Source organism: Littorina saxatilis, linkage group LG3 (genome assembly GCF_037325665.1).
Source record: "Littorina saxatilis isolate snail1 linkage group LG3, US_GU_Lsax_2.0, whole genome shotgun sequence".
NCBI classification, from domain to species: domain Eukaryota; kingdom Metazoa; phylum Mollusca; class Gastropoda; order Littorinimorpha; family Littorinidae; genus Littorina; species Littorina saxatilis.
The window spans coordinates 10,279,930-10,352,018 of NC_090247.1; the positions used below are offsets into that span (position 1 = coordinate 10,279,930).

Sequence of the window (72,089 nt, forward strand, 5' to 3'; positions counted from 1 at the left end):
GTGTTGGTGCACTGTCTCTCTTGCTTTGCTTTCATTGGTTAGTTGAAGTGTATTGACTATTTTGATTGTTTATCATTGTGTCAACTTGCAAGGTAAGGAAACAGTTTGGAGTTTTCGGTGTTTGTTGGTTTTTTGAACCGGGAACTTGTTGTTTCGCGTATGAATTTTATTCGTCGAAGCTAACACATGGAAATGTTAGGCATCAGTCGGCGCGTTCATTGTTTTTGCAGGTGTGACCTACTATATTTGGGGTCAGTTGGGATCGTTACTTGTTTTTGCACGTGTGACCTAAGGTCAGTCGGAATTGTGACTTGTTTTGGTAGGATGACATATTATTTTGGCTACGGAAATGAAGTACACGTTTGCTGACACAGTCAGTCACGATTTGCTGACATAGTCAGTCACGATTTGCTGAAGCAGCCTCTTTGTTTTTTCAGCAGCTGTCTCGATTACAGCAATTACTATCGCCTGAGGCGAACTATGGGCCACAGAAGGTCCGCTGTGCTAAGGCTGGGCACTAGTCCATTGAAGATTTGAAAATCTTTGCAGTGGATTTTAAATTGTTTTCATACTGTTACGGGTGCGCTTGCTCGTCCGCAGGAATCAATATAACTTTTTCGTGTGGTTTTTGTTCGGAATATGGCGGACTCGGGAGGTGGTGAATGTGCTGCTGGCGGGAAGAAAACCGGCAAGAAACCGGCGAAAGCACAACCTTCTGAAGTGATACCGTCAGAAAAGACGGGAGTCGATAAGTCTCTTTCAATAGAGAAGGTTGGTTGGTTGGTTTTTGGGGTTTAATGTCTCTTCAGCAGATGCTAGCTGCTATTCGAGACCGATGCAGTTATTTTCTTTTCCCTTCATATGGCAAGTTCTACGTTTCAGACTATTTACATTCAAATCTATCACTGTAAAAGAAGGTTCTAAAAATTAATAATTTTCACTTCTGGTACTTTAAATCTTGTAAAAAATCTTGATCTCTTTTAAAAAGTTAAAAATCTTGTCCGGGGGAACATCCCGGAATAAAACCTTCAGTGTTTCCGCATTGTAGTGTTTGTCTCGAAATTCTTGAACGTCTACCAATAGAGAAGAGCTCGTCTGGCCCACGTGATTGTGAAGTTACTCTGAAAATGGACAAAATTTTGGAGACAATGACTGCCTTGTCTGGCAGACTATCTGATTTGGAGAAAGTTGGTAAGCTTAATGCGACGCCTGTTGCTTCAACATCGCGTGGAACCGAGTCGCATGGAACCGAAAGCAGTTCGGCGCAAGAGTCGCAAGCGGATGGAGAAGACGGTGCTTCGGTTAGATTTGCTCATGAGCAGTTCGAAAATGAGTTTGATTCGGCTGAAGACACGGATGTTGCTTCGGACAATGATTTTCACGCAGGCATAGTAGTGGATACAGTTGGCGAGGGGATTCATCCATCTCTGGCACATCTCAATCAAAACCCAGCAGATCTTTTGCAAAGCGTCAGGAGATTATTGCACCACGACAGACATTAACGGGATGCTGCAGGAAGCTTTGGAAAAGTTTTGGGATCCAGAAGAGGATGTGGGTCCTATTACCTGCACCTTGATAAGAAAGACTGTGGTATCAATGTCCAGAAAAAATGGCGTTGACAAGGCCACAGAAGAGTTTATGGCAAAACACATGGACCACAGTTTCGACAACAAATAGACATTATGATGTACAAACTGGAGCCAACGTCACTGCGATGTTTAGAGCCATTTGCTGTCGATTTCAGAACATGCATGGACGAGGAAGAGAAGGCGGAGTATGATGATGAAGACGATGAAATCATCGAAGTGGCCAAGATATGTGATGCCCCTGAGCAAACTGTTGAAAAGGTCCAAAAAGCAAGCGGAACTGGGAAATCGTGGTTTGGGAGAGAATGCACATTCAGTGATGAAGATTCAGAAAGAGTCAAGCATTGCTGCATTAACCTGATAGAAGGTGCCAAACAGCACAAACTCATTATCTCTAAAGACAAGGTTGTTGCTGCCATTACATCAGCAGGAACAACGTTCAAAGACCTGATCATTAGATTCACACCAGTGCAGTTGACCAACAAGGTTCGCTGCGAAAGCAAGAAAAAAAGCTGAAGCATAATTATAGGCAGCACTACATTACTGAATAAGTTTGTTAAAGGCGAAGGACTTGAAACTAAAAGAAAGGTGTTTTGCTCTCATAATATACAGTTTAAATATGAAAATCAAAACCCATTTTGCACAATATGTTTCACAATTTCAAACCAGGAAAAGAGCTTTATCACAGTGAAATGCAACTTCAGATATTGACTCTTGACACTGCATCTTTATTGCTGATTAAACCACAGCAACTCTGTGGTCTGTGGTCCGTGTGCCTTGCCATGAAAGCAAGAAGTAAACGCTGAAGCATGTTTGTAACAGTCAATTTTTATTTCATTATTGAAATATGCCCATTTGATGAATAAGTTGGTGTAGATGAATGTTTAAAAGGAAAAAAGCAAACCTCTGTCTTCACATTTTTTACTGTGCTGCTGAGCCTGCTGGGAGATAATTCAGCGCCAGCAGGGTTAAGTCCATTGTGTGTGCTTCTTTTCAGGTATTCGTCTGCTAGCTGAGTCACCTGCCACGTCAGATGATCTTTTCTCGAGTGATGATGAAAGATACCTTCCTTCAAAAGGACCTCCCAAGTCCTCTTGCAAATCAGATCAGTTCTGCGAGAAAAGTCGTGTATGAAGGTTTCAAATCTGAATGCTGCTATTTCAGCAGCTAGTTTTGATCAGCTTGTGGAAGCCGTCAACGAACTTCTTGTGTTTGATGAGTTCAAGAAAGATAATCTGGCAATGAGATTGCTTGATTTGAGAACACTTTTTCAATGCATGTCCCAGTCTGAAGCAACAAAGAGATACAGCATCTTAGAGCTATGTTGATACAGCATCATGGGCTAGTATGTTGATACAACATCTTAGGCTATGTTGATACAGCATCACAGGCTACTTTGATACAGCATAGCGGGCTATGATGATACATGATAAGGCAGAAAAAACCAAAATTCTTCCAAAATTCAGTAATCCCCAGCCGTTTCGATCGGGCTCCCATGCCACAAGCTTTGGCAACAGCAAGGGGAGACAACCTCCGAACGCCGGTTCAAAGTGAGCAATTGGAAAAGTGGCTCAAAGGTTACAGGCCGAATCTCGCCAAAAAAACACTTCTAATAAGGTGCTCAAATAGTGTTCGATTTTTAAAATTTGCCCCCTGGACCCCCACCAGAGTTTTTCTTTCACCAATTCCTGTGGTTGGTGTAATTTATGCGTGTGTGTGTGTGTGTGTGTGTGTGTGTGTGAGTGTGTGTGACGGCACCTATATCGGCAAAACATGTGTTTCTGTCATTACAGATGGATTCGCCGACACATCCTTCCATGCGCCATCGTCGAATACGCCACTTGGATGCCAGGACTGGCCCAAACCTTCCCGTCTACCCGTACCAGGCCATAGCAAGATACCTAGGCCGGCTGCAACTCCCAAATCTTTCTTTCTTTATTTGGTGTTTAACGTCGTTTTCAACCACAAAGGGTTATATCGCGACGGGGAAAGGGGGAAGACGGGATAGAGCCACTTGTCAATTGTTACTTGTTCACAAAAGCACTAATCAAAAATTTGCTCCAGGGGCTTGCAACGTAGTACAATATATTACCTTACTGGGAGAATGCAAGTTTCCAGTACAAAGGACTTAACATTTCTTACATACTGCTTGACTAAAATCTTCACAAAAATTGACTATATTCTATACAAGAAACACTGAACAAGGGTAAAAAGAGAAACAGAATCCGTTAGTCGCCTCTTACGATATGCTGGGGAGGATCGGGTAAAATTACCAAAGATTGCTAGGTCCTTTCAAACAACCCCCATTTTCTACATTTCGAGTATTACCTTTAGGCCTTGTACCCAAAAAAAGACAAAGGGAAGTTTCGTATGATTCACCATTTGTCATATCCAGAAGGCAGCTCCATCAATGACGGCATCTCAGCAGAGCGAACGCAGGTCGTGTACCAGACTACCGTTCAATACATGCAAGCTTTGGGAAGGGGGTTTGTTTTGTTTGTTTGCTTAACGCCCAGCCGACCACGAAGGGCCATATCAGGGCGGTGCTGCTTTGACATATAACGTGCGCCACACACAAGACAGAAGTCGCAGCACAGGCTTCATGTCTCACCCAGTCACATTATTCTGACACCAGACCAACCAGTCCTAGCACTAACCCCATAATGCCAGACGCCAGGCGGAGCAGCCACTAGATTGCCAATTTTAAAGTCTTAGGTATGACCCGGCCGGGGTTCGAACCCACGACCTCCCGATCACGGGGTGGACGCCTTACCACTAGGCCAACCGTGCCGGTTTTGGGAAGGGGGTGTTTCATGGCAAAAACGGATATAGCAGATGCAGGGTCTAGCATTGGAAAAAGTGAGTTCAGCTTTCAAAGGCGGGGGTCTGGGGGCCGCAGAAGGCCCCCAGTGGGAGATTTCTTTCTTTATTTATTTGGTGTTTAACGTCGTTTTCAACCACGCAGGGTTATATCGCGACGGGGAAAGGGGGAAGACGGGGAAAGGGGGAAGATGGGAAAGAGCCACTTGTCAATTGTTTCTTGTTCACAAAAGCACTAATCTTAACCCATTTGACCGCAGAGTGCTCTCTAGCGCCCGCTGCTTTTTTGCAGTGGCTGCCCGGAGAAAGAAAGACGTGTAATTCTTTGAGTCCACCAGTGAAAGTTCAGATAGTTTTTAATAGATCAAAGAGAAACATAATTAGCTCTCCAAAGTATTGAACCATCTACAAATGTCTGAAAGAGAGAAAGATCTTGTTTCCCAAACTTCTACATGTTAATACAGCATCACGGGCTATGTTGATACACCATTACGAGCTATGAATCTTTCTTTCTTTATTTGGTGTTTAACGTCGTTTTCAACCACGAAGGTTATATCGCGACGAATTACGAGCTATGATGATACAGCATCACGGGCTATGATGGTACAAGAGTTCATGGACCAACTATCGCTGCACACTGGTTGTCTCCTGCCAACTATATTTGAGGCAAATGTCCCAGTGGTAGCAACAAAGTTTGGACATTTCCCCAGAGGCAGCCCACTCTCTTACCAACAAGCAAGCATTCTGGCAGTACAAACCAGCATCAACATTCCTGACATTGCTTTTCCAGTTTTGCCAATGAGAGGCTTGATTGGCGACAATTCCTTCACTACTGTGCTTACTGCAGCGCAGCAAAAAAAAAATTCTTTCGCTGCATGTCACATAGGAACAAGTCAACGAAATTGAAGCATCGACACGCGACCAGGCCAACAACCCAAGATGGCACAAGCTGAGGGCACATCGTCTTACCGCTTCAAAGATTTCGGAGGTATCAAAAGGCATGGACACCTTAATTACTGTCTACACAGGGATCTTCTGAATAAGAGTGGTGAGTTAACAGCAGATAGCAATTTATTGTTTGGCTGGCGCTAACAAAACTATGGTAAACTGCATGCTGTGTTTACAAGACAAAAGCCTGAGAAAATGCACTTTTCCCCCTCATTATTGTGTGTGTGATAGGGGATAGGGGGATTAAAACTTTAAAACTAGCAATTCAAAATGTCTATATTCTTGTGCCCACAGACGACCCGAAGGTGTTTGAAAAGCCTAAGAATCTGGCACTAGTAACCTCAAACTCCATGCATTTGCTGATTTTGACCTAATTTCCTGAAAAATCACATGTTTTTCTATGCTTGATTTCTTATCTGCTATTGAATTTGAAGAAATAAGCTTGGTACCAAAAAAAAGCTTGATCTTTTGTCTTCTTTTCTATGTACATTGTATTTGTATAACTACAAAATAGATTTTTATATAATATTGTCAAAGTGCACTATTGATGAACGATCCGAGTACGTAATCCAAAAGTGTCCCGGAGCTTGAGTCAGGGTGGGTTCGGAAAACCTGTTTTTCTGAAAAGTGGAAGCTTCGCACATCAAAGCAACAGAGAAGAGGAGGGGAGATAACGCTGGTTATTTATACATCAAAGATGGCCGAAAACATGAGGTGAAACCTTGCTTCGCATCGTTGGATAAATTGTCGAAGCTTCGGTCTCCGTAATTAGGTGATCAATTTGTCGGTAAAAATATGCCACTGGTAGTTTGAAGCCTTATCTACATGGCTGTGGACTTAGTTTGGCTGGATTACATCTCCACCGCTCAGAAAGTGCTCCGACAACTACATAGCGAGTTGGCTTTTTTCGCCCGACGACGCCATTGACGAGTTGATTGTGCTGAGGTAAAATGGCGGCGCTCGCCGACTCTTCTCCCCGATCTGACATGGGCATCTCGGAAGGAAATAGGAACGCACCTTTACCATCCTTCAACTTGAAGTCATTTGTTGGTAAGTTGAACGTTTTAGTGAGCTAATAATATTAATATTATCTGAAAAAAACGCAACTTGTGTCCAGTTTTTGACAGCAACGACCTCGATGGTGATGAGGCGGGGCCCAGCCGCAAGAGGAAGCGGACGGAATGAATTCTGTTGTTGTTGTTGACAGAATGCATGATGAAACTTGCTGCTTCTTGTTATTGTTGTACAGATAACTAATATCATCAGATTATTTTTTATGTTTTTTGAATTAATGTGGTTACTTGTATGTGTCATTACTTTATATATTTTATAAATCTGACTTGAATTCTAAAGAACTGTTGAGTATATAATTGTATTGTAAATGGTTTTCGATTAACTTAATAATCATCATGTTCTGAAATGGATTTCTTTTGAATGTTGTGTTTTGAGAGTTGCATGAGTCTAAAACACGCGGGGACACGCGAGAGTATAGAAATCCACCATCCAACCCTCTACACAATCGCAATAATCCATTGAATCTGAAAATAGCGTATGACTAAAAAATCTAAATCTAAAAATAGTCTGACTAATAGTATAAATCTAAAAATAGCCGATGACTACTTATTTCGCCTACAGGAGTAAGAAACGTTGCTCATCTATCCAATCCATGTAGAGGAATTGAACAGCATTTCTATACTACTCTCTTGTTTATGTTTCATAAAAGATGCTACAGTGTAACTTTGAAGTTTGCTTCACTTATCACTTGGAATATTTTTTATTGCTTTGTGCCATCACAGAGGCCTCTCTGTAAAATAACTAATTTTGTACATTTCTACTCTCCACAGATCGAAACAACCCAAGGTTGTTCATTTTCACTAATTTTGATAAATACTAAGCAAGTAATTTTGTTTTACCTAGTTTACCTATAATTTCAGAGAACTTTAACAATCTTAGAGACTTGAGTGTGCTTGCGTTGTGTATTGCTTTTGTCAAAGCTGCACACTGAAGTTTTTTCTTTGAAAAGGACCCTCTTTTGATGTGTTACTGTTAGTTACTCTTGTTTATGTTTCATAAAAGATGCTACAGTGTAACTTTGAAGTTTGTTTCACTTATCGCTTTGAATAATTTGTATTGCTTTGTACCCCCCGCCGGTTAGGGGGAAGAATTTTGTTTGTTTGTTTATTTGTTGCTTAACGTCCAGCCGACTACGCAGAGCCATATCAGGACGAGGAAGGGGGGGATGAAGGGGGCCACTTGTCAAGCGATTCCTGTTTACAAATGCACTAACCCATTACTTGTGTCCCAGCAGGCTTTAGTAAAACTAAATTAATACCTACTGGAAGATTACCAGTTTCCAGTATGTTAAAATAGGCTTAACCTATCTACTGCTGGACTTACATCAGAACACTAACAGATTAAACTATACATGAATCGCGAGACAAGCGGCAAGAGAAGAGATTTTTTGAAAAAATACAGGTGAATGAGCAAGAAGGCAGAAAAAAGAAAAGAATTCATGAAGAAAAAGAGAGCATGACAGGAAAGAGGAACCAAAAATCTACCTAACAGCAAACTAGAAAGCTCCTGCGGTTCCAAAAACAGGAGGGGCCTTTAATTTCATAACCGCAGTGCCCCACTGCGGGATAGGGGGAAGAATTTACCCGATGCTCCCCAGCATGTCGTAAGAGGCGACTAACGGATTATGTTTCTCCTTTTACCCTTGTTAAGTGTTTCTTGTATATAATATAGTCAATGTTTGTAAAGATTTTAGTCAAGTAGTATGTAAGAAATGTTAAGTCCTTTGTACTGGAAACTTGCATTCTCCCAGTAAGGTAATATATTGTACTACGTTGCAAGCCCCTGGAGCAAATTTTTGATTAGTGCTTTTGTGAACAAGAAACAATTGACAAGTGGCTTTATCTCATCTCCCCCCCTTTCCCCGTCGCGGTATTATCTTCGTGGTTGAAAACGACGTTAAACACCAAATAAAGAAAAGAAAGGTACCCAAGTGCAGGTGTATTCTCAATCAGTTAAACATTTGGATTTTACCTGGAATCATATTTTGCCCATATATGGGTTAGTAAAGTGTCAGTTAGGATGGAGAAAAGGGTCTTGTTTGACAATTGGGATCATCGTTGAAGACAAAAAAATGGATTGATTTGTATCGTATTTACTTACTGATGATGTGACAAACTTGATATTAAAGTAACCACCCACATGTGAATGGATACATAACTATGTTTTAGAAAATCCTTTGTGTGAAAAGAGTATCACACATGAGTTTGTGTATGATCCCTTTATTGTTTGTATTTTTGTTGTCGTTGTGACAAGCAGTCTAATGAATTCAAGTTTTTTTTCAGTGGATATACACAGTGATGATTCTAGGACGCGGGATGTGCGGTAATCCGCACAAAACAAAAAAATCCGCAAAAATGAAACTTAAAAAAAGGAAGGAAAGTTTGTGAGCCGACAGAAGATGAGGCGGCCGACATTTGGATCGTGAAGATTCTGAAGACATAATCCTAGAATCAACACTGTATACATAAAGTGGATTAAAGATTATCAGAATTCAATAAAATTAAAAAAATATTAAAAAAAAGGGTTTTCTGTACAGTTTTCTTTGTATGTGATTTTAAGTCACTCATTGTGATAAATTTACTAATAATTCACCCAGTATGACGGCCAACTGGAGCATGCAGAATGATCACCAAGGCCAGCTTCTGTAACAAGCATTCACCAAAAATGCAAGCAATCAAGTACCCCAATATTCAGCTTTTAAACAACACAGATCAAGTAACCCCTTTTTAAACCTTACCCAGTCAGCACGGATCATTGAGGCAATGTTGTCTTAACATTTCTTTATTGTTGGATATCAAGCTCACTCTCACAAACGGTGTTTCTTCCATCGCTACACCGCGATCGGCAATCTCTTGCTGCGCCGCGGGCGCAGCTGTCACCGAGTGTTGCTCGATCGAGTCAGTAAACGTTGGCTCACAGCGAATTGCGGGCTCGCGCAAGATTGTGATGTCAGACGACTTTCGACGCATGCGCCAATCAAGGAAAACAAGCGGAAGTTAATTGTGTGGATTATTGACGTCACACATTGTTCTGTCTGTCTGCATTGTGAGCGTTACATCTTGCAACAAACCCGTCTTCATGAAGCTTCCGATTCAGTTCTCCCTTGACAAAATTCTTGAGTGAAACTTTCTTGCCTGTGATCATTAGAGTCTGACAAAAGTCGAATATGACGGACTCCGATACAGACACATTACCGCCACCATCTGAAACGGACGGGATGGAAGAAGATGAATTGGTGAGCCTTTTTGAAGTTTATCTTGTGATAGCCTGTTACCCGGGTGTTTTGTGCACGCTCTTGTTCCAATATAACTAGCTATAAGTACCCCACAACAAAAACACCACCAGACTCCAGAGACAGCAACAACTCATCTATAAATAGCACGGACTTTGGACTGTGAATCTCGGGGGGGGGGGGGGGGGGGGGGGGGTGGACTTTACTTGCTCAGTCATTGACCTGTGGCGGTGGTGTGTTGACATGAAGCTAATTTCGGTTTGAGTTGTCGCTGTCTCGGGGGGGGGGGGGGGGGGGGGGGCAGCGTTGGCATCGGAAAGCACTGCAGGGCAGTGTAGACAGCATTATGCAACTCCTAGTATGCATGATTTATGGTATGACCAGTCAGTACACAATCACAAATGTGGGGACTTGCTTGTTTTGACTTCTTTTTGTTATTTCATTTATCAATTGTCTCTCTGGGATTTTTATGTCTGTTTCTTGAATGGAAACACTTATTTCATATATGCCATTGCTTTTTAGGGCCAGGAACATGTGACCAGTTCTGGTTCCACTCTTGCTCCCAATTGGTCACCCTCACCTTCACTTCAGGCGCTGGACCACGAATGGCAGTCCATGCCACCCTTATATGGCCTTGGCTCAGAAATGGCGTCGAACTCCACTTTCCCCCCACTCGGGTTATTCATGGCCTAATTTCTGTGAACAGAGCCACAGAAGGACAACGGAAAGAGATTTCTTGGATCTAAGACATGTTTACCTTTCCGTTTTCACTTCAAGTCGATAGCCGATGTTGTTCTTTTGGTCGCTGTGACGCAATTTGTGCTAACTATCGGCCGAGTTTTCTCGATTTGTTTGTGACATTTTACAGTGGGTCTAATTGGATTAATTTATTGCGATAGTGTTCGAGGACATAACATAGAAAATGAAGTTTTCCTGTTCTGCAAAGGCTGATGAAATCATAGAGTATCTTTCGGGCAGAAACGGTCAATGCATCGCCGAGTATTTTCCGGAAACAAACGAAGTGATGTTCATCACGTATTGTCGTAAGGAAACACGCGGATGAATCGTTCACTACAATGAGTTATCAAAAAAAATACAATCGCCGTTGTTCACTCAAATATTTGATGAGACTAGACCCGAGTATTATTTGCTGGATCAAAATTCATGGTTTGCGTTGTAGTTTGTACAGAAAATGGCTTCATAGGTGAAATGTGTCAATTTGCTGTAAGATGCATCGTGATGAACTACATTTTTCATCGGACTAATATTTTATCGGAAAGGTGTGAGCGGTCACATTCCATTGTTTTAGGCGCGAAATCAATAAAGGGTGAAGCGTCATTGTGAATGAAGTCGTCATGGACGAAGGAAATAGAGAACGTAAAGGTAAATGTTTTGCTGTAATTGTGTTATCTAGAGTGATGAACTGCGTGGCTATGAATAAATGTTTGTAGTTTGTTAATTTGTCACAATGCAACGATGTTTGTTTTTCTGTATTGTTTAGCAAGTACAATGTGCGTAGTTTCCGATCTTGAGACAATTTTCAATTCGATTCCTACATGTGAAAAAAAAAAAAGTGTATCGATCTTTTGTAAAGTGATGAACTTACATTTTATAGAAACAATTTAATGAAAGACTGGAGAAATAATCATAACTGGCATGATTTCACCAATAATTTGAAAAAAAATAAACCGTCAGCATGTTGTTATTTTGATAGACAAATGCAATGCCTAATGTCGACGTAGTTCATCACTTTTCAACAAATAAATTACACTGATCTAAAAGTTAGCAATTTTTGTTGTTATTTTAGAAATCAGTCATGAAAAAAATGCCTTAATCTAATTGTTTACCACGGATCTTCATATAGTTTTGATAAAATCAAACTTATCTCCTAGAATTACTTAATTGGCGTAGTTCATAACCTTACAGCAAGCATCTATTGCCAAATGTGTGTAAAGTGATGAACAAAGGTAACTTTGTTTTCCTTTGTCATTGATTGGAATTTTTTAAACAGTTACCTTTTACTTGTGACAAGTTCAAAATCTGGGATGTTCAACTAATTACAAAATGTCTTCAAGTCACATGAGCATGCACAGTTCATCATCTTACATCAGATCTCTGCAATCTGATTTGTGTAAAGTTATGAACAAACACCAAAGTTTTCTCTATCTCACATTATTTTTTTGAACATATCATATTTGGAGTATTTTTAATCTTAAGTCATATATATTCTTCCATTTTCACTTATTTTGCTTATGTTCTGTCACCAAAGTGGTTTGCGGGTCTCATTATGTGTTCATCTTGTGATGTAAGGTGATGAACATTTTTCTTATTGGCGTCACTAAATCTTACTATGCTCGGTTTTTTCCTCCAATGTTCTATATTTTATGTCTGCCACCTAATGTAACTTGTTTAATGACATGTTAAATGAATTATGCAGACAGGACAGTCATTTATGTTCAATTTTTTGACAAGTTTGCTGTAATGTGATGAACATCTCCAGTTTTCATGTGATAACTTTTGAGTGCTTCAAGTTACAAGTTTTTTTTTGCCATTGATGTTACCCTCCTTTGATGTGTGTGTTCTGGATATGTGTATTGTGTTCTAGCTCTGTTCCGTTTGGATACTAATATGTGAAATGTGACTTTGTCACGCTGTAAAGTGATGAACAGAAAAGATGGATGAGTAATTTATGTAATTGTTTCTTGTTCACGAACTTGAATTTTGTCTCGTTGATGATAACATGATAATTTATGTCACTTGACATGATGTTTCAGATGACTTTCTAGATAACGTGCGACCTAAGTTTGATTTTCTAGTTTTTGTACTGAATAGAAACTTGCTGTTCATACAATTCAACATTTCATTGCTTTAAAAGTAAATATTTGCTTGCATTATCACTCTGAAATCTGCTACAGATGCTAATCGGTACATGAATGTGATTCCATGTATATTAACTGATAATTCTGTAAGTTTTTGCTATTTTTAACTGAGGCCCTCACATTGTTGTAAGGTGATGAACTGTCCTGCTGTTTATTTTTGTCGGGAACGTAATTCCAATTACTTTATTTTGAATTTTGTACATATTTATCCTTTTGGCTTCCTTTGTCAATTTACAACTGAAATTTGTAAGCTGTTTATTCAGGTTTCCTTTTAATTGGCATGTTTATCTTGTGACATGATGTAAGGGTGATGAACAGCATGTACGCACATTTTTGTCCACTGTTAACACAATAAATGTCCGATTTCTTCCAGACTTGTTGGGTTGTCTTTGTCATCTTTTTCTCTTTGAGGTGCAGTTTATAAAAACAACATTTTCTGAAAAACACTTTTTGTCACAGTTTCTAGACACCAATTCTGAGCCAAGTCCATATAGTGATCCAGAAACCGACGACACCTCTAGCAAGGTAACCATTCCCTTTTCTTATTATAAAGAAAATATTTGACCTAGTTCTGTTTGTTTAGTAATGACACCAATAAGTTTGTGTTGTCATTTCTGTTTTTCCCATGCAGTTGCTCATTGCTCATGCCCTTGGTTTTTATAGGGCCAGGAATTAGAGCATGCGGAGTTGGATGATTTGCAAACCCCCCGGTTTCTGGTGCAACCAACCCAGCCTGTAGATTCGGGGAGTGATTAACCCTCCAGCAAGGTAATGCATTCCTTTTCTAATAAAAAAAAATGTTTTAATCTTGCCCTGTTTAGGACTCCTGTCCTTTTTAGACATAAATTTTGTCTCAGATATTTTATTCATAACCTCTGTAATGGATCGCCCTTTTAAAACTCCATGCATTATAAAACCTGATTTTCTTGGGTTCCACTGTAATGACACTTGTTTTGTTTTGATTTGCTCTTTGCATACTTGGATTTTTAAAATTATGACAATCCACAATGTTGCAAGAAAACTGTGGCTATGGAGTTTTATGTTAGAAGTGTGTTTGTTCATTTTTGTGTGGATATTTCTTATGTTGCTTTGGTACATTTCTTTAGGTATTTAGTATTAATGTATCGGTTTAAACAACTTAGGGCTAACGTGTATCTGTGACCAACTTTATAGGTACTCTTGCTGTAAATCTTGTGAGGTTTCTTCTCAAACTAACAAGCCCCAAACAAGGACCATCGCAGTGCAAACCATCAGTACTGGCAATATTCTAATAAAGGACGTTTTTATCCAGTAGTGACCAAGTTTTCCGTTCAAGTTCAGCCTTCAAATTTTACACTCAAGTTTTAACTTCAAATTCTTCGCCTCAAATTTCTGCAACACCTTCTGGAAAATGGAAGAAGCTAAAAGAAAACTCTCACACCATTTAGGCCTCGACTTTTCATCAACATTTTCCATCAAAGAAGTTGACACCAATTCTTCCGCCGTTCGTATGCACAAGGAATGTACAATTGGGGGTTTGGCAACAGCTTTAGGCTATGACCTCAGCACCTTCTCAAAGACTTTAAGTACTAACAAGAAACGTCTGGCAGCATTACGAGGGCAATCAAAGGAAAGCTTCAAGAATGAGGTGTTTGGCATCACAAGGCACGAAGCAAGAAGACCTCTTCCCTCAAGATTTTCTGAATTTCAAAACATAACTCTTTAGGCACAGTTTTCGGCCAAGAACACTATCATCAAAAGACTACAGAAGGCCCTCAAGAAGGAAAAAAGGATGAAAGAAGCACTAGCCCTCCAAGTGCAGTCCCACATCAAATCAAAAGAAGTACTTAGAAAGAGAAACAGATGATGGTATTGATTGTGTTTTATTTGGTCAGTGATTTGACCACAATCTTTGATTTGCTGATAACTGAATCAGTTTTGTTTTTCTCTTTTTTTCTTACTTACATCAATTTGTTTTTAGATTGAATCAAATGTGTTTGCATCCCGAATCAAAATTGTGGAAGGCGTATAAAAGAACAAGCTGATTTGCATCCTGCAGCGTGCATGGGACATCATTTTGAATCATGTTGATCTTAGTTCTCTCTGCAGATGCTTGTATTGATTTAGCTCAGTTTGGTCACTGATTTGACCACAATGTTTGCAGAATCCTTAATCTATAATTTCCCGTCTTGTACCTTAAATGACTCCAACTCTAATTCTGTTCCTCCCTTTCACTGATTATTTATTTTAACAAATGAACCTGGTCAGAGATAGGACCACAACTGTTTTGTTGTTGTAATATATCAATCAATCAATCAATATGAGGCTTATATCGCGCGTATTCCGTGGGTACAGTTCTAAGCGCAGGGATTTATTTTTTTATTTTTTATTTTTTGCAATTTATATCGCGCACATATTCAAGGCGCAGGGATTCATTTATGCCGTGTGAGATGGAATTTTTTTACACAATACGTCGAGTGCAACACGTACGTGTTGCTCGATCGAGACAGTATACGTTAATTGGATCTGTGATCCAAACATGGCTTTTGGTCAATCGAGATGGAAGTTTATTCCACAAGCCCATATTGTAGTTTTGACGATTGCATTGCCGATTTATCATGGCATATTATTCAGATCGAAGGAAAATCAGAAAGTTAGCTGAAGGAGATTTGTCAGCAAGCATGACCGAATCGAAAGCTGTCCATGCACGTTTGATCGCAAATGCTTCATCTCAACCGGCGTCAGGCTCACAGAATGTCCCAGCTCCTGCAAATGATTCCTATGACGGTTTTGATCTCGATCACAATGTTGGAGATAGACATTTAGATTCAAGTGACCTAGCTTCACATGGTTTTGGTTTTGATCTCGATCACAATGATTTTGACTCGAATGGCCAGGTTGATTCAAACAGTGAATCGTACGAATCTCACTCAAAGTCGAAGTCAGTGACAGATCACAGATGATCAGAGCAAGAGAATGATGAAGAAATGTGCGACTTTTTAGAGTCTATTGAATCAATCAAGTTGGACGATTTTGAATCTGATTCTTGTGATAGTGATGATTTCATTGAAGAAGAGGAGATACATGATGATCATTCAAAAAACCCTAGTCTGGCACATGAACTGTTTTTCTGGGCTATATCTTTTGGTTTGACATTAGCCGCTCTCTCTGCTTTGTTGTCAATACTTCGGGTTTTTCATCCCGACCTCCCAAAAGATGCACGTACTTTGTTGAAAACTCCACGGAGTACTCCAGTGAAAGCTCTGACAAATGGTTCTTACTTCCATTTTGGCATTTTTAAGGCTTTGTCACAGAATATCCAAGTGAGAGATTTCATGAAAAAAGTATGTCCTGAAGTTCCAGTAATTTCACTGCAAATTAGTATCGATGGCTTGCCTATTTCAAAGAGTGGATCAAAGCAGTTCTGGCCAATCCTCGCAAGAGTTTGCAAGCCATTCTCAACAGAGCCTTTCTTAGTCGGGTTGTATTGTGGTGAAAGTAAACCAGAAACTCTTGATGAGTACTTGAAGGATTTCATTAGGGAGATGGATAACTTTCAACAAGGTCCAGTTCAGTTTGTATTTGATGGGAAAAAGTTCCCTGCTCACATAGCACTTTCTTGTTTTGTCTGTGATGCCCCTGCTAGGTCATACTTGAAATTATTTGTCTCATGACATTGGAAGGTGTCCTCTCATCGGAGGAATCCCACATCGCAGCGACCGCTGTGTTTATACTTAAGAGACATTTCCAAAATGTAGGTAACATTTCCACAATTTCAAGTAACAATCCACACACTTCTTAAAAAACATCCCATTTTAGGTAACAATCCACATTTAAAGTAATCATCCATTTTTGGGGTTGGGGTAGTCATCCACTTTTCGAGAGACAATCCACCTTTTACACAGTTGCAGACCTGTTTACCCTAAACCCAAGGCAAGAGTACTTTCCCAAAAAGTTGAGTGTATTTTTCAAAAAGTTGGTGTACTTTGCAAGCAAAGCCATATGGGCTAGGGAAAATGTACGCGTGGGTGCAAACGTGTTTGTGTAAGAATAGCATGTCTTGTGAACACCTTCAGAATTTAACTCCTTCCAATACAACAGGGATAAAACAATTGTATTTACCTGTCAGTTTATAGCATTATAACCAGTGTCTTCCAAACAGATTGATAATGCAAAGATGAAGTTCGTGAAGTAACATAGTAGACTCCACAATTGAGTTCTAGTCAGCAGGAAGAATTTTACTCATCAGTGAGACGTTACTTCATAGCTGCCTGCGACTACATGGTGGTAAAGTTTCAGCTCAGGCCTTCGGCTCCAACCAGCACGCATCAGCACCAAGTTGCCTCCCAAGCAGATATGTTGCTTCACGTACAAGTTGCGGACACCACAAGAGCATGCCAACATCAGTGGGGTGATCTTCTGTTTTTTGTTGACAAGTTTCCTTCTCTTGTTCTCCAGACAGATGGTGAAGACTTCCAATCCTCAGTTGACAAATTGCAAGCTCAGTGGAATACATTTCAGTTGTATTCTTTGCCTGAAGATTTTGCAGAAGAGGAGCGGGAAGACAGAAAGTGGACCCGGCTGGCTTCAGTGAAAGAGTTTGGGCAGTGCAAGTTTGACAGACTGTCATTTTTTATGTTGGGACTTCTTAACTCTTCTCACGCCATGTAATTTTACACTCTTCCTATACCTGTAAACCAAGCATTTTGGGGGAAATTGGTAATTTAACCACCTACCGAATTAAAAAAATCATTAAAAAAAAAGTTTTCATTGCATTGCCCTGAAATTTTTTGTGAGAATGACAAAATGAATGTACAAGACATTGATGCTCAAACTTGTGTAGCAGAAGACGACACGGTCACACAGCGAAAATAAAAAGGTTGAAACTCACAGAACTCGTAACCTGTCACAATTGTAAACACTGATTTTCGAATCTCCGATCACTTCGTCGTATTCTTCATCGGAATCAGACTCTGGCTCTGGTGCTTGCAACACTCGGATCGCATGTGCAGTTTCCTCATCGATTCGGCGACCTCTTCCAAAGAAAATCCTTCAAAAGCATCGTCGTCGCTGTCATTATTGCCTAACAACTCTGCCCAAAAAGCGCCCATTACATCTCTACACCACAAATCGCCACAAACGAATCTTCTTTTGTAGTTTTCACATCGAAAACAAGCACGCTCCCGCAATTTGAAGGAAGATGGCGGAAGTTAAAACGTTCTTATTCAGTACGCATGCGTTGTACTAGAGGTCAGTATGCAAATGAGCCCGTTTACGACAGTTGACGACATACATTTTTCTCGGCGGTAGCTACCGACGGTGGTGCAGTGGTATAGACACAAAGGCTGGCGGACGCTACCGCCGGTGGCATGAAGAGAGTTAAGTTGTGAACGCCTCTTCAGCCAAGTGAAGAAGAACAAAACAGACTTTAGGGGGTCTTTGGGGTCAGAAACACTCAATGCCCGAGGGTTGCCAAAGGAAACATGGCAGGGGCATGCTATGAGCAAACCTTTTCTGTGAAAATTCTGAAGAATGCAAAGTCGGCAACATCCGAGTCTCTGAAGGACCAGGAGCCCGGCACATCAGCCTCCAAGTGACCTCCCCTATCACGGCAAATGCAGCACCTGAGCAAGTATCTTCAAATCTGGTGTTTTTTTTCATGGAATTATTAGTTATAACATGACTGTGTTATTTCATTTGTTAAATGAATTTATACAACTCCTGTAATGCAACCGAGGGGTGGATTAAATCTAGTTGATTATTTTTAGACAAGTGAGAAATTAGAACGAACTACTTTGATTACACCAAAATCACACGTGGATTATTCGAAGTAAGAATAAAGAGGGCTAAAAAATAATCAATACTAGAATTTATTTTTAGAACATGACATCATTTGAAACCCAGACGATTGGACCCTGTTGCGGAAGAATACAACGTTGACTCAAAACTGTAACAACAATGGCTGACGTTGTCACAAACTCTGCCCAAGGCCAGCCATGACTTGTTCTGTAATTCATGCATGAGCTGGGTTTCGTGCGGTTTTGGCTTAGCGGCTGAGTGCCTATACAGTGACTCGGTTTGTGTCCGTGGATATGGACAGCCAATCGCGGGAGGGTATTCACGCACGTGGTGTTGCGTGGTGCGTGAACGAGTCACAGGCTCGAAGGTCACTGCGGTGTGGAACGTTGAAGGAAACGGATGGTTGATGTGTATGCTCTATCCGGCCGACCGGCGTGTTGATGTTTTGTACAACCCCGGAGACAAGCTGTGTTCCAGCTGTCTTGGTGTGGCTTCAAGGGTTTCTACGGGTGGTCAGTCCTCAAACGGCAAGGTGTGTTGAAATTCTGTAGTTTTTCTCTCCTTCCGTGCTCAGGGTCAAAATTTGTTGGTTCGAAAATGTTGGTGTATGAGAGAGTTTTAGTTTTTTTTTAGTTTCCTTGGTTGGTGTCATTTTATGTGTAGGGTGTCTGGGGTAGAAAGGGGAGAGGGGGAATGGGAAACGAGGGAAAGGGGGTGGACAGTTTTTCATTGTGCAAGAAGTGTGGAGAGCGAGTAGGCTGGTGGAAAGAAGAAAAGAGGTGTCAGCAGTTACTGCGAGTGAACTCATGTGTGGGAAGGATTTATTTTTATGGAGGGTGAATTTAAGGTAGAGAGCGTTAACTTTAGAGAATGAGTCGTGTAGTAGTTGCAAGTGCGGAAAATTGGACACGAGGTACGGGAGGTGTAAACGGGAGTTCACTGTCAAGACAGAAGACGGGGGGTTGGCTGTAAATATGTGACGTCATCACGGTTAGAGAAAGAGGGAAGAACGAGGTGCCACTAGGTAATATGACTTAAATTCATAAGGGGTGAGGGAAGTGGCGTTGTTTGTGAATGGGCTGATTGTGGAATGGTTGGGTCAAATAATGGAATAGGAATTGTTTATTATGGGGACAGCCATGTTGTATTGATTTTGTGAAATGGGAGTTGTAAATACTTTGTACATTTATATTGATGATGGTGGATTTACAATTGCATAAAAGTAAAGACTATAATTAGGTATTTAAGTGAGTGAAAATTGTAAGAATTATTACATAATTGGCCATGTTGGGACTCTGGTATTGTGATAATGATGTTGTGGTTAAAATTAAATAGTAACTTTGATGAGATGGTCAGGGTGGTTAATTAAGTAGTTTGTTATGGTAATTAGTGAGTAATTAAGTAAAGAGGGGACTTTGTAAGTTTATGAGTATTGATAATTATGGGAAGTCTAATGAGGGAGATATTGTTGTTAGGAGAGACAATTTATGAATTTAGAGTTATGGGGAATAATGATGGTTTGAACTCAGTGTTGTTACTTTGGAAATTTTTATGAAAAATTGTCGGGAGATTTTATAAAACGAGTACTTTGAAATATTTTGGGGAAGGATTAAGATGATTTTTTGTGAAAGGGACTTTAAAATATTAGGGAATTATTAAGCATGTTTTCTCCTTAGGGGAACTTTGTGGGTAAGGGGAGATAATTGAAGTATGGTTGGGGGAACAATTAGTTATACTTGGCTTTGTTCCTACGACAGCGTTCAAGCACAGAAGCGGGGCTGTGGAAGGGTCCAAGCCAGGAGGGATGAACGACATGAGAGACAGCATGAGTTTCCGGGTGCAGAATGCTTCCGGCTCTGTACCTGGGATGAAGGCGTGCTAGTTGGTGGGGTTTTGACCACCGGTGTGTCGCAAGTGTGAGCTGTGGAGGTGAGGTGGCCCACCGTCAGTGGGTAAAGTGGTGGAGGTGCTGGCATTCTATTGCCGTGAGCAGTCTGTGTATAAGAATATATTCTGGCATCTGTGTGCCTGGGATATGCAGCTGTGGCTTCAATAAGCACTGTGACCTATAAGTTAGTTTAGTTAGTTAGTTAGTTAGTTAGCTGTTGCTTTTCGGGTCCAGCGGACCATAATAGGCCAAATCAGGACCCCACAAGTTAATCATTGCACATTTTTAGATTAAAACACTTCTAATACATAAAATCCGTAACGTCACCCGAAGGCAACCAAAAAGTCAAAGCAAAACCCTATATGTCAAATAAACTAGGTTGTTTTAAAATTCAAATCTTAAAATAAAGACCAGACTCTTTTAAAAACTCAAAAAGAGCTGAAGAGCTGACCTCTGTAAAAATACTTTTCAAGCTCGAGGTGCCAAAATACTTTTCTCGTTGATCATACAGATCAGCACACTCGGTGAGAAAATGACTCACAGTAAAACCAGTATCACAGGCGTGGCACCATGGTGCCTCTTCTCTTTTAAGCAGATGAACATGAGTGAGATAAGTGTGACCAGTATGTAACCTGGCCAAAACACTTTCTTCTTTTCTACTTGAAGCCACTAAAGGAAGTGGCTTTAAAAGGTCAGGAAGAGTTTTATACAATTTGTTTTCCGTGCAGGCAGACCAACGGTCTTGCCAGAGTTTTAAGCTGTAACAAAGTGTCTTCCTACGCAAGTCAGTAAAAGGAACAGACTGCTCAGGGAGACGAGGAACCGCCAAATCTAGAGCATCCTTTGCTGCCTTGTCAGCAACCTCGTTGCCATTTATGCCCATATGACTGGGCGCCCACATAAAATTGATAATCTTGCCTTCAGAAATAAGCTTAGTATGAAGGTCGTGAATGTCGACTAAAAAAGGATGAGTAAACTTTCTGGTGGATATCGCTTCAAGAGCTGAAAGCGAATCAGATACAATCAAAAAAGACTGATGTCTGGATTGATAAATTAATTTTAATGCCAAAATGATGGCCCTAAGTTCCGCCGAATACACCGACGAACCATTAGGGATCCGGAGTTGAAGTGGTTGATGTAATTTCTTGTTAGAAACTGCTGCCGCAGCAGCTGAATCATCTTTGAGAGAGCCGTCAGTAAAAATAAATTCATACTCTGTGTACTTTGAGCACTGTTCAAGAAACAGCTGCCTAAAGACAGAGTCCGAGGTTTCATTCTTCTTGAAAGAAGTTAGGGAAAAATTGACGGTTGGGTTTTCCAACTGCCAGGGTGGAGTGTTTGTTGTCAAAGGATCGTCACAGACGGAATCAATATCTATAACAGCCCTTTCACATTCAGAAAGCATACGTATGCCGAAAGTTGGTATTTCAGTAGGTTTGGCTAAAAATTTGTCCTTCAGAATGGGATTAATAACACATTCATGAGCAGGGTTTTCGGGGTTTGCCTTTAGCTTAAGGTAGTAGTTCATGGAAAGCCGGAGTCTGCGGATCTCCAGAGGAGGTTCTCGCGACTCGGCATACAAACTATCCACTGGTGTTGTGCGAAAAGCACCCAAACAAACTCTCAGACCCTGATGATGGATGGGATCTAAGGCCTTGAGGACATTTCTCTTTGCAGAACCATAAACAATACAACCGTAGTCCAGCTGTGGACGGACAAGAGACCGATACAGACGTAACAATGTTGCTCTATCAGCCCCCCAATCCGTGTGACTAATAACTTTGAGAACGTTGAGACCCTTTTGACATTTGGTTCTTAAATACTTGATGTGGGGTAAAAAAGTAAGGTTGCTGTCAAAAATCAGACCAAGAAATTTGACTTGTTTAGAAACTTTAATCTTATGGTTGTTTATGAAAAGAGAAGGCTGAAGAACTTGATGTTTTTTCCTGTGGAAATGAATACATTCTGTTTTAGCCAGGGAAAATTTGAACCCATTCTCTTGAACCCATTTTTGAATTTTGGAAATACACAGCTGAAGCTGCCGTTCAACCCCAGCTAATGTTCTTCCCTTGGCAGAAATTTGAAAATCATCAACAAAAAGAGATTTGTCTATGCCAGACTGGACGTGTTTGATGATGTTATTGATTTTAATGTTAAAAAGTAACGGTGATAAAATACTCCCTTGAGGAACTCCCATCTCCTGTTCAAAAGAATCGGAGAAAGTAGAACCTACTCGGACCTTAAACTCCCTTTCGGCAAGAAAATTTGAAATAAAAATGGGAAGATTCCCATCAAACCCTAAGGTTTTAAGATCTGATAAAATACCATGCTTCCACGTTGTGTCATACGCCTTTTCCAAATCGAACAAGACGGACACAACGTGCTCTCCGCTTACCAGAGCGTTACGAACAAACGATTCAAAACGAATCAAATGATCCGTTGTACTCTTATGTTTTCGGAAACCGCACTGGACTATGTCCAAAGCGTCGATCCTTTCCAAGTGCCACAGTAACCGCTCATGCACCAGTCTCTCCATCGTCTTACAAAGACAGCTGGTTAAGGCAATCGGCCGATAATTATTTGGATCCGAATGATCCTTTCCGGGTTTCGGAATGGGAATAATTATGGCCTTTCGCCAGTCAGGAGGAAAAGTTCCAGTAGACCAGATATGATTAAAAATAGTTAAAAGAACTGTCAGGACGTTTTCAGGGAGATGACCCAAAAGTTGATAATGGATATCATCCTGCCCTGTAGCTGAGTCATTGGATTTTAGAATGGCATCCTTTAACTCGTACATCGAGAAAGGAGAATTGTAATCTTCCAAATTGGCAGAATCAAAGGAAACGGGGGTAGCTTCAGATTTATCTTTAACTTTTTGAAACTCTTCAGAATAATGTTCTGAAGAAGAGTTATGATTTATTGTTGAAGCCAAGATATTCGCCACATTTTTCTTGTTGGTTATTACTCGACCATGTTGTTTGAGGCATTGGACAACCTCTTTACGATTTTTACCTTTAATCTTACGGATAATCTGCCATACCTTCTTGCTTGAAGTTTTGAAATTAAGTTTAGAACAGAAATTGCGCCAAGAGGCTTTTTTACTCTTTTTGTAAATAAAACGGCTTTGAGCTCGAAGTTTTTGGTGAGCGATCTTATTGGCTGACGTAGGGTATTGGAACATATGCCGTTGAGCTCGTTTACGCTCCTGATTGACAGCTTGGCACTCTTCGTTAAACCAAGGTGTTTTTGGACCTTTGGGTTTAGAGGAAGATTTGGGTATGCTGTCTTTTGCACATTGCACCAAAAGGGTGGAAAAAGTTAAAGCCGGGTCTTCAGAATTTAGAACTTCTGGGGTTATTTGTCTTGAAGTAGAAAGACGAAATAAATCCCAGTTAGCTTTAGAAAACTTCCAGTGTGGAAGGGCTTCCTCGCCCTGATCCTCCTCAAAACTGACAAAACAGGGAAAATGGTCACTTCCACACAGATCCGAATGGACAGACCATTTCAAATCAAGAAATAAAGATGGGTGGCAGATAGCTAAGTCCAAATGAGATTCTTCTCCAGATTGAGTTAAAAAAGTACCCGCTCCGGAATTTAAAAGACACAAATCCAAGTTATCGATGACATCTTCGATAATCTTTCCTTGAATGTTGGAAGATTCGCTCCCCCAACGTCGGGAATGGCCGTTAAAATCCCCTACCAAAAGGAACGGGGTTGGTAATTGGTGTATTAAGTTTTCTAGGTCATTTTTTGTGACCGTAGTAGATGGCGACAGATACAAGGAACAAACAGTTATAGCTCTATTACAAGAAATGCGAGCCGCTATTGCCTCAAGGTTAGTGTCCAATTGGACCTGATTAAAAAGGAAATCAGAACGGATACAAAGTGCACTACCGCGACCTGTAGACCGCAATAAGCAGCTATACCCAGGCAGTGATATATTTTTGTTAGGGCCTATAAGCGTCTCCTGTAAACAGATTGCAATAGGATTACTTTTCAAAAGGAGATGAAGTTCCTCTTGATTGGCATTAAGACCTCTGATATTCCATTGTATTATAGAAGCCATTAAAAATGTTTAGTATTTTAAAAACAAATAAAACTTTATTCAGTGCCCGATCCTCCACCCCCCTCCGACGCAGGGTAGAACCGGTTTGATTCATCCATTTCCGATTCCCCACCCTCGTCAGACAAGAGGGAGAAAGGGTTTGTCAAAGAAATGAGCGATTTGTCTCCCTTTTTTATTCGGGTAGGCAAGTCAGGCCTGACCCTGGCCTTGGGAGACCTCGAGGATCTTCCCTCAGAGTTTGATCTTGGCGGGTGGGAGGAAAGATCCGATCTGCCGATCGAACCCGTCCGCCCAACCCCCGAAGACCCGGCCGAATGAGTGGATGATTTTTTCCCCCATTTGGTTTGGGTTTTAGCGGCTTTATGCACGGCCGCCTGCGTGACGTTAGTGACGCCAGTCGGAACTGTTGTCTGAACCTTCACACTCTCGGCAACCGTAGCCGCCTTTTCACTGGTATCGGCAGCAACAGCCGCCTTTACTCCACCCTGGTTAATATTTGCCACGACAGTCTCAAGACGATCAATCTTTTTAATGAGAGTGTCCAAGATTGTAGTCACCTTAGTGAGAAAGCTCTCAAGAGACGAAGGTGTAGTCGGTGTCGCAGAAGGAGTACTAACAGCCCTGGCGTATGTGGACACCGAGGGCTGTGCCATCTGGGACATGACCTTTTGTTTCGCCTCACCGAAAGAGCATCCCTCCGTTGTTCTCATCTTTTGAATGGCTTCCTCCGTTTTCCACTGGGGACATTCTTTTGAAGCAGAGGAGTGTTTACCCCCACAGTTGTGACACTGTTTGGGTCCCTCGCATTCACCGTCATGTTTTTCCTTTGTGCAATCTCTGCACATTTCCTTCCCCCTGCAGTTTTTGCTACCGTGGCCAAACCGTTGGCAACGATAACAACGCAGAGGGGAAGGGATGTACAGAGAAACCGGAATACTTTCAAACAGAACAACAACTCTTTTGGGTGCAACAGCTGTACAGAAAGTTAGGAAGAGAGTGTTTGTTTCCACTCTCTTTCCTTCTTTATCCGTTCTGGACACTCTGTGAACGTCGATAACTCCTTGTGATGCCAACCCATCCTTCAACTCCGCACAGCTCATACCTTGGAAGTGGTATGAGCGTGCCACACCCCGAGAGGTGTTCAGGTATGAGTGGCTCGTCACGGAAATCGTGAAGGAGCTCGATCCAACGCTCAGGGCGGAACCATGGCGGGACAAAAGAAGATCCGATACCTTCCTGGTGGGGCAATCCACCAAGAAGCTACCATCCTTCTGACGTTTCACTGACTGAACTGATGAGGAAACCCCCTGAAACCACTTCTCGAGAATAAAAGGTGAAATCTTTCTTTGACTAACACTCTCAAAATGAACTACGAGGAATCGGGACCAAGCCCCCTTCACACCTGCTGTAGAGGCAGCAGCTTCTGCTTCGTTATCACTGTCAGAATCTCTATCATTAACAGCTTTTCTCTTCTTATACAAAGTTTGAAGATTAGAGGTTTTCATAGCGCGCAGGCTCAATGAGGTGGGAAATACACGGTCACCCTTGTGAGAGCCCCCGTGACAAGGGAGGGGCCTAAAACTGTCATTTGGCGTCGACCCAAACTGAAACCAAACGCATGTGCTTACGACTGAATATTAAGGTGTCAGCCATTCATCCCCTGGTCACACATGACAAACTCGGGATTCACCATGCTTTAGAAAATAAGTGAAGAATTTTATGGGTGAGAAAAGGAAAGTAAAAGGACTTTGGGGAGGCAGAAATAGAGAAGAAACAAGAAAAAGAACCTAATTAGGTTCACGGCATCGAGAGTGATGCGACCTTCTCTCTGAAGTTAGCAGAGAAGGCTCCCCCATCCACCACCCGGGGGACGCGCCTCTACGCCAATTAGGGGGCGCGAGGATAAGTTAGTTTAAATACATTAAAGACGTGGAGATTCTGCAAGTGTTAGAGGAAACCAGGTAGTAATTGACTATTAATTAAATATTAGGTTAGTAATTTAGTACCAGGCCTGGTTAATTACATTTTCAACGGGATTAATCTGGAGTGTCTTTAATTTTTCGAGCGACGTTTGACTTCGTGGATCGGCGAGATTTGAAACTTGACTTTGATGTGAAACGTCATGATCACCACGCACGAAGAGAAAATTATGTAGTGATATGGTAATTTGTTATTGTTATGAAGCAAGGCTATTACGTGGTGGATTAATGTGAGTGTGTTATTGATGAATTAACGTTCGTACCATTAGACAAATATTGTGTTGAAATAAGTGGAAGAGAATTGAGGGTTTTGTTATTTAAAATTAAGTTAATTAGTATTACTGGTGGCTGGGTCTACTGGTTTCATGTGTAGCTGCGTTTGGCGTTGATCTTATGCATCAAGGTTGAAGGCAGGGTAGCAGTAAACGTTGGTAGTCCCTATTACGAGTTATTAGTGTAAACATAAGTTAGAAATAAAAGTTAGTTAATAAATAAGCGGATTTTGAGTTGAGATAAATTTATAAAGAGACATCTTGATTTTTCGGGATTAGGGAATTAAGGTGGTAAATGGTAATATTTAGGGGTATCTACAGTTCTCTTAGTATCAAGTTATAAATTCTCATAGCCATTTTGTTTTGTTAAAACTTTAAGATAATTCTTCCTACTTCATCTATCTTTGATTTTGAGTGATTGTGATTGGGTGTGAATGTGAATGCGGTGATGTCGTGTGTGTAAATAATAAACTTTGGTTTGAATGTTGCCTGGGTGTGGAGTCAGTGATTAGAGTAAGAGTGGTTGATTGTGTCTGAGTGTTTTGTACGATAAAAGGTATTCCTATACCTCTCCCAAAACTTAGGGGAGTTACAATGGTGGCAGCGGTGGGATAGAAGTTTCATTTCGGGGATTATGAAGGGTTTAGATAGCATCGGGAAGTAAGGGCCGTGACTCGTGTGAATCAGTTGTGAAAGGGTATGAATGAGGACTAGCATGGGCGGTTGGCGGGCGACTTAAAGGCTTTAAGCCTGGGTGGCTATTTTGACCCGGTAGAGGAAGGAGAGAGAACGAGTGGGTTTAGGCACACCTGGGGTCCGAACTGATCACTCGGATCTCACTCTACCAAGGTTGTCAGCTGGCTGTTTGGGTAAGTTCTATTGTGGTTGTTGCTTTGTATTATTCTGTCCACGGTTGTTGTGGGCGATCATCTTTGGAGTTTGGAGTTGGGGTCAAGGTGAGGGTGGTTCGTCGACGAGATGTCGAATTTAGATCGGGATGAGCGTCAGTTGAGGCGGGCGGCTAGGATAGAGGAGAAGGTTCCAGCGACGTCTGCGGCTGCATCCCTGGTGGTGACCCCTCCTCGGTTTACTGTACCAAGTGGTGGTGCGACGTTGTTGGCTACGGGTGGGACGCCGGGTGCGATTTCTACGCCGAGGATGGAGAGGTCTTTGGTGACGCCGGGATTGTTGGGGCCGAGGTCTGTTGGGGCGCAGCGTTTGGCGATGGGGTACGGTGAGGGCCAAGCTGTAAGGGGAGTGTCGCCGATCATGGTCCAAGGTTCTAATGGGTTTGACGATGAGTCGGTAGACATGGAGTTAGCACGGTTCCGTCGTCAGGGTGAAAGCTTGGGTTTGCAAGGGGCGACGTTGGCCCAGTTTGAGATGGCCCAAGTGCGCAGGGAGGCGGCCATCATCGAGGAGAGAGTGGCGCAGGCGAAGTTGCGGAAGGAAGAGCGGCGACAACGTAAAGAGGAACGAGAACTTCAGGAGAAGAAAGAAGAAGCTCGACGCCAAGCAGAAGCAACCCAGCGTAGGGAAGAGATAGAGGCCAGACGCCAGGAAGAAGAAGCCCGACGTAAAGAGAAACGAGAACTTCAGGAGAAGAAAGAAGAAGCTCGACGCCAGAAAGAAGAAGCTCGACGCCAGGAAGAAGAAGCCCGACGCAGGGATGAGGCGGCCCAAAGGAGAGAGGAACGGGAGTTCCAAGAAAGGAAAGAAGAAGCACGACGCCAAGAGGAAGAAGCCCGGCGCAGAGATGAGGCAGAGCGACGCCAGGAGGAGCGTCGCATACGGGAAGAGGAACTGCAAGCAAGTGAGGCAAGGTGGAAAGAGGAGTTAGCTCTGCGCACAGGGGGGACTGAGAGAGACCCGAGTTTCGACAAATACCGGGTAAAGATGTCCTTCTGTGATGACTCTGTCAACATTGACGACTACCTCCTCCACTTCGAGCGAACAGCGACAACACACAGGTGGAGCAGGGCGACACGGGCAGGTCGATTAGCAGACCAATTGAAGGGTCGCGCAGAGAGAGCATACCTACGGATGACTCCCGAGGATGCCAGCGACTACAATATGCTCAAGGTTGCGCTGTTAGAAGAGTTCCATCATACTCCAGAACACTACCGCCGGGAATTCAGAAACATCACAAAGCAAGGGGACGAGAACTTTGTACAGTTTAGTCGTCGGCTGCAGACCGTGTTGGATCAATGGATCGCGATGTCACAGTGTGCGGGAGACTATGACCGGCTGTATGACCTGATCCTGAGAGAACAGTTGATGTCAAATTTCCGGGGTGAGCTGTTCCAGTACGTCAGCGATAAAAAGCCAGCTACAGCCAAGGAAGCGGCGGTGTTAGCGTTCACTCACTTGGAATCAAAACGGGACGCCAGATTGTTCAACGCAAAACGTAACATCGGGGGCCAAATGGACGATGAGGAAAAGAAAAAGGAGAAGACTACAAGCAACGGGAGTACCAAGACCGGAGTGGGATCGGGGGAACAGGCAGAGCAGTCAGAGGGCCAAGTGAGGCCAGTAGAGGGCAGTAGAAACAAAAAGACGAACTGGAATCGGGAATACAACAATCGGGTGATATGCTATCGGTGCAATAAGGCGGGACACATTGCCAGGGAGTGTACCGCGAACGCCTGCATGGTTTTTTGGGGTTTAATGTCTCTTCAGCAGATGCTAGCTGCTATTCGAGACCGATACAGTTATTTTCTTTTCCCTTCATATGGCAACTTCTACGTTTCAGACTATTTACATTCAAATCTATCACTGTAAAAGAAGGTTCTAAAAATTAATAATTTTCACTTCTGGTACTTTAAATCTTGTAAAAAATCTTGATCTCTTTTAAAAAGTTAAAAATCTTGTCCGGGGGAACATCCCGGAATAAAACCTTCAGTGTTTCCGCATTGTAGTGTTTGTCTCGAAATTCTTGAACGTCTACACATTTTGTGAGAACATGTTCTAATGTCCATGGTTCGTCACATCCAAAACAGTATGGTGGATCTTCACCTTTCAGCAGATACGAATGTGTAATGTGACTGTGCCCAATGTGTAAGCGACAGAGAACTGTCTCTTCTTTCCTGTTGAGGCGACATTGGGGTAGGCTGTCCGACAGCTGGGGAACGATCTTATGAAGTTTATTTTCTTCACATTCGTCCCATTCACTCTGCCATAGGTACTTTATGTACATGTTGGTGCGAGTTCTGAAATCTGAATGCTTTGTGTGTTTGTCAGTGATGAGTCTTTCTCTGGCTTCTTTAGCAGCTTGATCAGCTGCAGAGTTGCCTCTAATTCCAACATGGGATGGCACCCATGCAAACACAATCCTTTTGCCTTCTTCAATCAGAGATGCATGTAGCTCTTGGATTTCGACCAACAGTGGGTGATCTAGCTGAATTCTCTTCACGGCGGTAAGAGCCGATAGGGAATCCGACAGAATCAGGAAGTCTTTCTTTTTTGACTGATATACCTGTTTCAGAGCTAGCTGTAAAGCTTTCAACTCTGCAGAAAATACAGAACTGTCATCCGGAAGACGGGCCGAAAAGGCCCTATCGAGATTAGGACCTGTGACAGAAGCTGATGCCACTTTACTTTCAGCTTTGGACCCATCAGTGTATATTCGTTGATGGGAAGGAAACTCGGTACAGAACTGGCTAAAACACTGTTTAAAAATCAAATCATTTGTCTCTGACTTCTTTAACCTTGTCAGATCGAGTCGAACAACTGGATCTGGCAATGTCCATGGTGGTGTTTCTGTCCATCGATTTTCACTAACATGATCGAGTTTTATCTTTGATTCGGCCAGATGTGACTGAATCCGAGAAGACAGAGGTGCTCGATCATTTGGGTGACTTTCAAAAAATTCAGAGCATTGTGGTTGAAATACGCATTGGTAGGCTGGATTTGTAGGCATAGCTTTCAGTTTCAACACATAATTTAGGGTGAGTTTCAGGCGTCGCAGCCTCAGAGAGGGTTCTTTGGCCTCAAAATATAAGGACTGTACTGGAGACGTCCTGAAAGCTCCCAGACAAAGACGTATACCCTGGTGGTGTATTGTGTCTAATAGCCTTAGGTTGGATTTTGCGGCTCCACCATAGACGACACAACCATAGTCACACTTGGATCGGATTAAAGCACGGTAAAGTCTGAGTAGGACTGTGCGGTCAGCACCCCAGTCCGTATGAGAAACCACTTTCAATACATCCAGAGCTTTCAGACATGATGTTCTTAGATACTGGATATGTTTAAGGAATGTTAATCGACGGTCAAAGGTCAGTCCTAGGAATTTAAATTCTTCAACAACCTTGACAGGATTACCATTCAGGACCAGAGAGGGTTCTGGCATGGCTCCCCTTTGTTTGCAAAGATGCATACAGACAGTTTTGCTGGTGGAAAATTTGAAACCGTTCTCCGTTACCCATTTTTGCACCTTGTCTATACATAATTGAAGCTGCCTTTCCACTCTATGTAGGGATTTGCCACGCACACAAAGTGCAAAGTCATCAACAAACAAGGATGACTCGGATCCTTTCAGTACTGCCTTTACTATGTTATTGATTTTGATGTTGAACAACATGGGTGATAGAATGCTTCCTTGAGGAACACCCATCTCTTGTTGACAGAACTCTGATAGGTTGGGACCAACCCGTACTGTAAACAATCGATTACTTAGAAATCCTTCCACAAAAACAGGGAGACGTCCACGAAAACCCATTTCATGCAAATCAGCTAAAATACCGTGTTTCCAGGTCGTGTCGTAAGCCTTCTCGAGGTCAAAAAATATAGCTAGTACATGTTCAGATCTCGCAAAGGCCTCTCGAACGAAGGTCTCAAAACGTACCAAATGATCAGTGGTGCTGTGTCCCTTTCGGAAGCCACATTGCACATCACTTAAGAGGTTTTGTTTTTCTAGGTACCACACCATCCTAGCGTTGACCAATCTCTCCATGGTTTTACACAGACAGCTGGTCAAGGCTATCGGACGGTAGTTGCTGGGGTTTGTATGATCTTTACCTGGTTTTGGAATGGGGACAATCATCGCTTCTTGCCATGAAGGTGGAAAGGATCCACTCTCCCATATGTGGTTAAAAACCTTCAGCAAGACCAGAAGACAACTTTCTGGTAGGTGTGTGAGGAACTGATAATGTATTCCGTCCAGCCCCATTGCTGAGTTGTTGCATTTTTGTAAGGCTTGTTTGAGTTCAGTTATACTGAACAACTTGTTGTAGTTCTCCTCATTCTGAGATGAGAAGTTTATGGGTTTACGTTCTTGGGTGGCTTTGATTTTTTGAAAATCTGTGCAGTAATTTTCTATTGATGAGTTTTTTTCCATTGTTGAAGCCAGAACGTTTGCTACTTCATTCTTCTGGGTTATAAGGGATCCATTTACCACAAGGTGGTTAATTGATGCAGATCCTTTTTTCCTTTTGATTTTACGAATAGCATTCCAAACTTTACTTGATGATACCTTAGAGTTTAAGTTTGAGCAAAAAGACCTCCAGGATGTTCTTTTAGAATGTTTTATGACAGTGCGACTCTTAGCGCGAAATCTGAAGAAAGTCAACTTCTTGCTAAGGGTCGGGCATCTGTAGAACCTGTGTAGACTTCTCTTTCGCTCAGATCGGGCTTCTTGGCATTCTTGATTAAACCATGGCACTTTAATGCGGTTGTTTGAAGATGTTTTTGGGATGTACTCAGTGGCAATGTCTTGTAGAGTGTTTGTAAAAATAGATGATGGGTCGTCACTTCCATCAAAGACAGTGTCTTCTGTGAGTTGGACAGAACATTCGGCAGTAAAAGACAGCCAGTTTGCCTTGTTCAGGTTCCATCTCTGGGGGGAAGCTTCTTCCAATCCATCTATTTGAGACATCAAGATAGGGAAATGATCGCTACCACATGTGTCATCATAGACTTTAAATTCAAAGTCTAGAACAAGAGAGGTGTCGCAAATAACTAGATCTAGTATGGACTTGCATCCTGTTGCTGGATGGAGATAGGTTGGTACTCCATCGTTTAAAACGCATAGATTACGATTGTCTAAAAAATCTTCTAGAATTCGTCCTCTCGTACTTAGAGAGTTGCTGCCCCATAAAGGGGAATGAGCGTTAAAATCTCCCATTAAAACAAAGGGAGCTGGAAGCTGATCAATAAGATTTTCAAGATCGTGCTTCGTGTAACATTTTGATGGTGACAGATATACACTGCAGAGAGTGATGGTTTTATCTAATGTCACTCGTGCTGCGACAGCTTGAATGTTTGTACATAGGTTGATCTCACTACAAAGTACACTTTTCTTAATCAAAAGAGCAACTCCCCCAGACGTGTTATTGTCTGAATGGTTTCTAAAAACATTGTATCCAGATACATTAAAATCTTTGTTTGGTTTCAGCATTGTTTCCTGTAATGCTGTAGCAACAGGATGAAATTTGTGTAAAAGTAGACATAATTCTTCATAGTTAGCTTGGACCCCTCTACAATTCCATTGAATAAAATTGGCTATGTTTGTTTAGTTTTAAGAAGTTTCTGCCTCCATACCCTCTTCGTCGGATAAACTCCCAAAATGATTGTATAATGTGATGGGATTTCTCTCCATTTTTGGGGTGCGAGGCGATCTTTGGGGCAGAGTAACTTTTCCCTTGTCCGGAGGTGTTCGTGGTGTGGATTTAGTAAGGTCCACTACCTCCACAACCTCGACGGCCCCCTTCCTGTGAGTTGCCCTGTGAACGGGCTTCTGGGTTGGGGTGGTGAAGCGAACCTCACCAGGAGACTCCATAGGGTCCTCAATTGGGGTGGTGAAGCGAACCTCACCAGGAGCCCCCACAGGGTCTCCAGTTGGGGCGGTGAAGCAAACCTCACCAGGAGACCCCATAGAGTCTCCAGTGGGGATAGCCCCACCTGTGCTTTCATCTGTCTGTGTACAAATACTTTTGTTTCTTGTGGGCTCTGTCCTTTTCAACATGGACGGGCCTGCCTGGACACCCACAGACCTATACGAAATACTGGTCTGGGTGGGTGTTGACTTTGTTGCAGGTCTTTGACTGACTGCTGCCGCAAAACTTTTCTGGAAGGAAAAAACATTCGTTTTTTCAACCTCCTTCCTGGCGTCTGAGAAAGACATCTTTTTCTCCGTTTTTGTTTTTTGAATGGCCTGTTCAAACTTGTATTTTGGACATTCTCTGGAGGACGGGGAATGGTTTCCCTTACAGTTTGTGCAGGTGGGTGGTGATGTGCAGGGACCTTCGTGAGGATCTCCGCCACACCTCTCGCACACTGCCTTCTGTTTACATCCAGCCTTTGAATGTCCAAATCTTTGGCATTGGAAACATCTCATTGGTGATGGAATATACAGAGTCACTCTTATTTGAACAAATCCCACTTTGATTTTCTCAGGGATGGTTGGGGTACAAAAAGTGACGAAAAGGGTGTTGGTGGGTACTCTGATATCGCCCTTCCTGATCAACACCCGGTACACATCAATGACACCTTGATCCTTTAGACCTTCTTTTATTTCAGCCTCACTGAGGCCCTCCAGCTCTCGGCATCGGATGACTCCTTTGCTGGTGTTCAGGCCTCTGTGAGGACTGACCTTGACCGGTCTATCAACAAATTTCTGACCATTCAGACGGAGAAGACCATCTGATGCCTTTTTTGAAGGACATTCAATCAGTAGAGAACCATTACGAAGTCTCTTAATGTTGTCTATCGTTGATGATACTCCTGCAATAACCTTCTGTATCGCAAAAGGCGAAAGTTTGGAGATGGGCTGTGCCTCATCTGCTGTCTCAACAACAATGAAACGGGGCCAGGCCTCGCTGATGTTGTTCTTTGTTGCTCTGACTCGGACTTCATCGTCAGAGTCAGAGTCAACGCAGTATCTTCGTTTGTTTCCGTTTCGGGTGCTTGAAAAAAAAGAAGAAAAAGAAGAGGTGGCCATGTTTGGGGCCTTTATCTTCGTCGCATCTGATCCCCACCCACCACGGAGCCCAACAAGGGGACGCTTAGGTGGAGCGGTTATCCAACTCCAGAGCGCCAAGGATACAGATGGATATACGCAGCGATAAGAGGAAACATATGGTATCAATCTGTAATAGGAGATTTAACTCTTTCCAAGCGGAAACGGGTTAGGTAACAACTTGGCATAATGTTCGTCAACTCTTTCCAAGCGGAAACGGATTAGGTAACAACTTGGCATAGTGTTTGTCCCGACTACCGCCGCCCCCTCCTACCGCCGCTTGCTCCTTTAGCCAAAGGTCCGATGCAATATGCTCAAGACATATACCCAGACTTGACCAGCCGATTGATTGAAGCGGGTAAGCCTTTTTCAACCTCCTGTCTTAGATAAAGACTGGGCCAAAATGATGTGTTGGCGCTACAAAGTCGCAACTAAGTAAACCCCTCAATCATCAGGTCACCAGCCCAAACCGGTACAGGTCGCAGCGCACGGCAAACACGCTGGGTCTTAAGAAGACCACAGAGAAATAAGGATGTGGAAAAGAAGACTTTTGGGAAGTGAAATAAAGGTGACGGATCCAGTCAGGTAGAAATAAGACAAGAAAGGAATCAGAAAACTGCAGGGAATAGTAGGGAGAGTTTTTTGGAAAGAAATATAGGTGAAAGGACTGGTAAGGCAGAAATAAGACAAAAGAAGAGAAGTAAAGGGGTGGGGTAGCTTAGTGGAAACACTCCCGCCGCGTGAAGGTGACCCCATGGGAGCGAACGCCTGCATGACGACCGAGCAAGATGACCAGACGAAATCTTCCGAGCCGTCAGAGCCGTTGTGCAAAGACTGCGAGAAAATTCCATTTCGGCCGATGGGAAGGTGCAAGGTTAACGGGAGAGACGCAATCAGTCTACGTGATTCAGGGGCAGACAAGACCATGGTAAAGGCTGCATTTGTTAGGCCTGAGGATTACACCAGCGGGACAGTGCACGTAGAGTTTGCCGACTTAGACTGCACAAAGACGTACCCCTTAGCATGGGTTGACGTAGAATCGCCGTACATCTGTGAGAGGATTCTTGCCATCGTGAACGACAACATCAGGCCTGACATTTTCCTGGGAAACCTGGCCCAGCTTACGAGTGGAGACTGGGTGGAAGTATCGATGTATCCCAGACGGGCGTTGTGTGCGGCAGTGACAACCAGAGCACAGGCTGAAGCAGGTACACGGCCGGTGAAACCAGTGGTGGTCGTGCAGATTGAAGGGCTGCAAGTGACTCCGGATCAGCTGAAAGTCTTGCAACAAGAAGATGCAACACTCGTGCGCGCAAAACGACTGGCCAAGGAAGGGAAACCGATACAAGCAGGAAAGGGCATGGTGGAGTTCAAGATGTCTCGTGGAATACTAAAGAGGGTTTATCGGGAGAAGAAATTGGAGTGTTCACAAATATGCGTTCCCAGATCCTTGAGGAAAGGACTACTCAAGTTCGCCCACGACACACTCATGGCAGGACATCTGGGAGCCAAGAAGACCCGCGAACGTCTATGGGCAGATTTTTATTGGCCAGGCCTGTGCGAAGACGTGCGACGATACTGTCAGTCCTGCGACCGATGCCAAAAAGTCACGCCGAAGGGACGAGTTGCCAAAGTGCCGCTTGGGCGGTGCTACTCCAAGACCAGGGGGACGGTATGCAGATGGTGGCCTGTGCGAGCAAAAAGTTGCTGCCAGCGGAGCGTAACTACAGTACCATCGAGCGAGAGTGCTTGGCTGTGGTGTGGGGGGTGCGGAAGTTTGGCCCGTACCTATACGGAAAACCTTTCTACATCCAGTCCGACCACAAACCCTTGGAGTACCTGGAGGGTTTTAAGGCGACCAACAAGAGGTTGATGCGGTGGGCGTTGGCTTTGCAACCCTACATGTATACCATCCAGGCGATTCCTGGAAGGGACAACGTGGGGGCCGACTTGCTCAGTCGCTCGGAGGAGTAACCAGATGTGGGGAGCATTGAACCATCAAAATGGACTGATTTTGATGGGCTGGATCATGTTGCAAGTCCGTGGATGTCAGTAGAGTTACAAGCGTAAGTGTTTTAGTTCAGGGAGATTGTGGTACGCCGCAAGATTAATCGGCGGGGAGTTGGGTTATTACACGTATTAGGATTCCTGGCATTGGTCAGAGGTGTGTGGTTTTTGGTTCAATACAGGGTGTTTTGTACTTGGGTGGGGGGTTTGTCACAAACTCTGCCCAAGGCCAGCCATGACTTGTTCTGTAATTCATGCATGAGCTGGGTTTCGTGCGGTTTTGGCTTAGCGGCTGAGTGCCTATACAGTGACTCGGTTTGTGTCCGTGGATATGGACAGCCAATCGCGGGAGGGTATTCACGCACGTGGTGTTGCGTGGTGCGTGAACGAGTCACAGGCTCGAAGGTCACTGCGGTGTGGAACGTTGAAGGAAACGGATGGTTGATGTGTATGCTCTATCCGGCCGACCGGCGTGTTGATGTTTTGTACAACCCCGGAGACAAGCTGTGTTCCAGCTGTCTTGGTGTGGCTTCAAGGGTTTCTGCAGGTGGTCAGTCCTCGAACGGCAAGGTGTGTTGAAATTCTGTAGTTTTTCTCTCCTTCCGTGCTCAGGGTCAAAAATGTGTTGGTTTGAAAAGGTCAGTTGTGTATGAGAGAGTTTTAGGTTTCAGTTTCCTTGGTTGGTTTCATTTTATGTGTAGGGTGTCTTGGGTAGAAAGGGTAGAGGGGGAATGGGAAACGAGGGAAAGGGGGTGGACAGTTTTTCATTGTGCAAGAAGTGTGGAGAGCGAGTATGCTGGTGGAGAGAAGAAAAGAGGTGTCAGCAGTTACTGCGAGTGAACGCATGTGTGGGAAGGATTTATTTTTATGGAGGGTGAATTTAAGGTAGAGAGCGTTAACTCCAGAGAATGAGTCGTGTAGTAGTTGCAAGTGCGGAAAATTGGACACGAGGTACGGGAGGTGTAAACGGGAGTTCACTGTCAAGCATAGAAGACGGGGGGTTGGTTTTGAATATGTGACGTCATCACGGTTAGAGAAAGAGGGAAGAACGAGGTGCCACTATGTAATATGACTTAAATTCATAAGGGGTGAGGGAAGTGGCGTTGTTTGTGAAGGGGCTGCTTGGTTGGGTCAAATAATGGAATAGGAATTGTTTATTATGGGGGCAGCCATGTTGTATTGATTTTGTGAAATGGGAGTTGTAAATACTTTGTACATTTATATTGATGATGGGGTATTTACAATTGCATAAAAGTAAAGACTATAATTAGGTATTTAAGTGAGTGAAAATTGTAAGAATTATTACATAATTGGCCATGTTGGGACTCTGGTATTGTGATAATGATGTTGTGGTTAAAATTAAATAGTAACTTTGATGAGATGGTCAGGGTGGTTAATTAAGTAGTTTGTTATGGTAATTAGTGAGTAATTAAGTAAAGAGGGGACTTTGTAAGTTTATGAGTATTGATAATTATGGGAAGTCTAATGAGGGAGATATTGTTGTTAGGAGAGACAGTTTATGGACTTAGAGTTATGGGGAATAATGATGGTTCGAACTTAGTGTTGTTATTTTGGAAAGTTTATGAAAAATTGTCGGGAGATTTTATAAAACGAGTACTTCGAAATATTTTGGGGAAGGATTAAGATGATTTTTTGTGAAAGGGACTTTTAAATATTAGGGAATTATTAAGTATGTTTTTTCCTTAGGGGAACTTTGTGGGTAAGGGGAGATAATTGAAGTATTGTTGGGGGAACAATTAGTTATACTTGGCTTTGTTCCTACGACAGCGTTCAAGCACAGAAGCGGGGCTGTGGAAGAGTCCAAGCCAGGAGGGATGAACGACATGAGAGACAGCATGAGTTTCCGGGTGCAAGATGCTTCCGGCTCTATACCTGGGATGAAGGCGTGCTAGTTGGTGGGGTTTTTGACCACCGGTGTGTCGCAAAGTGTGAGCTGTGGAGGTGAGGTGGCCCACCGTCAGTGGGTAAAGTGTTGAAAGTGCTGGCATTCTATTGCCACGAGCAGTCTGTGCATACGAATATATTATGGCATCTGTGTGCCTGGGATATGCAGCTGTGGCTTCAATAAGCACTGTGACCTATAAGTTAGTTTAAATACATTAAAGAGGTGGAGATTCTGCAAGTGTTAGAGGAAACCAGGTAGTAATTGACTATTAATTAAATATTAGGTTAGTAATTTAGTACCAGGCCTGGTTAATTACATTTTCAACGGGATTAATCTGGAGTGTCTTTAATTTTTCGAACGACGTTTGACTTCGTGGATCGGCGAGATTTGAAACTGGACTTTGATGTGAAACGTCATGATCACCACGCACGAAGAGAACATTATGTAGTGATATGGTAATTTGTTGTTATGAAGCAAGGTTATTACGTGGTGGATTAATGTGAGTGTGTTATTGATGAATTAATGTTCGTACCATTAGACAAATATTGTGTTGAAATAAGTGGAAGAGAATTGAGGGTTTTGTTATTTAAAGTTAAGTTAATTAGTATTACTGGTGGCTGGGCCTACTGGTTTCATGTGTAGCTGCGTTTGGCGTTGATCTTATGCATCAAGGTTGAAGGCAGTGTAGCAGTAAACGTCGGTAGTCCCTATCACGAGGTATTAGTGTAAACATAAGTTAGAAATAAGAGTTAGTTAATAAATAACGGGGTTAATTGATTAATGTAAGTGAAGATAAGCGGATTTTGAGTTGAGATAAATTTATAAAGAGACATCTTGATTTTTCGGGATTAGGGAATTAAGGTGGTAAATGGTAATATTTAGGGGTATCTACAGTTCTCTTAGTATCAAGTTATAAATTCTCATAGCCATTTTGTTTTGTTAAAACTTTAAGATAATTCTTCCTACTTCATCTATCTTTGATTTTGAGTGATTGTGATTGGGTGTGAATGTGAATGCGGTGATGTCGTGTGTGTAAATAATAAACTTTGGTTTGAATGTTGCCTGGGTGTGGAGTCAGTGATTAGAGTAAGAGTGGTTGATTGTGTCTGAGTGTTTTGTACGATAAAAGGTATTCCTATACCTCTCCCAAAACTTAGGGGAGTTACAGACGTGTATAAAGTACACGCATACCTCGCCAGGTTTGTTTTTGTGACTAGTCGACAGACGATGCCATTTGCTTTGTGTGTGTTTTTGTTGTTGCTTACTGTACATGACATACATTACGTTTAAAATCCAGTTCTTTAACAGGCAACAAACCTTGCAAATTTCCAGCAGCTGCAATCTGAAGCGACCTATCTCTGATTCTAGCAGACGATCTCTCCAATGTTTAACACAAAATCAGCAAACTCTCCTGTCACATAGAACGTCCATTATATAGTGCAATGTTGAAATGAAGTTACCGGTCTGAAACATTTAGTCGTTTCTTCTGAGACAATCCTTGTTTTCTTATCATCTACAGATTTACCGCAGTAAGCTCTCTGTTAATTTTGATCATAATATACCAGAAAAAAGGCAATTTTGGCACCTTCATTTACAAAAAATCTTCAGCTTCAGGGGGCAAGGCCCCCTGACCCCCACCAGGGGCAACGCCCCTGGACCCCACTGGGGGCCTACTGCAGCCCCCGGACCCCCACAGGAATTTAATTGTCAAAAAGTTGGCAGCTATTGACAGGCTCGAGGGTGAGTTTGGGGTCAAAAGGCAGTCAACCGGAGCTAACGCCTTCTTGACAAGTGCGGATGTGTTCAATGCAAGCAAAAAAAAGACTGACAAAACATTCAGCTACTTATCTTGAAAGCCTTGAACTGAAATCTGTGCCCCAAGAACACACTTGTCTGGATATTCATGTCAACATTGAGGATGCAACTTCAATGGAGCTGTGCATTTCAAACATTGAGTTGACTGACTTTGAAGAAAGCAGTGCTGCATATGTTGCAGGTTGGCTGGAGAAGAAGTGTTCAAAGGAGTTGAGGTTTGAGAATGAGGATGAGCTTGTCAGCAGTGAAGCAATAGACTTCATTGAGAGTGTCATTAGAGGCTCATTGGCTATTCCACATGCGTCCACTTTTGAGCTTGTGCAACTTGGGCTCAAATTCATGATTCAGGAGGCTCAACAACATGCATGCTGTCGGGACAGACTGCTGAAGATCCTCAAGACACTGGCAGGATTTCCTGACATTGACATCACCTGCACAAAGGTATACACTCACCTGTCTAATGTGCTGCTACATGGACTACACAAGCTGGATCGAAACCAGGAGAAGGAGACAGCACTCCACCAGACATCCCTGAAGAAGGCCCGGATGATGTAGCTCACTGGAAGGTAGACCTTCTTCCTTGACCCTCCCACAACTCCCCACCCCTACTAACAACTGCTATTTAAGTTGTGAATGACTAAAGACTTTCTTTTGTCCTTGTTTGTGTACTGCATTTCTGTCTACTGCCCCCTCTCAAACACACTGTCTCACAGTCACACACATACTCTCTCTCTCTCACACACACACACACACACCACACACACACATATACACATCTGTCTCTCTCTCTCCCTCTTTCTGTCTGGCTGGCTGTGTGTTCGTTTCTCACTCTTCCATCTCTTGTCCTCTCTCGCTCTCTCATTCCCTCTCTCCGTTTTAAAAATTTAGTGCAATGAAATTTGCTTGGTGCGGCATTCGGATAAACAGAATCACAACTAGATTTCTAGGCTAAGTTTGACTGCTTTCCATTTTATTACTGGGCGTCTCCGTTTGACAATGCTGCAGGTGTGACTTTGAAAATCAAATTTTAAATTTGAACTTTAAAAAACAAACTGAAATTTTAGTTTTAGATCCTTTTTACTCATTTAATCTGATTTATGTTAATGAGAATAGTATTTTGTTGAATGTATGTTGATCATTCAGTTCTTTTAACTGATAAACATGCAAGAAAGTAATTCACTTCAGTCAAGTTTTAATAGAGGTTTTAATACACATCCGGCAGGTTTTTTTTCTGATGGGAGGGAAAAAAGCGCCAAAATGACTTTTTTTTTATAAGCAAAATGTCCCCCTATAAGTACAAAATCAGAAAACTGCTTGTTTATGTTAACTATGATAGTTAACGTTACTGTTATCAGTATGATGGCCTTTGTTAGCACAGGCTGGAAATCTGTGGTGCATCTCCTTCTGATACAGTACTCCTTGGTCGAAACCCTACTTGTCAAGGATCTTTAAAATTCAAATCTTAAAATAAAGGCCAGACTACAAGAGAAAGCTGGCGGTTTACAACCTGAGTATCTATAACCTTGCTTCAAAAGAAGGACATTGTTTTGTGTGGGATGAAACCCACGGAAGAAAAGGCTCCTGTGAGATAGCAACATGCATGTTCCATCACCTGAAATGCCTCCCACCACATGTGAAACACGTCATTTTGTACAGCGCCACCTGTACTGGACAGAACAGGAACCAATATGTTGCTGCTGCTTTACTCCAAGCGGTGCAACAACTTCCTGACTGGCTGCAAATTTCATGGATCCGCTTCAAAAAGGATGATTTTGTTTGTTTGCTTAACGCCCAGCCGTGCTGCTCTGACATATAACGTGCGCCACACACAAGACAGAAATCGCAGCACAGGCTTCATGTCTCACCCAGTCACATTATTCTGACACCGGACCAACCAGTCCTAGCACTAACCCCATAATGCCAGACGCCAGGCGGAGCAGCCACTAGATTGTCAATTTTAAAATCTTAGGTATGACCCGGCCGGGGTTCGAACCCACGACCTCCCGATCACGGGGCGGACGCCTTACCACTAGGCCAACCGTGCCGGTTTCAAAAAGGAGGATCCAGACACTGTGTACTTCAAGTAGGTCACTCCGCCCATCGAATGTTATGTTATACTGTGAAATGCAGTTTTATATGTACTATGAAGTCACGGCAAGATTATATTTGGCAGCCATGTGTCCGTCAGATGACTTTTCTCATTCTGTCAGATTTTTTATTTCTTTATTTGGTGTTTAACGTCGTATTCAACCGTTCAAGGTTATATCAGGACGGGGAAAGGGAGGGATGGGATATCTGATATACAAATCTGAGGGTGAGATAGATTTCAGCAGCACTTATACTTATTACTACTACTATACTGATCGAGATCTTTCTTTCTTTCTTTATTTGGTGTTTAACGTCGTTTTCAACCATTCAAGGTTATATCGCAACGGGGAAAGGGGGGAGATGGGATAGGGGAAACCAGTCCTAGCACTAACCCCATAATGCCAGATGCACACACCGCCGAGCCTCTCGACTTGCTTGCCTTCCGGCGACGCATTGTGCAAGTCTACCTGATGCGGCATGGAGCCATTGCCATGCCACGACGTGCTGCTTGACTTGCTCTGCCTGCCGTCCACAGAGTGCCAGACGAAGTCAGGTTTGATGGCGTCGGTCATTTCGCTGCTCCATCGCAGACAACAAAGCGGTGCGCACTGTGCAAGAAGAACAAGAAACTCTGCCTGAAATGCACAGTTGGACTTCACAATCAGTGCTTCAATGTGTTTCACGGCATCTGAGCGTGCATCATGAGAACACTTATACGTACCCGTTGGCTACCATGCACTCTTCAAGCGTGCGTCCTCAAAAACTCATAAGAAAAATAAAAGTTCAAATGTTATGATTATATTTGTGTTAGAGAGTGTGTTTGTGATGGGAAAAAGCGAAAAAAAATCAAAAATATCTATTAAAAAAAAAATGTTGGTAGGATATGGGTTAATACCAGGTTGCGAGTGTGTGCTGTTCACATGGGCAGCGATTTTGATTTGATTTGCCACGGACAATAATCGCTTAAAAGTTGGTCACAAGTTGGTTGGAAGTCTGCCATGAGAACAGCATCACAGGCTATGTTGATACCGCATCACAGGCTATGATGATACAGCATCACAGGCTATGTTGATACTGCATCACAGGCTATGTTGATACAGCATTACAGGCTATGATGATACAGCATCACAGGACATGTTGATACCGCATTACAGGCTATGTTGATACAGCACCACAGGCTATGTTGATACCGCATCACAGGCTATGTTGATACAGCACCACAGGCTATGATGATACAGCATCACAGGCTATGATGATACAGCATGACAGGCTATGATACAGCATCACAGGCTATGTTGATACCGCATCACAGGCTATGATGATACAGCACCACTGGCTATGTTGATACATCATCACAGGCTATGATGATACAGCATCACAGGCTATGTTGATACAGCATCACGGGCTATGTTGATACTGCACCACTGGCTATGATGATACAGCATGACAGGCTATGTTGATACAGCATCACAGGCTATGTTGATACAGCATCACAGGCTATGTTGATACAGCACCACAGGCTATGTTGATACCGCATCACAGGCTATGTTGATACAGCATCACAGGCTATGTTGATACCGCATCACAGGCTATGATGATACCGCATCACAGGCTATGATGATACAGCATCACAGGCTATGATGATACAGCACCACTGGCTATGTTGATACCGCATCACAGGCTATGATGATACAGCATCACAGGCTATGTTGATACCGCATCACAGGCTATGATGATACAGCATCACAGGCTATAATGATACAGCATCACAGGCTATGTTGATACCGCATCACAGGCTATGATGATACAGCATCACAGGCTATGATGATACAGCACCACTGGCTATGTTGATACAGCATCACAGGCCATGCTGATAAAGCATCACGGGCTATGTTGATACAGCATCACAGGCTATGTTGATACAGCATCACAGGCTATGTTGATACAGCATCACGGGCTATGTTGATACAGCATCACGGGCTATGTTGATACAGCATCACAGGCTATGTTGATACAGCATCACAGGCTATGTTGATACAGCACCACAGGCTATGTCGATACAGCACTACAGGCTATGTTGATACAGCTCCACAGGTTATGTTGATACAGCATCACAGGCTATGTTGATACAGCATCACAGGCTATGTTGATACAGCACCACAGGCTATGTTGACACAGCATCACGGGCTATGATGATACAGCATCACAGGCTATGTTATACAGCATCACAGGCTATGTTGATACCGCATCACAGGCTATGATGATACAGCATCACAGGCTATGTTGATACTGCATCACAGGCTATGTTGATACAGCATTACAGGCTATGATGATACAGCATCACAGGACATGTTGATACAGCATCACAGGCCATGATGATACAGCATCACAGGCTATGTTGATACCGCATTACAGGCTATGTTGATACAGCACCACAGGCTATGTTGATACAGCATCACGGGCTATGATGATACTGCATCACAGGCTATGTTGATACAGCATCACGGGCTATGATGATTCAGCACCACTGGCTATGATACTGCATCACAGGCTATGTTGATACAGCACCACCGGCTATGATGATACAGCACCACCGGCTATGATGATACAGCACCACAGGCTATGTTGATACAGCACCACAGGCTATGTTGATACAGCACCACAGGCTATGTTGATACCGCATCACAGGCTATGTTGATACAGCATCACGGCCTATGATGATACAGCACCACAGGCTATGTTAATACCGCATCACAGGCTATGTTGATACAGCATCACTGGCTATGTTGATACAGCATCACAGGCTATATTGATACAGCATCACAGGCTATATTGATACAGCATCACAGGCTATGTTGATACAGCATCACAGGCTATGTTGATACAGCATCACAGGCTATGTTGATACAGCATCACGGGCTATGTTGATACAGCATCACGGGCTATGTTGATACTGCATCACAGGCCATGTTGACACAGCATCACAGGACATGTTGATACAGCATCGCAGGCCATGTTGATAAAGCATCACAGGCTATGATGATACAGCACCACTGGCTATGATGATACTGCATCACAGGCTATGTTGATACCGCATTACAGGCTATGTTGATACAGCACCACAGGCTATGTTGATACCGCATCACAGGCTATGTTGATACAGCACCACAGGCTATGATGATACAGCATCACAGGCTATGTTGATACAGCATCACAGGCTATGTTGATACAGCATCACAGGCTATGTTGATACAGCATCACAGGCCATGTTGATACAGCATCACAGGCCATGTTGATACAGCATCACAGGCCATGTTGATACAGCATCACAGGCTATGATACAGCATCACGGGCTATGATGATACAGCATCACGGGCTATGATGATACAGCATCACAGGCTATGTTGATTTTTGTTTGTTCGTTTGCTTAACGCCCAGCCAACCACGAAGGGCCATATCAGGGCGGTGCTGCTTTGACATATAACGTGCGCCACACACAAGACAGAAGTTGCAGCACAGGCTTCATGTCTCACCCAGTCACATTATTCTGACACCGGACCAACCAGTCCTAGCATTAACCCCATAATGCCAGACGCCAGGCGGAGCAGCCACTAGATTGCCAATTTTAAAGTCTTAGATATGACCCGGCCGGGGGCTATGTTGATACAGCATCACTGCCTATGATGATACAGCATCACAGGCTATGTTGATACAGCATCACAGGCTATGTTGATGCAGCATCACGGCCTATGATGATACAGCATCACAGGCTATGTTGATACAGCACCACAGGCTATGTTGATACAGCACCACAGGCTATGTTGATACCGCATCACAGGCTATGTTGATACAGCACCACAGGCTATGTTGATACAGCATCACAGGCCATGTTGATACAGCATCACAGGCCATGTTGATACAGCATCACAGGCTATGTTGATACAGCATCACAGGCTATGTTGATACAGCATCACAGGCCATGTTGATACAGCATCACAGGCCATGTTGATACAGCATCACAGGCTATGTTGATACAGCATTCTTTCTTTATTTGGTGTTTAACGTCGTTTTCAACCACGAAGGTTATATCGCGACGGGGAAAGGGGGGAGATGGGTTAGAGCCACTTGTCAATTGTTTCTTGTTCACAAAGCACTAATCAAAAATTTGCTCCAGGGGCTTGCAACAAGCCGAAGACGAGACACCTGATGCTTGTTGTACCGATACAACTATCGCTGACAGCATCGACGACGAGACTCTCGGTGCAGCCAGTACCGATGAAGTCAACTGACGCCCCTGTTGATCTCGCCGCTGCTGACACAACCAACCAAACCAACAGTAACACCTGTACAGCCAATGGTTCAGACAGTGTCGACATAGCTGACAGTAGTGGATGTGGTGACAGTGACCTGGTGGCCAAACTCATGTTGGAAATGAGAGACATGAAAGTTCAGCTGGACAGAAAGATCCTTGCCAACAAACAGCATCGTGACAGAGAGGTTAGTTAGTTAGCTGTTGCTTTTCGGGTCCAGCGGACCATAATAGGCCAAAATAATCAGGACCCCACAAGTTAATCATTGCACATTTTTAGATTAAAACAATTCTAATACATAAAATCCGTAACGTTGCCTTCGGGTGACAACAAAAAAGTCAAAGCAAAACCCTATATGTCAAATAAATTAGGTTGTTTTAAAATTCAAATCTTAAAATAAAGACCAGACTCCTTTAAAAACCCCAAAAGAGCTGTAGAGCTGACCTCTGTAAAAAAAATACTTTTCAAGCTCGAGGTGCCAAAATACTTTTCTCGTTGATCATACATATCAGCACACTCGGTGATAAAATGACTCACAGTAAAATAGGTATCACAGGCGTGGCACCATGGTGCCTCTTCTCTTTTAAGCATATGAACATGAGTTTGTTTTGGCCAGGTTACATACTGGTCACACTTATCTCTTTCTTCTTTTCTATTTGAAGCCACTAAAGGAAGTAGCTACCTGAGCAAAAACTCCAAGGGCAGGGAAATGTGCAGAGACTGTACTGCAGAAAAACATTACGGTGAGTGTAGAGGTCCCCGACAGTGTCACAACTGCAAGGGAGACCACTCCTCATCGTCAAAAGACTGTCCTCAATTCAAGCTGGAGGAATCGATCCAAAAAGTTTGCACAACGGAAAGGTGCTCTTTTGGAGAAGCAAAACAGAAAGTCATGTCACAGATGGCGCAGCCATCGGTATCATCATATTCCAGTGTTGCTAGTTCTCCTTCTGTGGCACAGACTGTCCCTACGTCCCTTGGCGGCTTTCTCAACATGTTCACTTCAGTACTGGATCGTCTGATCAAAAAGATTGATCGACTAGAAGCTGTTGTTGAAAAGCTGAGTCAGTCTGGAGTGGGTGCAGCAGTTGATGTACATGATGTTGAAAGGGCGGCTTCGGCTGGTCGTTTTCAACCATTCAAGGTTATATCGCGACGGGGAAAGGGGAGGGGATGGGATAGAGCCACTTGTTAATTGTTTCTTGTTCACAAAAGCACTAATAAAAAAATTGCTCCAGGGGCTTGCAAGGTAGTACAATATATGACCTTACTGGGAGAATGTAAGTTTCCAGTACAGAGGACTTAACATTTCTTACATACTGCTTGACTAAAATCTTTACAAACATTGACTTTATACTATACAAGAAACACTTAAGGGTAAAAGGAAAAACAGAATCCGTTAGTCGCCTCTTACGACATGCTGGGGAGCATCGGGTAAACTCTTCCCCCTAACCCGCGGGGGGCATTGCTAAATCCCAAACGACAGTTCTGACTGAAGTCTGTGGAGAGCAGGACACTGAATATTTCAGAAAAATATGACATGCAGAAAAAGCCGCCAAAGCCAGATCAAAAAGGAGGAACAAATCATCCTCCAACTGTTCCGCCGGGTCTTCGGGGGCTGGACGATCGGGTTCGATCGGAAGATTGAACCCTTCCTCCCAGACACCAAGATCTAACTCTCAGGGTAGTTCATCAAGATCACACACAAAGGCCAGGGTCAGACCGGGCACATCTTCCAGACCAAAGAAGTGAGACAAATCACTCTCTGCTTTGGCAAACCGATTCACCTTGTCGGACGGAGTGGAGGAGTCGGATACGGACGAAATGAACCGATTCTACCCTGCGTCCGACAGGGATAGAGGATCGGACATGGAATAATGTTTTTATTTGTTTTTAAAGAACTAAACCTTTTTAATGGCTATAATATTACACTGGAATATCAGAGGTTATAATACAAATCAAGAGGAACTTCATCGAAGACATCGATAACATGGATTTGTGTCTTTTAAATTCTGGAGAGGGTACTTTTTTAACCCAATCTGGAAAAATATCTCATTTGGATTTTGCTATCTGCCACCCTTCATTGTTTCTTGATCTGAAATGGTCCGTCCACCCGGATCTGTGTGGAAGTGACCATTTTCCCACATTTGTCACTTTTGATGAGGATCAGGGTGAGGAAGCTACATCACACTGGAAATGTTCAAAAGCTAACTTGGATTTATTCTGTCTTTCTACCTCAAACAAATTAACTTCAGAAATTCTAAATTCTGAAGATCCTTTTCCTCCCTTTTGGTACAGTGTGCAAATGACAGTATTCCGAAATCCTCTTCTAAACCCAAAGGTATCAAAACACCTTGGTTTAACGAGGAGTGTGAAGCTGTCAACCTACGCAAACGAGCTCTACGCCACTTTTTCCAACATCCTACAGTAGCAAATTTTGTTTTTGTTTGTTTGTTTGCTTAACGCCCAGTCGACCACGAAGGGCCATATCAGGGCGGTGCTGCTTTGACATATAACGTGCGCCACACACAAGACAGAAGTCGCAGCACAGGCTTCATATGTCTCACCCAGTCACATTATTCTGACACCGGGCCAACCAGTCCTAGTACTAACCCCATAATGCCAGACGCCAGGCGGAGCAGCCACTAGATTGCCAATTTTTAAGTCTTAGGTATGACCCGGCCGGGGTTCGAACCCACGACCTCCCGATCACGGGGCGGACGCCTTACCAATAGGCCACCGTGTAGCTGATCAATGCTCTGACCATTGTTTCAGGAACATGATTGCAATCCTTGATCACTTTAGGCGAGATAGGCAGGTTATACGGCTACGTATCTTCCGTGACCGTACTCATCCTTTGGAAGTCTACGACGATGAAGAGGTCCTCCAACGATTCCGGTTCAGGAGGGAGGATATTTGGAACATTGTGGATCTCATAAGTCGAGGTTGATTTCCGCCAAAGAAGAAGAGGATCATTGTCCGCAACAATGCAGGTAGTGTACAACTACAAGTACTACAATATTTGCGTTTTGACTCGCTTAATTTTTCACTCTTTTAGGTCGATGACACCTCAACATGTGTGAATTAAGGTTTGCCCTTATCAAATTTCAGGGTCACGGCGGAGTCATGTTAGATTCAAAATATAGAAAAATATTCTTTATTTGGTGTTTAACGTCGTTTTCAACCACAAAGGTTATATCGGGACGGATACAAAAATATCAACTTCTTCGAAAATTTTTAATTAAATTTTCATTTGATTAATATACTTACCCGAGTCACATATTAGCATTGACGCAGTCGAGATGCTAGGTGCCTGAAAAACGCTATCCCGTCTATAGTCTAAGGGAAGCAACCCAAGCTAAAAAAGTAGCAAGCTTGCTACCCTGGGTTGCCTCCCGTAGCGTATCACGCCACAGATCTCGTACCCAGTACGAGACACCCTCATTCGACTCCTTTCAGCCAGAGAGACAGGTCGTCTTTTCGCTAGCGCTCCTAGGCCGTTTGATTGTCAGCCTGACACCCTCCGGCCTCGGCTCCCGTCTTCTTCTCTTAGCTGGTTTCCAGTTGGTGAGATCTTTCCTTGTTGTTGTATTTCGCGTTTCTACTGTTATTCTGACGTCCTTGGGACTTAAGTTGCTGCAGTAGTTTCGTTGTGGCCGCCTTGCCGGTCGCCATTTGTGGCTAGCACGTGTTGTTTACACTTGTACGTTTCTGTCCGTGCTCGGACTGCGAACGTTCGTTTAGTGCTGTTTGTTTAGCGGTTTTTCGTTAGTGCTAGTTCTTGTTTCTGCTGAATTTTTCGTCCGGTGGACTTAGTTACGTTCAGTAGTTACTTTGCTCGTGGCTTCCTTTTCGGTCGCCATTTTGTGACTAGCACGTGTTGATTACACTTGTACGTTTCTGTCCGTGCTCGGACTGCGAACGTTCGTTTAGTGCTGTTTGTTTAGCGGCTGTTTGCCGTTTTTACGTTAGTGCTAGTTCTTTGTTTCTGCTGAATTTTTCGTCCGGTGGACTTACTTACGTTCAGTAGTTACTTTGCTCGTGGCTTCCTTTTCGGTCGCCATTTTGTGACTAGCACGTGTTGATTACACTTGTACGTTTCTGTCCGTTTTCGGACTGTGAATGTTTGCTTAGCGCTGTTTGTGTAGCGGCTTTTTGCTGCTTTTAAGTTAGTGCTAGTCCGTTTGTTTCTGCTGAATTTTCGTCCAGTGGACTTAGTTTTGTTCAGTAGTTACTTTGCTCACGCCGTCTTAACATGGCGGACGGTGAGAAAAAGAGGGGGGGGAAGCCTGAGAGTAAGGGCAAGGGCCCCGGCAAGCCTAAATCCTCTGCTTCTGGTTCTAGTAAGAACCCCGTGGTAGTCGTCTCTGATCCTAAGACTAATACTGTCTTTTCCGTTTCGATTTCTCCTCCTAAAGTGACCCCTTCGGGCTCTCAGGCGTCCGTTTCTGCCCCTAGGGCTCCTACGCGCACGCCTTTGCCGGCACCGGAGTCTAGTGCTCTGGTGTCTTCGTTGCTTTCCTCTCTACTTCCAGAGATTCGCACACTGGTCAGGGAGGAAATGGGTCGTTCTGACTCTCTTGCCAGCTCTGCCCCCCTGCCGGGGGTGGGTGACCAGTTTTCGCTGGCGTCTCTGCTTCCGATGTCGGCCGTTTCCGGATGTGCTCACACCGGATCTTCGCCTCTGCCGTCGGGTTCCGGCGTCCGTGACCTTCATGGACTTCACCCACCGGGACTTCCTTCCCTCCTTGGCCGGTACTCGGCGGCTTCCGCTTGCGGAGGTACGCCTGAGCGTGTCCCCTCGGGGACGCGGCCAGTTGACGGTATGTGCTCGCAGCAGCCGCTTGCGGCAGCTGCACTTCCGGTCTCCGGAAGTAGCTACTCGCTGGTTCGCGGCCAGCCCATGGTCCCGTCCCGTCCGGCTCGAGCAGCTCCTTACGTGAGCAGTCGTTTACGACAGCTCCACTTCCGGCTCCGGCCGGAAGTGTCAGTTCACCGGTTCGCGGGCAGCCCATGGCCCCTTCCGGTTTGAGCTATGCCCTTACTCAGCAGCCGTTTCCGGTAGCTGCGCTTCCGTCCTCGACGGGAAGTGTGGGTCTGGCCGGAAGTTCTCATGACGCTGTCACTTCCGGTTCCGGCCTAGGGCTTGCCTTCGGGCTCTCGGGCTTTAGCCCACAGGCGGCTCAGCAGCAGCTATGGCTTAGCTCTGCTGCTGCTGCCTCACTTCCGGTTCCTCCGGGGTTTTCCGCGGTTCCCGCTGCTTCCGCTGGGTTGCCGGCGAACTGTGGACATGGTCTGCCCTATGGGCATACGGGCTTTGGGCCTGTTTTGGGACTACAGTCACACACTACGGTGGTGGCTGCTAGCCCCTCTAGACCTCTGCCTTCGGTGATTGATGCACCTCAGTTTCCTCTCAGCCAGGACACGGGTGACATCTTTTGCCAACAGGAAGGACCTCAGCGTCATTCAATGGATTTCGGCTTCGAGCCTTCCTCATCCGTCGTCGCTTCGGACTCCAGGTCCTTGGTTGACGATCAGACGCTGGTGGAGGCCCCTGCTAGCTTCCGGGCTATGCTGGAGGGCGCCGCAGAGGTCACTTCTCGTTATTTTCCGGAGGGAGCTTCGTCCTCGGCCTTGCGTTCTGCTGGTCCGTCGGCGATGGCTGACTTCCGGTTGGCAAAGGAAGAAAACGGCTACTTCCGGTTTGAGGAATCACCCTCTGTAGCGTTTCAGCTTTCTCAGCTTTTTGCCAAACCCGCTCCTCCTGGCAGCGGGTTGCCACCGGCGCTGGTCCCGTTGCTGGTGCCGCACGGTACAGCTCCGGATTCAGCTCTGGACTATCTTGCCGCTCCTGCGCAGGCTTCTTCCTTTTTGCCCGTGGCGGCTCAGAGGAAGTTGCCTTGGCCTTAGGCGTCTCGGAACCTTCTGTCGTCTTTTGCCCTCCCGCGGGGACCTTTGTTGGTCACGCCGGGCCTTCTTCCGCTTCTGACGAAGCCTTTGAAGAGAGATTCGGTTCTTCCTAAGGTGTTACGAGTGTGTTCGGGTTGCGGTTCTAGCTCATGTTTATACTCACTGAGTTACTGGATCTGAATCTGGATCTGGATAACCCGCCTGGGTTGGTGGTTTGCAGGTGCGAATGCGAATGCATATATGCACGGTTCAGTGTGCTTTCGCGAAAGGGTGTGTCATATGCACTGGTAGACATGAGATATTTCTTGATTCTAATAAAAAAACTTTCAATTACATGTCAACTAGTTTATTTTTATATGATATTTAAATATCGCGAGATTGTGTTGTGTGCATGACATAAAGGTTCGTTCTCGTGAACGCACGGACGCACAGCGCCTTGCGGATAGTCAATACGAAGCGGATGAAAACAATGAGCTCTTCGCCAATGGCAACACTTATGCGATAAACAAAACAAACAAAAACGATGAAGCGTCGTTGGAAAGGGCGATTCGTAAGAGAAGGATCGCAAAAGCGACGTCTGAGTCTTTCAAATAGACCAATATCCGACGAAGAACTTCTTGAAGAAGAAGAAGAGACATGCGAAAGCGAAAGTTTAGAAACGAACGTTCGTGCGACCGATACTTCTGCCTGGATAACTGGTCGCAGGATTGTGGAGCTGGGGCATGTAGCAGACCAACTCAGGTCATGCCAACATTGTGCACAGCCTCTTTTTCTTCACATCTCCAAGGAGCACCGCTCTGGCTACGCAAGTTTGCTTTACATCGAATGCGACTGCGGAATGACGAACACCGTTACGACTGGCAAATCGCACAGGCAGCCAGACAAGTTGAAGAGAGGCATGCCAGTGTACGACGTGAACACAAAAGCGGCACTTGGTATGTATTCAAACGTTTGTGTTTTGTGACGATTGTCACTCCCAGTTTTACTATCAGACCCATTTGGGTGTTCAAAGTGTGTTTGTGTATTTCATAAGAGTCAGTATTATTTTGTGCAATACAACTTGAGTAAAGAAAGTTTACATACAGTTTGTAAACACTATGGGTGAATGCCAACGCATGTATACTGTAAAACACACACACTATTTTTCAAAAGCAAATCAGCACATGTCGTATGCATTAAGAGCGATTACTTCCCTTTGGTTATTTGATAACTTATGTGTTTTCCCAGGTACTGCCAGTGGTTTTACAACTGTGATGCCTCTGACATTCTTTGTCATTGTTAATGAGGATTGAGGTTGTGTTCATAAATCACAGTTTCTTTCTTTCTTTATTTGGTGTTTAACGTCGTTTTCAACCATTCAAGGTTATATCGCAACGTGGAAAGGGGGGCCACCTACAAAATCAAATGCCGGGTACTGCGTAGGCTACAGGGAGCGAGTGAAGGAGGACCCTCAACGGTTAGCTGAATATAAGCTGGCAAAGGCGATATCTCAAGCAAGATGGGTTGCTAACCGAACAGACGAGCAGAAAGAACGTGACCGAGAGACTGCAAGACTACGCATGGCAAGGAAAAGGTATGGTACACTTATTCTTAAAAAATTATAGTCTGTTAAGGGTAACATGGCTGAAAAAATAGTGTCGGTAGGTCAGATTTTTTTGATTTTGTATTTTGTTTTGTTTGAAGTTAATTGTTGTCCCTTTCGGCAATTTTTGTCAGATTTTGTCCAATTATTGTTTTAAAACAAAGATAATTGTTGCTTTTTTCATCAAGGCAAAGAGTTTAGAGTCAGCCCTAAAAAAATAGTTCTTCTGCCTCGCAATCCTTTCACAAGCGATGGTACACTTCGCAATATTTGCACAGGGGTCACTGCTGACACCACTGTAAACATTTACACAGCAAAGGCAGTAGGGGAAGCTATTCTGCAGAGTATGGTTGGTACCTCAGTGAAAGACTTCAAGTTCAAGAGGAAGAACCAAGCGGTCACAATGGACATCCAAACCAGCGCCAAATTGAAGGAGAGATCATTCAAGTTGACCCTCAACTTCTTTTCCAGCGCTTGGTGACAGCTGCAAGCGTACAGCCAGATGAGTTTGATCTACCTTCTTCTTTCGAATTTGAGCTGACTTCACCACCTGCTTCACTTTTTGAACCGTCGGGTCTTCTGCGGGAGTCTCACAAGTCCACCTTGGTTGATGCCATAGCAACAGCAGTAAAAGGAGAGACACTGCTGCCCGGAGAAGAGGACGCAAGCGAGCATGTCATCCTGGATGGAGGGTCTCTCCTTCACAAAGTACCCTGGAGAAAACTCGAAACTTTTGGAAACATCTGCAAGATGTATGCTGACTATATAAACCGACGATACAGGAACCCAGTTATTGGTTATTGTGTTTGTTTGTTTGTTTGCTTTACGCCCAGCCGACCACGAAGGGCCATATCAGGGCGGTGCTGCTTTGACATATAACGTGCGCCACACACAAGACAGAAGTCGCAGCACAGGCTTCATATCTCACCCAGTCACATTATTCTGACACCGGACCAACCAGTCCTAGCACTAACCCCATAATGCCAGTTGCCAGGCGGAGCAGCCACTAGATTGCCAATTTTAAAGTCTTAGGTATGACCCGGCCGGGGTTCGAACCCACGACCTCCCGATCACGGGGCGGACGCCTTACCACTAGGCCAACCGTGCCGGTAGTTATTGTGTTTGATGGGTACGATTCAGGCCCAACCACAAAAGACACTGCTCATCTGAGACGATCGTCGGGTGCCGTTGGACCGGTCGTCATGTTCACAAAAGATACGGTGTTGACCTCACGGAAGGACCATTTCCTGTCAAACGCCAGAAACAAACAGGCCTTCATTTTCATGCTGGGAAGCGCATTAGAGTACGATGGGTGCCGTGTTTTACACGCTCAAGCAGATGCTGACACTCTGATCGTGAAAACAGCCATGAAGAGCGCTGCGGAAAACAAAACAACTGTCATTGGGGAAGACACTGATCTACTTGTTCTGTTGGTCTATCATGTCAGACTCACAGATCAACCCGTATTTCTTCGCTCGGACAAGCAGTCAAGCAGTGGCTGAAACAAGCTCTTGGACACACTGTTTGTCAACTTCTGCCCTTCGTACATGCCATAAACGGCTGCGACACTACGTCCAAACTGTATCGCATAGGCAAAAGTGAACCCCTGAAAAAGATCAAAACCGATTCCATCTTCAATGAGCGAGGTAGAATCTTTTGCTCCCGAGAACGAACCAAAGAAGTCATCGTCGCTGCAGGAGAGAGAGACCTCATCCACCTCTACAACGGCTGCAAAGGTGAAAGCCTTGACATTCTCCGCTACAAACGCTTCTGCGAGAAGGTGGAAACATGTTCAGCTTCAGTGGAAGTGCAGAGTCTCCCGCCCACCTCTGCTGCTGCCAAGTACCACAGTCTTAGGGTCTACCTGCAGGTTCAGGTGAGTCAGTGATAATGATTTTACCTCTTACTGCTTACGTTGATGATTTACGTATAGGAATCAAATGATTTGAATGTAACCTTTTGTGTAAATATTTATTACAAATGAGAACAAATTCCTCTCAAAAGAAAATCTTCCTGGTGAGTTTTGGTGTTTAATGCGAAATAAGCAATGGATGGCGCAAGCAAAATATAACAATCCAAACAGAGAAAATCTGCACTTTTATGCATCTAAAACTAATTGTTTAAAATGTGCAGGAATGGGTCAACTTGTCAGCTGATCTTGCACCCGAAGAGTGGGGATAGCACCTGGACAGCAGCTAGAACCGCGAACGACAGACCTACCCCCTGCACCAGAAGCGCTGTAAAGAGTGGTCAGATGCAACTGCAAGAAGGACTGTCAGTCAAAACGCTGCACTTGCAGAAAGCATGGGTTGGTGTGCTCTGTGGCGTGTGGAGGATGTAAGGGGTTAAGCTGCACCAACTCTCCATCTTTCGAAGAACTTGACAGTGACCTGCTTGATATTCCCAGTGTCTTTGGGCTGCCTGATCTTGCTGAAGATATGGATGTGGTATTGCCGCTGGATACTGACTCTTAATTATATGTGTATATGAGATGCAGCCAGATGAACAATTAATGCTGACCATTTTTCGTCTCCTTCTACAAAAGCATGAACAGCTCAAGTGGACCCGCTACAATTTAACATCTGCACAAATCTGCAACGAATTAGTTTTTTGCAGACAGTTCTGTACAGTGTTTTCTCTTCAGGTACTTGCTTAGCAGAATGCAGGCAATACATTCGTACACTGAACTCGCCGAATTCGTCATCTCAGAATGCAACATTGTGATCGCATCCTATGGGATTTCACCGAGGCCCTCCCAAATCCTACCCCAACCTGTTGATCCTCTCTCCCTTCCCCTGCACCCCTTTGATGCCCCCGCAGCTCAACCAGTTACCATCAAGCCTGATGGTAACTGTCTACCAAGATGTGGGTCCTTGGCGGCTTTTGGGTGTCAAGAATTCCACGAGGAAATTTGTGTGCGTATCACCTGCGAGTTAATCACTCACAGAGATGCGTACATGAATGACTCGTTTTTGGGGAAGGGCCTTTTCGCACAGCCTGCGCACAGCATCTCCCGGGCCTACGCCTTCTACTCTGGCAGACCTGTGCACATCTACGATTTTTTCGTAATTGCTCCGATTTTATATGCAGAATACGGACGTACGGATTTTCGATTAAAATTCCGAAATTCCGGTGTTTTTACTTAACATTTTTTTTAAACTTTTTTTCTGTTTTAAGATGTTTTGAACCTTCCCGTTACGCTAAAAAGACGTTTTCTGATTTACCGGACGCTTCGGCTTGTCAGTTTAGTACCGTTCCTTGCGGCAGGCAATTGTGAAACTTTCAACATGGGAAAGAAAAAAAGAGTGGGAGATTCAGATAGTGGACAGGGGACACCAAAGAAGAAAAAAACGGCTCAACAGTGCTGGAAGTCCAGCTATTCTGAAGAAAACCCGGAGATCGTAAAATCCACCAAAGGAGACCAATACGCTTTTTGTAAGGCATGCGAATCGCACTTCAGCGTGGCCCATGGTGGTGGCCATGATGTTTCCCGCCATGTGACTGGTGCTAAGCACAAACTGAACAAAAAAGGCTGGACTGGACAGCCAGCCATCACGGGCTTTGTTAAGAAGCATGACGATAATGATACAGATATGGTGACCAGAGCAGAAGCCATGATGTGCAGCTTGATAGTGCAACAAACCTGCCATTTTCAACAGAAGAACGTCAACTCCAAACGACTACATCGTGGTGGCGAGGTGCAGGTCAGAACGCTCAGGGGTGCTAAAGTAGCGGATGTCGCAGATACCTTCAACAAGTTGGATACCACGACCAACATCTCCAAGGTAGTGCTACACGTCGGCACCAACAACGTGGCTGCAGTCGAGGCACAGCCCACACTGCTGGCCAGTTTTGCTGACGGCTACCGTGCTCTCGTGGACTGCGTCAAGTGTAAGGTGCCTGACGCACATATCGCAGTCTCTGCCATCCCACCCCAGAGGCCGTGGAAAAGATTAGTTACTGTTCGAAAAATGAACCAGCGACTAGCTAATCTGTGCAAGAATAACGGTACAACCTTCCTCCCTCAGGACGCTGTTTGGTCTACTAACAACGAGGGGAAGGTTGACCCTAGCCTGATCCAGGAGGGGTCTAGGACTTTACCTCAGAGAGGTCAAGGCTTTCTTATTCGGCAAGGACAAGAGTGCTAAAACTAAGGCCAATACTGACGGAGATGCCAGTGTTAATGTTACGCACGAACAGCCACCCAGGCGTAGTTACGCTGACACGGTCTCCCATGGTGATAAGACCAAGGGCAATGAGGATAAGGCGCCGAGTGTGGCCAATGACACGCATAGAGACCAGGCCGATAGGCACGCTGCGCGATCAAGGCCGGAACTTAACTACCCAAGTGTCGAGGCTGACACGGCTAGCTATCATAAGCAGTCATCGGCACCACAATTCCCACCATTCAACCACCTTCATCCTTTCTTGCCTCAGGGGTATAATCCCTTTAATTTCCCACACATGTATCCATGGCTCTTCGGTCGCCCTCCACCCCCTTCTGGGGCCGGCTGGCCGTCACCTTACATGGGGAAACTACAATATGCATTAACGATACACGTGTGTGTGTGTGTGTGCGTGTGCTTATGCATGTGTGTGTAGGGGTGTGAGTGTATGTGTGTGTGCGTAAAAGGGTATATGTGACAGTGATGCATGCCCCCAAAATCTGCCATGAACTGATGATTCACTGTATTTGACTTTCTGAACAATTCCGGATCGTATCTTCCTCAAACCTCGATTATTGTTTTGCTCTCTTCTTCTCGGTGAGATAGTTTTTAATTGTGTGGTACCTACCACCCGTGACAGCATATATTGCAGCGTGGTTTCCTTTATTGCTGCTGTTGTTTTAACCCGGACATTTGCGTGTCACGCTTCGTTTGAACGTGACTTGAGTGCGTTAGTGACGCTTTCTAGTGGCTTCTGCACTCGTGTTAACACACCATTGTGGTGCCAAGACTTTAGTCGGTGTGACGATTAATTTTTTGATGAACTGCGTTGCGTGTTTTGGTTTATTTTGATCCCATGTGCATCTGATTCATTTTCTTTGGCAAAAGCGTCTGGCTGTTTGAGTCTTTTTCGTTTTGTCTTCACTTGTTTTCTATTTTGACTTTTGTTCTTACATTTGTTAGGTATTGTTTCGTGTTACCTACACCGTTTCTTGTGCTTATCCCCTTTCGTTTAATAGTGCTTTTTAATTTCAATTTTGCGTTGTTTTATAACATATGGGCCAAAACCAAAAGGTGCCCCCTTTCAAATGATGTCAAAAAAATGTCCACAAATAGTTTATTTGTGAGAAGATATCAATAAAGCTGCTTTTGTTGCAATCTGAAATATTTGGACATTATTATGCCAAAGTTTTGGAGCAAATAATAAATTATTTATATTTTTTATTGAATTTCAAAGATAAAAACATCCCCTGTTTTTGCTGTCTCTGGCCATATTGTTTTGGGTGTAATCAGAAAGGCTAACATTAAGTAATAATAAATTGTTTTACATTCTATTTGGAGTATTTTACATGTTAAATAAAGTTGTTTCTATCATCTGGACTGTTCTTTTGTTTAAAAGTACTATTTTAAAGTTAAGAAATAAACACTTGAAAACTTACAGTTTCTTGTTACAATTTCTGTCACACTCAATCACTGTCATTTTTCTAACTTGCACAAACTAAACACACGCAGACAACCCCGAATGAGTCTTTGTATGTGCTCCTCATAACAGAATACAGGATGTGAGTCAATGGACACGATGATTTCAAGATTAAAACAATTTTTCGTGTGTCGCAAAATTTATGTCACAAACGTAACGAGAAACAGTGCTGCTTTTACTACATCGCAATACCAATTTCGAACGAAGAGAACAACTTTTACGACAACCGCAAAGGAGTCTGCGCATAATAGCGTGTTTCCGGTTGTGGAGAGAGCATGGCGTCCAGACGTGAGGGTGAGTGTTTTGCTTGCGTCACATCATAATTGCATGTCACGGGAAACAACGCGTCCTTGTAAATGTTACGAGAAACAGAGAAACACTGTATATAATCTAAATTACAACTTCCTGTGTACACCAAAATGCTTCTAATCAAGAAGTTCAATAAAACAAAAGTAGACCACCGCGTAAACATTTGCTGGGAGTTGTTGTTTTCCGGATATAATTTTACGTTGGTTGTTGTGACAGAAACATAGTTCAAGTCACAGCTAACAAGAAACAGCAACACCAACCATATTTTGATTGAATCTGCATTGAGTAAGCAAGTAATTGTGTCATGTTTGTTACTCAATTTTACTAGCTATTTGAGATGGGGAGAAAGTGTGGTGTTTATTTGGTATGTTAATCTCTGGCTGCATGGCCTGTTTCTCGTAACATTTTAAGTGGGACAAAGCTTGATTTTCTGTCACTCTCACTAGAAACATAAACATGTGCGTGTAATCTATACAACATGTATCTAATGCATAATTGCAAGTGATTATAAATGGTAAATTTGTTTTGATTGTTTACAACATTCTGTAGGTTTGTTGATGTTTTTAATTGTAACATTTAAACACAAATTTGAATTTTACTGTTTCTTGTGACATGCTGTTTTTGTTGTTGTTGACAGTGTGTTAGTAGTTTGAATTCAGTACACAAGTTTTTGATTATGGGTTTTCATTTCAGACAAGGTTGAATAATAATAATAATAGTGTGATGATTATAAAAGGGCAGGGATTTAATGGACCAGCAAATTAGATGGACCAGCAGCAAAAAAGATGGGTTTCAACAGCAAATTAGCTGCGATAAATATTTTTGGCAGCAAAAAATATACTTAGCAGCAAATTGGATATTTTAGCAGCAAAAAAGATGGTTAACCAGCAGATTTGCTGTTTGAACAGCTGAAATGATATTTAAACTGCAAATTAGATACTTTACCAGCAAGAAAATACAACTGACAGCAGAATTGATGGTCACAGCAGCAGAATAGATGATCACAGCAGCAGATTACATGAATTCAACAAACGTGACTACATATGAACTGTAATCAGAGTTGTATCTGGGTCTTATTCACCTGAGCTTTGTTCGCCTTCTAGCAATTGTGGGTTGACATGTACTTTATTACGGCACGCTTTATTACTGAGACTGAGTATTTTCATCTTCTAGATAACTTCTTGTGACTACATCTGAACTACTGTGGGGCATCTTTTTTACTGTTAAAGAAATCTGCTTGGCTGTTCAATTAATCTATTCTGCTGTTGAATTCATCCAATTTGCTGCTTCACATTCGCTGCTCACTCCTTCCTATTTGCTGCTGAAACCATCTATTTTGCTGGTAAAAATTTTTTATGCGTAGTAAGTAGTAATTACAATACTTGAAATAAGAAAATAAAATTACTATTTCTTCTTCTTCATCATCTTCTTCCGTAGAGGACTGGGTTCTTTCGAACGTCTAGAGTCCTGCGGTGACGTCACTCTTGGCGAGTGTGGTCTGCTAGGCCGTTTGGACTAGGTACAGGGGCGAGACTATGTGCAGGGGAGAAACTATGTACAGGGGAGAAACTATACAGGGGGGGTGCGTTCAAGGGGCTCCCATGCCTGGCTGCGGAGGATTGCTGCCAAGGCGGGAGTGGAATGACTCCAGGGATTCAGAATTTCTTGTCTTTCATCGTGTTTGATCAATTTTGCTTCTCATCAACTGATCATTTATTTTGTTATAAGTTGTAATTGCATTCAGAAAAGCTGTGAGGTTTCTAATTATTTGCATAATTTGCGGTCATCACTCTTTAAAAAAATGTCATTAGATGTTAAGAAATAAACTTGGCTTAGAATTACAAACGACTGTTCCCTTTTTTAGGTTTACGACAAATCCTCCCCAAACCACCAAAGCCCTCGACAAAAACAAATGCGCAATGCTGCAAAGAATACCAGCAGAGAGTGCAAGCAGAGCCACATAAATTGGCTGCCTTCAAGAACACCAAGAGGTTGGCACAACTGCGATGGGTCGCGAATCGGTCTGAAGAGCAGAAGCAGATTGACAGAGAAAACGCCAGAGTACGACAGGCAAAGAAAAGGTATTGTCATTTTTGTTTGCCTTTAATTGTTGAATTAAGGTAAGCTTCCTTTTGTGCGGTCCATTTCCGGTACGTATCTGGTCCGTGTCATTCTTCTTGTTTTTTGTTATTTTCATTTTGTCACTTCCTAGCCACCTCACCCAGTCTCTATCTTTCTTCCCCCACCCCCCTCTCTGGATTCCGTCAGCCTCCCACAGAGCTTACTCCACCACCAACACCCCCCCCCCCCCCCTCCCTGGCCTCCTGATTCCTTGGCAGTGACCTGCGACCTAACCCATTACACACAACAACAAACTTATTGTTAATCAACATCATCTTCAGAATTGTGAAGGAGGTTGGATGTTTTATGTTACAGGATGCTTGATAAGCAGCGATGTACTGCCATGCCAAAGTCATCTACTGCAAGTGCAACTTCTCGGTCATCAAAAACAAGATCTGACACAAAGAAAGAAGACCAGAAAAGAAAAGCAGCAGCAGAACGGAAGAGAATGAGTCGAGCAAAAATGTCAAAGAAAAAGAAAGCTAGCGAACGCCAGGCCCAGAAGGAGCGTTACTATCGGAAAAAAGATGAGGCGGGAAACCGAAGAAACAAGGCTCATTCTGAATCAGATTGTCAAGAAAAACTGCGCAAAGTATCCTTTGGGAGAGTGATAAGAAATGCCCGAAAAAATTTGAAACAGAAAAGAGATAGGGTCTCCTTGTGTAAACTTCACTTCGTAAATGGACTGCTTGCGGGCGTGAGTACCACTGTCAACAGAAAGAACCTCTACAAGCGAACAACTCCCAGAGACAATAGGGTAGAACAGTTTTATGAACAGGCAGGTATTAGTTTACCAGGGAAAAAATCCGTAAGCACCATTTCAATGAAGGGCAAGAAAGTGCTGACGAAAACTGTCAAATGCCTCTTTGGTGAGTTTCGTAAGAAGAATCCTCAATACAAGATCTCCCTGACGTCCTTCACACGCAGAAGACCACAACACATCTTGCTGTCCAGCAGTGCAGCCTTCAGACAATGTTTGTGTCTACATTGTGTCAATCCGATGCTGAAAGCTCAGAGGATCAACCCATTTTTGCCCCATGATCTGAAGATCAAGCATGAAGACGACTTGGTGGAGCGCACTATGTGCAAACACCGCACTTTTCAGAGAGATTGTGTGGACAGAAATTGCCGCAACTGTGGTGTTGACGTCTTTTTTGACAGTCTTGACGGAAAACTCCCCGCTTTGCAGGAACCTGTGACATGGTTCAAATGGCAGAAAAGTGACCGTTCTCCGATGGACCAGGTGAAGAAAGCGGGCACTTGGGAACAATTGCTGCATGAACTAAGGGAAGAGCTAAATACCCTAGCCAAGCATCTGACAACGGCGCGGTGGCAGCGTGACCAATACCAAGGGCTTGCAAGCTCTCTGCCTGAACAAACTGCGATAGTGACCATCGACTTTGCCGAAAACTACTTGTGTCGCTATCAGGATGAAGTGCAATCTGCACATTGGAGCTATCGGCAGGTGAGCTTATGTCCATCTGTGCTGCAGTACCACTGCTCTTCTTCCTGCTGTAGTTGCGTCACCGAATATGTTGTGGCCATGTCTGATGACCTCAATCATGATGCTGCATTTGGCAAGAAGGCCCTCAGCGACATCCTCCAGCATCTTGAGGAGAAGGGCATTCAGCATGTCCACATATGGAGCGACGGCTGTGCATCACAGTTCAAAAGCAAAGTCCCCTTCATCCACATGACTGAACTGGCAGCCGAACACCCAAACCTCGTTCTTCAGCGCCATTATTTTGGTGCTGGCCATGGAAAATCGCTGAGTGATGGATGTGGGGGAACGGTCAAAGGATGCGCAACGAGGGCTGTCGCTAGTGGCCGTGAAACAATTCAAAGCGGTTCAGACATGCACAAGTTTTGTTGCGAGAATTTGGTGCTGCCCAAAGAAAACGAACAAGATCACGGAAAAACACATCTGCAAAGGTCATTCATGCTCTACACAGCAGATCAGTTCTCGCGCTCAAAGAAGGCAGAAGACTATGTTACACTGAAGGGTTGTCGCTCGATCCACCAACTAAAGCCTAAGAGAGAGGTCGGAGAACTTGTCTACCGTCATTTATCTTGCTTCTGCAGCCGTTGTAGGGATGAGGATGGATGTGAGAATGAACAGTTTGTTGGTGGGTGGAGAAATGGCTCTGTCAAGCTTAAGGAAAATAAAAGACGCAAAACAAAAACCGGAAGCCATCAGACATCCCCACCATCTGAGTCCCAAACCACAACTCCACCTGATGTGTTCCAATCCACCCCTCCACCTGATGCATCTCAATCTACCCCACCACCTGATGTGTCCCAGTCCACCCCACCACCTGATGTGTCCCAGTCCACCCCACCGCCTGATGTACCCCAGTCCACCCCAACACCTGATGTGCCCCAGTCCACCCCAACACCTGATGTGCCCCAGTCCACCCCAACACCTGATGTGCTCCAGTCCACCCCAACACCTGATGTGCCCCAGTCCACCCCAACACCTGATGCGCCCCAGTACACCCCAACACCTGATGTGTCCCAGTCCACCCCAACACCTGATGTGTCCCTGTCCACCCCAACACCCGATGTGTCCCAGTCCACCTCAAATGCAGTATCGGCCTCCTCTCAAGCCCAACCAATGCCTCGGGTTGAAAAGGACAGACACAGGGACTTTCAGGAACTGCAACGTAAGTTGCAAGCTGCACATTCTTTTGAAGAGTTTCTGAAAGTGGCCACTGAGAGCACAACCGTTCTGCAAAAGCATTCACTGTCTGTGAAAACAGGCATGAGCGCTCAGCAGTTTAAAACAGACAAGACAGCTACTTTACTCTACCCATCTGATGGACCGAAGGAATTCACACCAATCAAGGTGTACGGGGATGGCAACTGCCTTCCCCGCAGTGCATCAGTCCTAGCATTTGGCCACGAAGATAACCATGTGGAAATGAGGGTTAGAATTGCTGTGGAAATGGCTCTCTATAGACAGTTTTATCTCTCCAACACCATGTCCCATGTGGTGGCTAACCTACCGAAGAAGTCGGCCATGTATTCAGAAAACTATGTTGGCCAAGTTCTTACTCCCCATGTTGTACAAGAGATGTTCCACACCGAAGTTATGGAAAGCGTCACATCTGGCAAGTATATGGGCATCATGCAGCTGTATGCCGTTGCCACACTGCTTCAGATGAGGATTGAATCGGTTTATCCAGAAGGGGTTGGCCACAACGTGCGGGGGGACATGCATCACTGTGTCCACCCAGTGTGAGGCAACGCAACAGGTGAAGCAGCCTACTACGGGGTGATGTGGACCCATACCAGAGGGTGGCATGGGCCAACAGCAGACTGGGGGCCAAATCACTTTGTTGTGCGTGTTCCTCCGTGTATCCTTTTTTATAAAACAATTGTTTTAAATGTAAAACAAAATTGAAGTTGTATTCAGTTTACTCTTAATACTAAGTAATATGAGAGAAGACAGTAATAATTGAAACAATTGCTTGTCTTTTGTTAATTAATATGTTATGCCCTCACAGAGTGAGCACATATATATATATTTTTTTTCGACAATTATAATCGTGTTTCGAACGAGAGACTTATTTTTAAAAATAGTTTCACATACAATTTGCTAAGTTGGCATTTTATACCAAAAAACCCTCAAATATGTACACAAGTTATTGCTTTAACTAGATAAGGTTTTGGATCGAAGCTGGCTGCAAGCGATTTCGTGCTTGCACGAGTACAACATGCGACGGGTGTGAAAGAGACCAAAAATCGTCTTCTCTACGTCGCAGAGGTAAGAACTGAAATGATTGGCATTTTCTTTATTTATAAGTTATATAACATAATGTTGTGGTTCAGTGAATTTGTTCTTATCCAAAAAAATATTACTATTGACAAGTGTAATGATAAGTTATATAAAGTTAGTGAAGCTTTCCTGTTCACATTGCTAGGATGATTTTATTTTGTTCGAATGTAAATTCACAGAATTTATATATTCATCTTCATTGCAATTGATTTGATTTTACTTAGATAAGATGTATACATTTTCATTTTCCATAAGATATTTTGTTCTTGGTGTGCTTTCAACAAACAAAAATAATTTGAAACAAAAAATGCGGCAATAACACAGCGCACTCTCAACCCGAAAGCAAACATAAACAAACAGATACACAGTCAAACTGAAAACAATAATTACGCTACTCTGTGGATTTTCTGAGTGCATAAAAACGCATTGTACATTTGTTATTATTTGAAGCACATAATTGAATGTTAATTGTGAAGGTGCTCCATGACTGCTTTGTTCTTGCAGTTAACATCAGGTGAGACTGCCGTTCATGGACAACGAGGAGCTTGGGGAGTGTACTTGGTGAAGTGCAACAATGGCAAGTCATGGAAAAGACCGGACTCCGCTAGAGGCAGCTTCTTCTTGCCACTCTCGGACATCACAGAGATCCTCGATGACTACACCATGCAGCAGGATGGGCGAACAATTTTCTTCACATTTCCTCATGTTTGAAGTGTGTGCTTCTGAGACTGAGAATAATTACTGGTCATTTCAACTGTTACACTTATGTCTCCCATTTTCAACTTTCAAAATATTTTATTTTCAATGTTTCCAATTGATTATTTTGACAATGAATGTTTTCACCGATACCAGAGTTTACTGGTGTTTGTAATTGGTGCTAGTCAAATGTTTGACACAAAATACGTGTAACACCAACATTTTCATTTCTAAACAGCGCGTTTTGGTGCTAGTTCAGTTTTGGTGGTGTTGTTTGTCTGACCTTTTCCATGACTTGCCATTGTTGTTTTTGAATTGGCAACACAATTAACTAATTTTGGTTCGTCAAAGTTTTTGGTTGTGTTTTTATTTGTCCACAGCCTGATGTGTTAAAGCGAATTGACAACACAGTTTGCAACTAATGTTGGTGCTAGTCAAGTGTGTTTGTCAAAGTTTTATGCGTTAATGACAATACAATAAGTAGTCATCACTAATTTGGGTGCTAATCAAAAGTTTTGAATTAGTTTATTTGTCAATAACCAGTTTGACAAGAGTTCAACAATTATTGGTGCTGCTCTCAAAAGTGTTGTAACTAATGATTGTTTTTCTTTCACACTATCGTGCATGCTGATGTATAACAACGTCTAAATTCCTTTTATACTTTTCTTTTAACCTGGTTTTGAAAAATAGAGGATACTACCTCAACGTTTCCAGCGCCTCCCAATTTTATGGCCATATAAACTTGCTTCCTACGGGGCCAGTGACATACCGATTCAATGATGTTTTTTAGTTGGCAGCGTGGGGACGTCTAGAGACGGCTCTCCGTGGTCAGCTAGACGTTAAGCAATGATAATAAATAAATAATTTGTATAATGGATTACATTTTTGTTGCATGTGTTGTGACAAGATTGTCACAAGAAACAGAAGACCACATGTTTGTACTTGCTGTGTTGCTTTACAAAAAATGAAGCTTACTGCTTCTTGATTCATTTCAAATGTTATTCAGATGTCAAGTAACTTGTTTTAAAATATTTGCCGCAATAATGGCTCTGTGTAATTTCAGATGTTTCTTGTAACATGTGACAACAATATGTGACGTAACTGTCACAGGAAACATGAATAAATCAAATTTTTTTTTTCAACAAAAGGATTTACAATACTAATGAAAAACTTGTTCTTATTAAGTTTCATCATATTGCTGAATATAGTGCTGCTTCCACTCCCTGTGTGTGTGGTTAAATGATTTGTGCTAATTAAACTGTTTCTTGTCACATGTGACTTTAAATCTACCTCTATGTCACACACAGTTTGTTACGAGAAACAGGTTTTGCTTATTTTTTCTTTAAAATACATTCAAACAATACTAATGAAACACTTTTTCTTATCAAGTTTCATCATATTACTGAATATAGTGTTTCTTCCACTCCCTGTTTTTGTGGTTAAATGATTTGTGCTAATTAAACTGTTTCTTGTCACATGTGACTTTAAATCTACCTCTATGTCACACAGTTTGTTACGAGAAACAGGTTTTGCTTATTGTTTTCTTTAAAATACATTCAAACAATACGAATGAAACACATTTTCTTATCAAGTTTCATCATATTACTGAATATAGTGTTTCTTCCACTCCCTGTGTTGATTTGTGCTAATTAAACTGTTTCTTGTCACGTGTGACTTTAAATCTACCATTATGTCACACATGGTTTGTCACAAGAAACAGAAGTTTTGCTTATTTTTTCATTGAAGTACACTATATAGTTTGTATCTGTTGAAGACCATATAGTTGGTATGAAGAAAGTGAGATATTAAAAAGTTTGATCAAGAAGTAGTTATTGTTTTTTGTGGATGATGAAATTGTTTCTAGTGACGCGACATTTACACGAAGACCATTTTCAAATAATCTGATCTGCAATCACTTTATTTGACTATGAATCAAAAGAGTCCACCAGATCTTTAAAAAAAAATACGATTTTTAATCTTGCTATTGGAATTGAAGGTAGCAAATGATGCTGTTGAACCTGTTCTGCCTCACAAGAAACAGTTTTGCGGACGTTACCTAAAACACTAATTTCTCATAATGTCGACATCTTACATTCTTTTAAATGGAAAAATCGTATAGTTTATTCATTTAGCACATCAAAAACACACAAGACATATTGAGAACCACAAAATGAAAATTCAGTGGTCTCTTTGGCACCTTTTGGTTTTGGCCCATATGAGAGATTTTGCTCATTCTTCCTCGGGCATACGTGTCGGTCATGTTAATGTGTATCACCTAGGCAACAAGTTGCATGACATCTCTCTTCTTAGCGGACCCCCGCGCCTCCACCTCCTTGGTCTCACGGAAACCCGCTTAAATTTGCAATCTGATTCCGAACTCTCCATTCCCAATTATACTTTTCTTCGAAAGGACGCCACTCGTTCTCCCCAGACGGGCCTCGGCATCTATGTTCACAATGACGTATTGCCTTATGTCACGCGGCGCCCGGATCTAGAGACCGGGGGAGTGGAGAGCATGTGGGTTCAGCTAAAGCGTAGTGCTAAAGACTCTACCATACTTATCTGTATCTTGTACAGAAATCCCTCTTATAATTATGCCTGGTATGATGACTTTGTGCACATGATGGACTTGGTCACGGCAAATCCAAAATATTCTTTTAGGGGATTTCAACATTGATCTTTTTAAAACACACACATCCTGGGAGTCAACTTGCAATTTATTTGGACTGCAACAACTGGTGCAGCAGCCTACGCGAGTTACTCCCACCTCCTCCACCCTACTAGATCATATCTATACCAATAATGTAAACATGTCTAACGTCCGGCTCTCTGATGTCAGTCTCAGTGACCACAGTCCCATCATGTGCACGTTGTCATGGAGACCACGGAAGCGTGCCAAGGGCGAGCATACCACCTTTGAGTACCGCTCAACTAAGAACTTTAATGAAACTTCCTTTTTATATGATTTGAGTCATGTCAACTTTTCTCCTGTACATAATTGTGATAATTCTGACGATGCCTTATCCTTGTGGCAAAGCTTGTTTATGCCTATTGTGGACAAGCATGCCCCCATTCGAAGGAGGAGAGTTAAACAAAAGGCGCAGCCTGGGTGGATTACAGCTGAAATAATGGAGGCTATGAAAATTAGGGACACGCTTAAGAAGGACAAAAACACTAACGAGTACAAACTTCAGAGGAACAAAATCAGTGTTTTAGTGAAAAATTCGAAACGTAGGTATTTCGAACAGATGATTTCGAATAATTGTGATACAGCGCACCTCTGGCGTGCCATGAACGAGGTTACGCATAAGCAGCGTAAGCCGTCTTTAGCGCCCTCGGTCGTGGCATCGTCAGACACGCTTAACAACCACTTCTTGTCCGCCGCGTCCCTCCTTACCCAATCTAATTCTATAGCCACACAAAACGAGTTCTCTAACCCTCTCCTTGAGAGTTTCTGTAGTGACCGGCTGCGGTCTGCTGACCAGAGCCCTATCCCTGCACTGGCAGTTCATGAAGTAGGGAAATATATATCTGACCTCAAGAATAAAAAGTCTGTGGGCGTAGACACTATTAGTACCTTCTATCTAAAACTTTCACTTCCGTATATAGTAGAGTCCCTGACGTTCTTGTACAATCTATGTATTAAAACAAAGGTCTTCCCTCTGGAGTGGAAATGTGCTAAAGTTATTCCTATTCCTAAGACGTCGGATTCTAGCGACATCAACAACCTTCGTCCTATCTCTGTTCTATCGGTGCTCTCTAAGCCTCTTGAGATGCATATCCATAAACATGTATTCCATCACATGGAAAGCCACGATCTTTTTTACCAATTCCAATCTGGTTTTCGTAAGTTTCATTCTTGTTCCACGGCTCTTGTCCGTCTCTGTGACACCTGGCTGTCGGCTATCAACGATTCCAAATTAGTTGGTGCAGTTTTCCTCGATCTGAGGAAAGCGTTTGAAACAGTCGATCACAATATTCTCATAACTAAACTAAAAAATGTATCTTGTGAGCTTTTTGCTGATGATAGCTCTCTTCACTCATCGTCCAAAAAAATAGTTCAAGTGGAGGCTGACCTTCAGCAGGGAATCAACGACGTTGAACAGTGGTGTAGTAACAACAAAATGACCCTGCATCCCAAAAAATCCAGCAGTATGGTAGTCACATCTAGACAGAAACATCAGAGAGCGCCCCTTCTCCTCAACTTAAAACTGCACTCAGATCCTATAGAACAGGTTTCATCACACAGAGTACTAGGAATTAAAGTTGACCAGGAGCTTAGGTGGAACATACACGTTAAGAATATCTGTAAAAAGCTGTCAAGCAATCTCCATCTCTTATCTAAACTAAAACCCTTTGTAGACAAGGAGGGACTGAAAATGTTTTACGTGGCACACTGTCTATCATATATTAATTATGCCTCCACTGTATGGTGCGGTGCCAGTGAAAATATAATGAAAAAACTAAACTCCTTGCACAGAAGAGGTGCTAAGCTTATTGTAACCAATCCTTATCTGTCCACGTCAGAAAAGTTGAAGGTAGCCAATATTCTTCCACTTCAACAGCAGTTTGATTACAACATCTTAATTCTAATGTACAAGGCGCTCAATGAGCTGGCCCCACCATACCTAAATGCATTCTTGACTAAAGCTTCCGAGCGCTATGTGTCAAACAAATCTATATATATATTACCAAGGACTCGCATAGATCTATACAAAACTAGCTTTGCTTTTGTGGGACCTTCACTGTGGAACTCTCTTCCTTCGAATGTACAAACGTGCCGTTCATTGAACGCATTCAAAACCTCCCTCAGGAAACACATACTGAGGTCTTCATAAGTTACGCTGCCGGTATTGTAGCTAGCTTTGTTAATTATAATTATTTTATTACTCTGAAATATTGACTGCTGCATGCCTACATAATGCTAAATCTACCTGTCTTGGTAGGCTCACTGTGTGCTTGTTGAATGGCACTTAGTTGTGTGTATATTATTATTAGTATTATATATGTGTTCCTCCTTGTGCGTCTGCGTGTGAGTGCGCAAGTGTGATTGCGTAATTAATGTTCCATTCTGTCTAAGTCTAAGTCTAAGTCTAAGTCTCTCTCTCTCTCTCTCTCTCTCTCTCTCTCTCTCTCTCTCTCTCTCTCTCTCTCTCTCTCTCTCTCTCTCTCTCTCTCTCTCTCTCTCTCTCTCTCTCTCTCTCTCTCACTCTCTCGCTCTGCAAACTAAATCAAAATAACCATGCCTCCAAAGGCGAATAAAACCGGGAAACAAAAGCAGATGATCAATTACATGTCCAACAACATTACTGAGGGCGAAGAGGACCAACAGGCACCCCGATGGGCGCAGAAGATGGAAGCCAACCTCCTAGCTAGCATGACCACTATGACAAACAGAATCGTCACTGCAGAGGAGGCGATCACCAAAGTCAACGAAAGAAC

The 72,089-nt window shown here is 43.3% G+C and overlaps 1 protein-coding gene and 1 long non-coding RNA gene across 2 annotated transcripts; both read left to right on the forward strand.

Moving 5' to 3' along the window:
• The first annotated feature begins 11,670 nt into the window (after nucleotides 1-11,670).
• LOC138961577 (uncharacterized) lies at nucleotides 11,671-31,885 on the forward strand. The gene is made up of 3 exons (XR_011454230.1): nucleotides 11,671-13,064; nucleotides 13,203-13,307; nucleotides 31,441-31,885. It is a non-coding gene; the product is annotated as an uncharacterized lncRNA (long non-coding RNA).
• Nucleotides 31,886-63,373: 31,488 nt separating this feature from the next.
• LOC138961578 (uncharacterized) lies at nucleotides 63,374-67,891 on the forward strand. The gene is made up of 3 exons (XM_070333237.1): nucleotides 63,374-65,529; nucleotides 65,839-65,939; nucleotides 66,456-67,891. Exon 1 carries the CDS (start codon nucleotides 63,408-63,410, stop codon nucleotides 65,412-65,414), a length of 2,007 nt encoding a protein of 668 aa, XP_070189338.1. The 5' UTR covers nucleotides 63,374-63,407; the 3' UTR covers nucleotides 65,415-65,529; nucleotides 65,839-65,939; nucleotides 66,456-67,891.
• Nucleotides 67,892-72,089: the final 4,198 nt, after the last annotated feature.

Coding starts and splice junctions, on each gene's coding strand:
- LOC138961578 (XM_070333237.1), top strand. CDS start 63,408: ATGGACCAGGTGAAGAAAGCGGGCACTTGGGAACAATTGCTGCATGAA.